The following is a 72,089-nucleotide window of genomic DNA, read 5'->3' on the forward strand; positions in this document are numbered from 1 at the left end:
GTGTCAGGCAGGATGCAGACAAAGGAGGGCCGCGGGCCACAAGTTCGAGACGCCTAAACAAAACCATTAGTTGCTGGATCTTTCGCAGGAGCTTTCGCCATTTCATGTGAAAAGAAAATGTACAGGAAAAAGTACAACAGTGCGACTGAGTCATTGATTAGTTTACTTTAGAGAAACTCGATTACTTTCCTTTCCCTCTGATGTGTGGAAATGTTTTGATGACGCCAGGAAGAGTTACTTTCATTTAAGGTAGGGGTGCTACTAATCACACTGGTGACCCGTGTGACAAACTGACCTCATTTTTACAATAATAGTTATATATATGTATTCCTAAATAGAAATGCATGCCTGCTGTTTGATTGTGTTTTGCCGGTAGCCGAGTGGTTAACGGTCACTTTAACAGTAACCTCTGATGTCTACACCCCCCACGGGTGAAGTAGTGGTACAGTCCGCTGAGAGGCTCATGTAGTTTTCGCTCCTTTCTGGATTTTACCGTGACGTGCAGCGCGGTGTAATGTTTGTGTGCCCACCGAGGCGAAGCAGACGCGAGGAGCTGTTCACACAAAAGCAGTAGCTGCCCGGGAACAAAGGTGAGTTAGAACAGAACAAGTTACCTCGTATTTATCACGTCATCTTTATTTTGTGAAACAACTCGCTGTTGAACTACGTCAAATAACGGTCACGATTCAGCCGGAGGTGGATGATGCCTGTGTGTGCGGTTAGCTTAACTTCTTGTTAGCAGGTATTTGTTGAAAGGAATACCACGCAGTTTATATATACATATGTATTTGCCTGCAGTAAGTATACCGTTTTTTAGAATAACTATTTCGTATAGCTTACAGTCGCAGTAGCATTTAACAGGCCCGAATGCATTTTAATTGCGGACAATGAGAAATAATACGCAGTGGCGAAGGTTCAGTACATGTGAAACCAAACACAGGAGAAGTTAAGACGGATCTCGAGTCATCAGTCGAGCCCGTTATTACTATTATTAGCTGCTCTATCGACCCACTGTTGACACCGAACACTGTGGTATAGTGTTATAACTCTGTCTAACATTGAATGTTATAGAGAGATAAGTAATGTTCTATGTAAAACACCTGTATGTTAGGTTCAACGTGCTGTAGTGAGGCATTAAAAGCAGAGCAAGTAATCAATATAAAGTGGAAAAGTAGAGTCAAGAGCACAAATATGAACGAAAGAAAGCCAAAACAAACAAAAACAATCTGAAAATAAGTAACAAATAATAAGAAAATATAAAAAAATAGTTCAAATAATTATGTACGAGGTAAGAGCACGTGAACAAAGAGACTGTGTAACCCATTTAAGTGTCGTCATATGTTATTGTTTATGTCTGACTTAAATGCCTCAATGTTGTCATAAACAACAACCAGTGAAAGGCTTTTGTTACCGTGGTGCCATGTCTCAAGAGTGTGTCACATAGTTTTGTCTTTACAACCTCGTTGCTCTTAATTACTTTACATCCTCTGCATCTGATATATGGTTTTCTGAGCAGTTGTTTTCTATAAAGTTGTCACATTCAAAGGATGCTCACATTGTTTTTAACAAGGAGCATTTCTAAAAAGAGATATTGGGCTATAGAATCAGTAGTTGTTCAAATACACCAACAATCATTGCAGATGCAGTGGACTTTGCTGTGTTTTAAAGAATGACGATTTTATATCATGAGAGAAACATGAGTCTAAGTTCTGCTTTTTGCCAGTTACAGATGCTATTAGGAAATTTGCATCCCAGATCGAAATATTTAATTTCTGTCAACACTAGAGTTTGACACAAGCTGCTTCCATGCATGCACCGAGCCATATGTGTGAACACAAACGTCTGCAGAAGTCACTCCAGACATGGAGATTCTTCTGCCAGCTCACTCGTCTAATCTCTGAATAAAGTCCAGAAGAGTACTACAGAGACATCTGTAGAAGTTATAGTGGATAATCCACTGAGTAAATGGGCAACTATCCCGTATCTTAGCTGTACTTATTCATCTGCTGATTCCGCAATGTACCAATAACATCATTGACTGAAAATACAAGGATTTCGTGACTGAATGGTTACAGTGCGTGCCATAAGACTGAAATGTCCACATCACAATTCCAGCAAAAGACCTGGGTGCCATGTCTTGCCTCCTCCTCCATCTTGTTACCAGTCTACCTCTTTCGTACTGTATGCCCTTTCCAAGCAAATGTTTTACAGAAAGGGACATTGACTTGTGTCTTTTACTGTACCAAAAATATCATGAGCCACAGGTTTCCCCTCACCTTACTCATGCCACCAAAAAGTGCATTTTTTAATAAGTTTAGTCCAAAGTGTGACCTAATTAGATAAATTGATCTTTGTGATATTTAGACATGTACTCTCTTTCTCTAATTGTTTCTTCCAAAGACAAACGATGGATGAAGAGGAGCAGTTTGTGAGCATTGATCTGAACGATGACAATATCTGCAGTGTCTGCAAACTGGAGACAGAAACAGGGACCTTATCTTTCTGTCACGTCTGCTTTGAACTCAGCATTGAAGGTAAGAAACAGTCAAATTTTGCCTATTTGCTCACCAATGATTCATTGCAAAGATAATACTGGTTTGCTAGCAAACCCTGTCTATACACACAGCCATATTCCTTATACTCACTCAGGATCAGGCACTGTTACATCGTGTTCTGGTCGTAGCTTATTAGAAGAATAAGATAACATTTACTGTCTTGAATTTTGCCATGTTTTTGACACTGTTGTCATATTCCTGTATCGGCTTCTTCTATTATTTCTTGGATTAAGCCGGGGTCGTGCACTGTGGCATATGTGCAGAGCACCTAGGCCAGCTTGAGTCTCACTGTAGTTCTAGTTTGTTATTCTGACTTAGTCAGTTACACAATAATAATGATTTTTTATGATATCATGTAAACGTATGGACTGTTGTCTGTCTGTCTGGGGTTCAGAGATAAAATCCATCTTTACCTCTCGCTGTTTTGTAGGCTACCTTCACAGAGAAACAGTCTGGTGTGCATAGATCGATCTTTTTGATCGTAATTTCCCATCTTGGCAAATATTTTTTTTTTACCAGGAGCTGTATTACAGCCCGATAGCCTTTTGCACAGTTAGGATGTGCCAGTCAACTGCTGCCCACAAGCACTTACTTTATCCTTTCTGTAAAAGATACATGTGCACGGTAATGGGCATGCAGGACCAAAGAGGGCTGTTGTGATTCAACCGTCTGATGTTCCACTCCAACTCAAGAGCTTGTGTTTGAAGCTTTTTCATCTCTCAAGTAATGGGTGGCCAATTTGAAGAAGAATGGGAAATCACAAGGGCTTAGATAAGCCTCTTTTTTGACACTTGATACACATAGGATTATTTTTCTGCATTGTGTGTGTATAAAACAGTGTCATATAAGCTGATTAGGAGCTCCCAGAGGAGTGTATCATTCTGTTGAAAACAGGGAAAATGCATAAGCATCAAACATTTATACTGTACATCTTAATATGTTAGAAGGGTGTAGACTGGGTTTCATCTGGCTTATAAACATACTGTACATTATGAAAACAAACAGCCTCAGAAAAGCATTGGTCTGGAAGTTACATGCAATAACGTACTATAATTTTGTTAGATCAATCTGTTTACACACTGCTACATTTTCCCCGTCCTATTCAGAATGTAAGGGTCTCTATCTCTTAAAAGAAGTTATACAACATGTCAGCCTTCCATAAAGGCAGGAGTTAAATCAAATTATGCTTGATGTAGTTAATGTTTCAGCCAGAATGCTATGTGAATGTAAGGCACAGTCAGTCAGTAGTTGCTTGATGTTACGTGGTGTCACCAATTTGGAGATATAAGGTTGTATGCTTCTTATGGTACAGGTTTTGATGGTGTGGTAGTTATATAACAGTTGGGTCTGGGGAAGGAGAGGTTGGGTTGGTGGTGTTTGAGACGTGTTTGTCTAATCTAATGCATCGGAGTGTTTTGTCGGTGGGAGGGGGGGGGCTTACTAAGCTGCATGTCGCTGCTTCAGGCATGATGAAACTAAAGGCTGAGCCTCCATGTGCCGGCTGACTGCTCATGCAGGCTTAATAGCTGCAGTACTCATTCATCATATACTATCGTCCATTAAAGGAGAAGAGAGAACAAGTCTAAGCACCACACATGCAGAGTAGAGGAAATGTCGAGCAGAAAGAACGGTCTCAATCAATAACACAACCTCTGTGTTTTTCCTCGTCTCATCCACATCATGCCATCTCAAGGGTGAACTGCTGCTGCTGAATATTCAACTCTTTCTCGCTCTGTGCTGGATTTGAATATTTATTAGAAACAGTTGAAGCAGATTTTTAAGATGACATATATTGCATTGCAAGTGTTGTAAGTGTTCAGTAAAATGTCATCAGCCCCAAATCTTATCTGCTTTTCCCTATTTCTTGATTGACTGGACATCAAACGGCTGTGCCCTGTGCCAATAAGAGTTATATACTGCTGAGAGTAATAAATAAATTATTGCTTTCGTGTAATAGATGAGAAATCTCCCCATGCTACATAGAGTACAAGTGAAGCAGGATTACACATGCTGTGTTTCCATCATGGTGCGGTTCAGTTTGGCACAGTACTGTACAGCATTCTTTAGAATGGTGCCTAAAGGGAAGGGTGCCAAATAGCATACCTCCAATATCATATTCCTAGTCTATATGTTTACTGGGATCACAATTTTTATGACTCAGACTAGTATTAACAGGAACAGCAGCAGTAGTGGTGAAAGCTTTCTGTGGCAACAGTTTTGAATACAGTATGGGGCCAGGATGAATGTTCAGGAAGTGCACCCTTTGTTGTTACTCCAAGTGGTTGTTTCCTGAGGAAACTGCTTTGGTCTGCATGCACTTGTTCCATCAGAAAGCACAAGATAGAAATTTGAGGCTTTTTACTTGTAAATGCTCAACATCTACCAAACAGGGGATTTGTTACATTCAGACCTTTCTTTCCTGTTTCTGTTTTTCAATTTTTTTAACCACTCCATCTGAGCTGTGCACCACTTGTGGTTACACAGCCCTGAGCATCAACACTGTGCAGCAGACAACAAGGGGGCTGCTGCAGTCTCATACCAAAATACCAAGAGAGGGTTTTTTTTCTGAGAAGTAATACTTTTATTAAACTATAGGAATCAATGTATTGCAGAGGAACAGGGGGGATTTGATGTGGCGAGTTTTGCTGTGTAAACACCTGAGAGAAATGAAACTAGTGATTAAGTATTGTTACTTCCTCACCCGGGTTTTCCTTTTTATAGGTCTGTTGGTCATCTCCGGCTCCTTGCCAGACAATGTGTGTGCTGAGCACCACGGTTCAGCAAACTCGCTTTGCTATTCTTTAATCTGCTTATGTAATGCAGACAGAATTTTTGCTGAGGGCTTGATAATATTACCAGCTGTGTTCGAGGTGGAAAAAACAAACAAACAAACAGGAAACCACTTTAACAAGAGGCCGGAATGATTCAGTTCATGCTGATTCAGTTTTTTTGCTCGACAGGGCCTATTGAAGCCTTATCGTATAAACAACTTATTCATGGGGCGGTGAACTCTTCACTCAGGGGTATATCGAGAGGCCCAATTATGGCGCTGCCTGTGGCAGTAGTGTGATTGAACACAGTTCAGCTCCAGATATTTTCTGAACTGTCTCCACCTTGCTAAGCCCCTTTTTTCTCAGCCTCTTAAAGCCCAGTGAATATCAATATTTTTTAGTTTTATTGTGGTAGCCTTGCAATCTGTTTTTATTTAACCATAGGTCTGTCAAGATCTAAACTAACTTCACTACATAGTTGAAACCAGTGCATTTTCGCAAGCTTTTTATATGGGACCAACTTTTTAAAGATAATAATGTGATCCAATAATAAGATTGTTAAATGAACACGGCTAAAAGACATAGTCATTCTCTGGGAATGACGAGGTCCAAACCGCTGACTGTGATATCTGGCTAATGTCAGCAAATACACATTCTGGATTGTAATGCAAGACTGTTTTAAGTATCAATTTACCATACCATACATACCTGCCCTGCAGGAAGCACTGGGGAGCAAAATTATGACTTGCATAAATGTTCGCTTATGATAATGTTAAAAGACATACTTTTGGAAAATACTGACAGTTATTGACTGTATTTAATCACCTTTGAAAATCCTTTGAAAATCACCAGCTTTCAACAATCATCTATACTGTACAACCATAACAGAGACATACGTGAGCTATATTTGGATTTATGACATTTATTCAAAGTTAATAGCACAAACTGTAATTTATATTTACTTGGACTGTCACAGTTTCTTACTTTTGCAATCTGTCTACTTCCGTACATGACTGATCAAGGAAAGTCATTGATTGAAGATATATTCCAGACTGAAGCAAATACCTATTTTTGAGTTGCATTTTCAGGTGTGTTCAGCTTTTGCTGCTCTGTACTGACAGTTGGTCCAGACTTGGTGCATGTGCAGTGCACAACAGCTGTGTTGCGTAGAGTATCTGCTGTATCTTGAGCAGCTGTGTTGTTCACACAGAGAGGGAGTGTGTCTGCTGTGGAGCTGCTGCACAGCTTCTGCCATGTTTTGCTTAGGGTTTGGCTTTAAAAATATACTTTGAAATACTCTAAATGCTGCTGTACTCGATTAAATGCCAGGACTCTTCAGTAAGAAGCCACTTAACCGTCAATCCTGCAAATACTTCACAATAAAGCCTTGTTGAAAAAAAATGTTTTGATTGCTTTTCAAACTGTGAAACAGGTTTGACCTATCTAACAGATATAGACCTACTTGAAACTGTGGTGAATGGTCTTCTTCACTGTCTATTTTCATGTAGCTCTGTGGGACACCTTACTGCTGCTGACCTCTGTCCCACTTGACCATCTCCCAACTGTCGGCTCATATATGTTCGTGTGTATGTGGGTGTGTCTGTACTTGTATTTGTTGACTCTTCCGGGCCCTTTCTAGCATAAACACATACCTTGTCAGGATCACTCGTCCTTGTGGAGATCGAAACCTGGTCCGAATGAGGCAGAACCTCATTTCTGAGGAACAGGTTAAATTTAGGGCTAAGATGTGAATTGTGGTTAGGTTTAGGATTTGGGTTAGACATGAATTGACCATGGTTAAAATTAGGGCAATGTATTGTTTAGGCTGTCCAAATAAACGGAAGTCATTGTCCTAAAAAGAAAAGCTGTGCAAACATGTGTGTGAGAATCAACTCCTTCATCAACACACTTTTATTATTTATTTATTAAATTAATTGTGTAAATGGCAACATCATTATTTCAAGGTACTTTACATAGTAAGCCTGAGTACTTATCACAGAGAAACACAGCAGTTCACACTTGACACACAGTCAGCATGTGCACCCATCTGCCTTGACCACTTGGGGTGAGAGGAGGAAATATAGGTTGTGGAAACATGAATAAAGATCAAGAACACAGTATGAAACTTAGGACAGAGTTGTTTTCATGATGTACCACAATGTCAAGTCTGCAGAGAGAAAGAATGAGTTAAAGTAGGACAAAACTGTGACCACTAAATACAGAGTAGAAGGAGATGTAACATAGACCTATGTCTTGTCCGGACAGCCTGAGGATTTCTATAGCCTCAAGTTCCCTGGATTACTTCACTATTGATAATGATCCAAGCCAAAAGTCATCACTCAAGTTTGTCTTTAGTTTTGTTTGTTTTCCTTAGTTCCCTTGTGACTAAACCTTGTGACATTGTTGAGTCTTGCACTTGTGAAGATTTCAGTTAACCTCAAACAAAAGATGCAGAAGCCCTTTCTCACGTTTTAGCAAGTAGAATTTTCACATGACTTTCCTCTCACGTCATTATTTCTTGTTACAAGTAGTCTGGTTTGTTTGATGTCTGTATAACTCTCCTGACTACTGGTGTACAATTATTTGTATTTTCTCCAAGGAGTTAGCGTTAAACAGCTGAAAACCATGGCACCAAGTGTTCATATTTACATTTAATCTGATGTACCAAAGCTTGACTCTGAAGTGTGTTCATTGTTTCACTTAATGACCTCCAACCTGACTGCTTCCTCACAAAGGAGCAGGAAAAAACAAGATCTACTGCTCGTCAGTGTTGTTTTGTCTACTGTCTCTAACCAACTGCTGTGGATTCAACATGGGAATAGTGTGTGTGCCTGCTCTTATGTATGTGTGTGCAGCCATGAAAGGCAATAGAGCTAAGCTGCTTAGCTGGAGTGAGGTCTTTGGCTGGTGGTGGCCTGCCCTGGTTGTGGGCCAATGATTTCCATGCTCGATCGGTGGTAGCCAGTATGTTTTTGTTAGTCTAAAGACTGAGACTGATAAGATTATAGCATGACTGACCGACAGCTCCTGCAGCTATTATTAAAATATTTAATTTGCCACTCATTAGTGACTATGCACACACAGACTTTTACAAACCGTCTCACAGCATGTGTGATAAAACTAATTTTATTCCTCATTCTTTTCCATGTTATCTCAACCCAAGGCAGTTTTATTTATAGAGCCTAAAATAACACATTTCTCTAAAAACCCCATTAGATGAAGAAAACAATTCTCCAACTCATCCTTGATTGTTATAGTGTTGCTTGGGGGAAGTACTGTTTGTACAGCTGCTACTCTGTACTAATAAAAGTGATTACAGAGCTGTGTTTACTTTATTATAAGTAAATAAATAAACTTGACTTTCTCATTTTCACCCAATTGCCACTTCAGACATCTCCATGTGAGGTTGTATTTACATTGAACTAAACTAAAGCTATATGAGTGTTTGCTGTATTACCTGTCAGGCACAGTTTGTCAGTTACTGCCTCTACCGCAGTCAACGGTTACAACCCTCTGTTAAAGGAAACCTCGAAACCCTAGCTCTTTGTGTGTGTGTGTGTGTGTGTGTGTGTGTATGCAACACTAATTATGAGGCTTTATGTGTGTGTGTGTGTATAGTTGCTGTGCTCATGGGGTGTTGGGGATGATATGTTGACCAGACTTTGTTGTCTGCTGGTAAAGAGCTCTGTAAAAGGCATGTGTGGTAAACCTACTTAGTGATCTTTGACATCTACACAGGCGACAGTAACACTCCTCCTCACCTCCGATTCCAACGCACACACGTCTCTCTTCTGAGAAATGTGTAAACGCCCATGCTGCAGGCTCTCACTTTAGCCTCCTTCACCTCAGCCAGCTTTTGTTTATTAATCTCCGGCCCATTTTTCTCCGAGGCTCTTTTAATTTTGGTCCACTTGCTCTGTGTTAATTCCTTGTGTGCAATCTAAATTGGTTACGATGTGATCCGTTTTGTCTGGATCCAGGGAGTATTTCCTCTCTCCTTTAGAACAGCACTTCCAAGGAATGTTGTCATAAGATACTTTTTCCTCAGTATCAATAAAATAAAGGTTCATTATATAGAAACATGTTGTTTAGCAGAAGCTAAAACAATCATAAATCTTGTTTTAATAATATAAAAAAGCTTAAAATTAATTGATTATCATAATTGTTGATGATTAATTTAGTAATCGAGTAATTGTTTCAGCTCTACTTCATATGTTTACATTAAGACCATGTTAATCTAATATCCCTCCTATCTCAACACTACTGGCTAATTCACTGTACACTAAGCAGCTTTCACAGAGCCAGTCTGGCAGTTTTCACCAGCTAGTTAACATTGATTTGCTTTAGTGAGTTCTCTTGGTCAGCTATTGAGTCCACTGTATGTTTGCCCCCATCGACTTTGACCTACTCATTGCTTTTCCTCTGTGTAATTGCAGGCGTCTCCTCTGTGACCTTGTTGCATTCAAAGTCCCTGCGTGGCCACAGAGACTGCTTTGAGAAATGTCATCTCATTGCCAACCAGAAGCTGTCACGTTCCAAGGTCTCCCGAAGTGCCTACGAGGGCATGAAGCTGGCCCTCAGCCAGAAACTGAACCGCATCATCCAGTATGCCCAGAACAAAGACTCTGTCTCCTCCAACTGCATCAACAGACGGGGGACCAAGCTTCTTTGTTACAGCCAGCAGGGTGACCGTAAGCTGCTGCCCCAGTCAGATGCCCAGGTGCCCCGGTACACGCCCCGCTGGGACACAGGCAACGCTACTGGGCTGCCTGATTACGCCATAGGGATGTTGGAGTGCCACACAGCAGAGGAGCTCGGGCTGCTGCAGGAGTCACAGTCTGGTCTTTGGTCCAGTGATGGCAGAAGAGGCCTTCTTGGGCGGAACCAGACTTCAGAAGGAGGACAAACGCAACACACACACCAGGGTCACAGCAGAGACGAATGTGAGCACATTTAAGATTTGATATCTTTATTTTCTTAGTTGGATTGAAGGATAAAACAATGGCTGATATCCAGAGATTTCACTTTTTCACTAATAGGCAGCAGTCAGAATGGTAACACACAACCAGAAGATACACTACATGTTGCTCAGTATGTCCTTCATCGTGATATCTCCAGACAAAAGTATATTTATATATAAACTCTTGATATGTCCTTAGTGCCCTCATATCTTGTCCTTGCTAAAGCTGCTCATGACTACAGAGCACAGACCTTGGAGGAATGTGAGAGCCTTCTAAACTGCCCTAATTTGAATTCTCTGCTGAAAGATAGCAGACGTGCCACAGGTCTGCTATTTGCATCTGTTTGTGTGTTTATCTCTACTTTAGCTCATCATCAATCTCCAGCATTCTGCATTGAATATACTCAAGCTGCAATAGAAACTTGCTGCCCTAATATAAAAAAAAAAAAAAAAATACCTGTTAGCTTTCAGCGAGATAACATACTGTCAATATCTGCCATACTAATCAAAACACTTTTTTTATTACAGTAACTAAAATGAGTGTCGATGACCTCCATCAGCTGAATGCCCAACTTCTGATGCAGATTCAGAGTAAGTGACGTTTGCCATGTTGTGTTCAGCTCTGTAATTCTCTCTAGTCACATGAAATTGTCAGCATCCACAAGAAAGGAGGAGGTTTATTTATCTGCAGTTTTTTACCTCGTCTTGAGTGTGAGCTCATGGATTCAGAACAGGAGACTCAGTGAAGCAGGGGATGAAACACTGGAAGGCCTCTCTCGTCAATTCGTCATTGTCTTCCATGTGATCGGCTGTTGTGAATTGCACACTGTGTAGTACTCACTCATACACACCCTGCCCATCTGCTGACTCCCATCATTCAACAGCCAGGCTCCTCTTATCAGACGAGCATGGATGAACGCACTTGTTTTATACACAATAGATGACCCAAGGCAATCCTTCCATCGACTAACTCTCTGCCAATATTAACACTTGTTTTATTGTATTTTATTTTTATATTGTATGACAGACTCTTGTTTTATTAGGTTTTTTATGTTGGTACTGAAGCACTGTTTTTGAATGTTGTTATGTTCTACTACTTGATCTTATTCAGCCTTCAGGAGATGTCACATGTTTTTAAGACTTAACTCGGATGGGGAGGTTGTTTTTTTATCCTTAATAATTTACAGACCACACAAGCCCAAACATGAATGTTTCTCCATTTTCCTTGACAGTTTAAGACACCGTTCACTTTCTATCATGTTGTCTTTGCCCTCTGCTCTTTCGCTAATCACTGAGATTGATTTTCTTTGTCTTGTTGTTTGCCTCTGCGTTTGATTTGTTTAGCTGTTTATGATTTGTCTTTGTGTGTGTGTGAAATAAAATGCTCAGTTCTGTTTTCTGACTCTTTCTCTCCCTCCACAGAGGTCTTTGAGGAGTTGACTGTGGCTGTGCAGGAGAAAGACTCATTGGCATCAGAGCTGCATGTGCGTCACATTGCCATTGAGCAGCTCTTTAAGAACTGCACCAAGTTACCCTGGCTGCAAATTAGCAGGGCAGGGGTCAAGGCCAGCAATAGCAGCAGCAGTAGCAGCAGCGGCAGCAGCAACAACAACAACAGTGGCCACCTGGAGTGACGTGTGGGGCTCCTGCCTCTGCAGCTGGGGCGACGTTGACAAACACTCAAACATGCTGACTGGCTGAAAATGCCTTAAAAGTATTCAGAGTGACTGCTATGACACTATGTTGACACTGAGCTATCAGCTCTGCATTAGGGACTGGATTGACATGGCATCTTGTTGTGGCTGGTGTGCTGTTTTAGAAAAAGTTGCTGGTCTAACCTGGGATGCATGTCGACAGCAGAAGGGGCTGAGAAACGTCCTGGCTCCAGCACAAGATACGGACATGTTTTGACATAGTCCTTAAATAATGACTTTAATGTATACAGACAAAAAATGTTTGTCTAATTCATTTTTACACTGACTGGGTTTTATTCTCTTTTGTCATCTATTTCAACTTTTGCTTTATTTTTTCGTAGATACATTTTTAATATTTTCCATCTGATTATGTCAACCATGCATATTCAAATATGGGTTTTAGCTCTGCGTCAAACTCCTCAAAATGCTATCGTATGGTTTGCTGTAGAAGGCTGGAAGAGTTACAATATTCTTTAAATAATAATAAGGCAATGACAAATCCTTGATGCTCATTAGATTTCCTCTCACTGCCAAAGGTTTTGAAAGGCAGTCCTCTGAAATTCAGGCCATTCAGGTAGATTCAAGAAATAGTGGACCATAGAAGATGCATGTAGTTATATATTAAGAGAGATATGCGTTTCCTTTTGATAATAAGAATATTTAAGACAGCTTTGAAAGACTGTGTCATAAAATCAGTCTGTTACAGCCAAAGCAGAACGTGGAAAATCAAATGCTATATCTTCTGCACAGCTTAGCAATAGGAGGTATTGTGTTTTGAATTTTTGGGTGTGTAATAACTATTATTGCTGGTGAGATTAAGCGATATTAGCACAGAACAGCTTTTCGTCTGTCCTAAAATATGTGAAGCACAAGTTTGCTTTGGAGGGAGAAACGCAGCTGCCAAACCAAAGTCTGTATTGTTTCACGTGTAACGTCCAGGTTTTTGACTTGGACGATGTTACTGGAGGAAGATACATTACCAAACAAACCAAACGTAATAACTTTACTCCTCTGTTTGGTTCAGTGTGTGCACCACCGATCTTTATTCCAAAGGCGTTGATGTGGAAATAGTTTGTTCTCATGCACACGTGTGCGTTTTTACAATTTAATTTATTGATTCTTTCAGTACGTTTGTGTTCAGTGTTAACTTGTGTTGCCCTCTCCACTCTATACGAGTGTCTAAAGTGATACCACAGCAATACAAACAGCACAGTTTGGTCCACTGTGTCACTGTAAGTCCCTGGTTATTGAACAGAGGGAGACAAAGAAGAATGTGGGGGTGGTTTTAACAGTTTGTAGTCGTGGTTACTCTATACTGTAATTCAGGAATCCTATGCAAGAAAGAGACAAATCAGAAGCCTTATTAAGTAGAATACATGTAGAAAGAGTATTGGGTACATGAGTTTTCCTCAGTGGAGGTCAGAACTATGTGCATATAAGCTGTGGAAAGACGTGGCGATAATCAGCTTGATATTTAGAAACACCCAGCATGGTCGGGTGTATCTCTTTTCTTTCTCTTTGTAAGAGATTAAATGTATTTGACCCATTTGGGGTTTGAAAGTTAAAAGATTTTTGCTCCATTTTCCAACTTTTGTCTTGGTTTTTATTTAGAAAATGGTTATTTGGTGTGTTTGGTTTTTGAGAGTTATCAGAATAGTGGTCCTCGATGCGGATTTCTAGTAATTCAGTCTTCAGTTGTTTTTCCTAGTCGTGCTTCAAATATGAATGCTGTGTGATTGTACTGTGGAAACAAGCCTGGACCTGTGATTCTACTCAGGCTGTCTGTTTTTGGTTGTCTATTTTCCTCTCATTATGTTTTACTGGAAATGTCAACAAACCTGTTACACTTCCACATTACATCATTTTGGACTCACTTGACTTTTTGTTTGTCTGACGTTGACCATCAAGTATGCTTTTGCGTTGTGTGATGTTTTATATTCTATTTATTGTGTTTGTCCGTGGACATTACACAGCCTATGTGGTTTGTGCTTCAGCCACTTTGTATTTCTTTTGTAAAATATAATAAAATGAAATTATTTTTACCACATTCTCTAATGTGTTTTTTTTTTCAGTGCATGGAAAATAAGAGAGCTGGGTCTATATCCACATGTGTACTTGTGTATTACTGTAAATATTGTGTTGGTTGCACTGACTTCAAGATAGAGGTTGGATGCCCCCTTGTGGTCAAAACGTGTTTTGATTTGTTGATCTTTGATTTCTAATCTAATCTATTTCTGGGGGATTTGAGGGAAAATAACCTAATTAATGAAGAGCTCTAAGAAAAGCTTGAATTCTACTCAGGTAAGACAAAATCAGCACTTTGCAATTCATGTACATGTTATTCTTACTCTTTAGTAAACTCCTTAGTTATTATCTGAAGGGGACTTATTAGTTTTTCCTCATAATATTTCAGATCCTCAGCATCTACAAATACTGTGGAGAGACTCAACACGTTCCCCTCCCACATCCACATACATTACAATGGTAGGCTTAATGTTGTCCAATTGAATTGTTGGAAATAACTGATGCACACACGTTACATAGCTTCTCTGGTTTTTTTTACAGGTCGCTGCGTTCGGTGGATGCCAAGCCTAGCCTGAACAAGATGATGCTGAATATGCTGGAGAGAAGATGCCAGGGAGACCAGACTAAATAAATATGGATGTCTTTCACTCGTGTCCATGAGAAAACATTTGCAATACAATCCACATACCAAGTCAATATCTGGTTTTGTAGACATGGGTGATGGAAACGGTGAGACTGATGATGTGTCTGTGTGAAGAAACATTTGGACACATCTTGTGTGTGATTGATTGTGTCTGTGTTTCACAAGATAAGGCTGCACCACATTGTCAAACAGTCTTCATTCAGTGGTTTTAGCTCTAACTTTCATGTGTTTGTATTAGGGGTGTGTAATATACGTATCATTTCCCCATGTCCATCCTTTGTTTATTTATACTGTATATATCAAATCCATTCTGTGTACATATACATTCTATTTTAACTAATTTTTACAGGTTGGTATTCACTGAGGTCTAAGTAATTAAATAAGATTACAGTTCATTGCACCTGCCAAACCGATTACACTGAGTGGAGGGGTCGACCGGTCCAAGATGGCGGCCACACGGCTCGTCAGCGCCAGTAGTCAGTAGCGGTTGATGCGGTATTTACCGTCTGCCTTGGAGACAAGTTTGTCATGGTGGCCACTTTGGGCACTGCAACAAAAAATACTCATAGGGCCCAAAAGGCAATTTTTACCATTGACCACAATAGTAAAAGAGACGCCTGTAGAAGTGTCCACAGGACACCTCGAGACATGGACACATGCTTTTTTTTAGATCCTCGTATTCTGTATATTTAATTTGTGGAGTTTCATATTTGTAAAATCTTCCTAAAGGCCATAAAAAGACCAGAAAAATGATTTCCCACAATGACGTCACAGCTGTGTACGAGCACAGCAAAGCGCGGTCATGTGGCGTCTCAGGAACGGCGCTACTGTGATGATATTAAAACTACTATACAACTATAAAACTACCTTTAGCACGTTGTTTTTGTTCCAAGTAATATGACCATGAGTCTGCAGGTTTTCTGGCCTGGCTTTATTTTAATATTGTATGATTATTATATTAACCATAATAGTATAATAACGATAAGTTAGCTTTATTTGTAAACCACCTCTACAAAAACACTTTCAAATTTGAACTTTGTAATTTAAACCAACATACATAGTATAGCAATGAGACCAAAAAAACATATTCATGGTTAATATTCAATGGATAATAATAATAATTGAATCTTCATAAAAGTACAGTGTCATTATTTACTTGGACAATAATATATAAATCCCTGAGTTCTGTGACAGCAACATTTTGTATTGTACAATATTTTTGATTATTAGCACACAGTATATCGGTGAATGGAAAATCAAGCAGTTAAAGAAAACAACATGATTCCTGTAACAACACATATAAACTAATAGCCACGGTCAGTTAAATAAACAAATAAATTGATAATTTTAACCTTTAATTACGTCATTATTCTTTCAGCTTACTGTGTTCACTATCGTTGGTTTTGCCATTTATTTACAAATCCATGGCAGCCCAGAGCTAACGTGCCATCGGTATTCATGAAATCCGCGAGCGCACGTCAGTAGCGTACTCCCATCATTCATGCCCTTCGCTATTCATGGAACGCGGGCATGGATGTATTATCCATGAACGCGGGCGGCGCGTTCACATAGCCGAGAGGCATTATGGGAGTATCACTACCACGCATGCTCTAGGGTGCCCACAACCCGGAAATAAACCAGGAATTCACAAACTTTTTTTTAGCATATGCGCTCACTTCATTCTGTGGACACACGTTGGAGCTGAACACACAGAAAGGTAAGTGGGGACTTCAAGGTTTCGCGTTTGTATATTATTGTGGTTATTTCAGGATATCACAACAGTAATCAACGGTGAAGCGGCCATGTTATTTTACAGTTAGCAGTTAGCAACACGAGGCTGTAAAAGTGTCAATGTCGTTAGCTAAGAAGCTAATACTAACGCCCTTCTGTTTCCCTCACGTACTTCATGAAATGGGTGGGCTATTAAGTGTCAAACTGTAATGATGATAATGAAAAAAATAATCAAATTTGCTGTGAGGCACCATTTTATTCAACATCATGTCTGGTTACCTGGTTTTGGCTAGCTTGAAGCTGAAGTGGTGCGTCGCAGCCCGCCTTTCTGAAACGTGTACCGTTAAGTGAATAGAATACGCTAAATCAAACAGATCTGTCCGAAAGGTAACAACCTTTCTCATCCAGCATTTTAATAAGCGGGTTTATGTCGTCTATACATTTAGGACGTGGGACTTAAAGTGCGGGACCATCTCAACAAAAGAGCATTGGTGTTTTTTTTGGCACCATCTCAAACACAGGATGAGCTGGAGATGCTGTGATTTTCGTCGGGAGTGACCAGGATGTACAGGATTCAAAATTAGTTTGCTCAAGGGACAGCTCAAGTTGAACGGTTTGAGAAGCAAAGTTGAGACGGTTCGATCGCGTGCAGAGGGAGGGATAGTGTAGTGATCATATTGGACAAAGGATGTTGAAAAGAAGTTCATGGATGTTGTGAAGGAGGACATGCAGACAGTTGGTGTTACAGAAGAGGATACAATGGATATATAAAAATATGTAGGCATAATATATGGCGACCCCTAAAGGGAAACGATGTAAGAAGATGAAGACGAATAAATAAATAAAATAGTCCTAGGTCCCTGATTACCTAGATTAAAAACACTGCCGATTTAAAAATGATATATTGAATAACCCATACAGGAAAACATTACTATACAGAAAAGATCAACTATATTATTAAATAACAGTAAATAGCTGTGAAGTTGTTGTTGGTGATGTTAGCATCCACCCTGCTGGACCTTTTAAGTACAGTGTAATATTACTGTACATTGCTCTGATGTCATGTTCATGATGCACTTTTCTTAACTGATGTTAAGAAGTGCATTTTGAACAGTGCCTAATGAAGCAGAATGTGCTGCTGTTTACACTGTGGCTAAGATTCAATTATTATAATTTTTTTAACAGGAGCTGCTCAAACGTAATGAAACATATTGGGAGACATGAGGCGAGAAATTGCAGCTGTGGTGTTCTACGTGAAGAGCCTTGTGAAAAAGGCAGAGAAGCTCGATTCGCACAAGGTTGAGCTGTTTGTGGAGAGGCTGGCTGCTGCACTGCAAGAGAAGTTCAAAGGACACTGGTATCCGGAAAACCCGAGCAAAGGACAGGGATACAGGTCAGTGTAACATGTTGGACTATTTGTGCCAGTATGATTCTAATAGACATGTTTCATTTTTGTGCCTGAAATTGGACCTGCACACCCAGATAATGTGGTGGGGAGTCAAATTACTACTACATGTATACTAGAGCTGCAACAAACGATTATTTTACGATTAATCTATTGATTATTTTCTCGATTGATCGATGAATCATTCGGTCCATAAAATCTCAGGAAATGTTAAAAAGCGTTGATCAGTGTTTGTCAAAGCTGGAAATTGTGACGTTCTCGAACGTCTTGTTTTGTTCACAAACCAAAACGATTCAGTTTTACTGATTTCTTTATGTGGAGCATAGAAACCAAGAAAATATTCACATTTAAGAAGGTAAAACCAGAAATCTTGTTTTAATAATGAAAAAAGCTTCAAACCGATCATCGATTATCAAAATAGTTGGCACTTAATTTAGTAATCGATTAATAATCGATGAATCGTTTCAGCTCTAATGTATACATTCAATTGGACTAATAGGGCTTTTCACTTATACTGTTCCAGCACTACTTGGCTCTACTCGCTTTCGTATCAGGTATTTTCCATGACCTCGTATTACGACACCAACTGCACGGAACTGCTGTGTCGGTGCTTTATTCGCAGCACAAACTAGTGACAAGCAGTCACTTATAGTGGTCGCTCAACTCGCTTGGAACCTTGCCAGGGCACCAGGTCGTATCCCTAATGAAAAAGCATAAAATTTAGTCAAGCCGAGTAGTATAATGGAACAGCTTCATTGTGTTCCACAGTTTCCACCCCTGGGATCTGTTGAAGCCAGTACACAGAAGAAGCCAACATGGCAAAACTCAGTCCAGTGCATTTTTGAACTGACAACAAGGGAATTTATGCTTTGCAGTTTAAAGAATTAAAATATTTTGTGGTTAATGGATGGTAGAAAGACACGGAACGGCACTCAACATGGTAAGTTGTTGCCATGGAGTCGGAAACACTTTATTCAAACAAAAGTCAGTCGCGTGTCCAAGTGAAAACCAAATGAAAAAGTTAGCAAAGCCGTCATCCTTCAATATACAACTTTTCTTGGTCTAGAGAAGTTTACGTGTTAGTTAACGGACACACTAGAGCTTACGTTTTATATTGTCATAGACATTACTAGATTTTGTTTTGTATGCTTTGCACAGGTGCATACGAGTGAACATGTTTGACAGGGAAGATCCAGTCCTCCTCCGGGCCTGTCAGGAGAGTGGAATCCTCTACAGTGACCTGGGACTGCCCCATGAACTCACGCTGTGGGTGGATCCTGGGGAGGTCTGTTGCAGGTGAGACGGTGAATTAGCTCGTGTGTATAAAACTGAGTTTGGTTTGGCCGAAGAAATGCTGTCGTTCACCACTGTGAGCTTCTTAAGAAACTGATTTTCAACAAAAATAAATTCTGTACAATTAATTCCAATTAGTCAATTAAATTGTTTAATCACACAGCATATCTTAGCACTTAGATTTAACGGCTATCTTGTTTTACACTCATTAGATGTGTAGGTATCTTTAAAAATGTACCACACACTATGTTAACTGTCACTGAGCATCATTTAAATCTCTGATCTACTGATAAAATAGATTTCTTACTAGTTCTGTATATTTCTATGATTTCTGTTGTCTTTCTATTTTAGGTATGGAGAGGGAAGTATGATCTTTTCTGTGGCCACGTTCTCCAGCGACGAGGAGCAGGACAAATATGTGGCAAAGAAGGTGATCAGTGCTTTGACGCGGGTGACATCAGACTACCACTCTGATTCTTCCTCCGACGAAGACAGAGCTCGCACTCCCCCTTTTACCATCGACACCAGCCACTGTTACCAGGTATTGCTTATGATTTAATAATTCCTATGATGCAGTAATATTCAGATTTTTTTTGTAATCTTTTCAGTGTGACATCCACTTGCTGACACATAAAATGTATTGATCTATCTGGTCTGATGTGTCGTCTCTTTCAAGGCATTAAACCCAGACGCTCCCATGTGGCATCCAACTAAAATAGTTCCTGTGAGAAGTCCAGTCCTCATGTCCTCAGTCCCTCATGGCTTCAGGCCTCGCAGCAGAGCCCCCCAACCTCTGAGACGTAAACTGTGGGTCCCTCATGACAACGGAGCAGGACACGGATACTGACTGAAGGTTGCAGTTGGGAATCTCCCTACATGCATTGTTCACACTGGACATAAACGCTAAAAGACAACATCGACTGACCAAGGTTTTTTTAAAACATGGAATTTTTTTATCGATTGAATATTGATTGACCCCTTTTGCACTTTAGATTGTCTGTTATAGTTCAAATAAATTTCTTGTATTAAATTGGATATTGACATTGGAATACTACACTTGATGTTTTGAAGTACTGTATTTTTACAATAGGAGCTGTAATGTATGCCACCTACTGTGGAACTTTGTACCGTTTTATTTATTCATGGTGTAGGATTCGCAGATGTATAGGCTTAAAATTATGAATTTTTATTAAACAAATTTTTTCCAAGTATAAAGATTACATCTTTGTTGTGTTTGTGTGTGTGTGTGCGTGTCTTTTCTTAAGCGAGGAATTCACATGTGTTGTGTGTCAAGGAGCAGTTTCAGACCAATCTGGATCTGATGAAGTGCCTAAAACTTTTGGCAGTTGTAACTTAATATATGCAGATTATGACGGCATTAAACCAGCTGTTCAAGTGTGCGTGTACAATTCAGTTTACACTGTCACATGCTGCATAACATTCAGTATAATTCATAGACATGGTCTACACCTAATGCAGAAATATGCAGGCTATTAATGCAAAATATAAAATTATTTAAATATTCTATGGAACATTACATTGTATAAGGGTATAAAAACTGCATCAAATGAAGAAACTACAGTCAAATTTTTGCATAGGTGAAAATAATTTGGAATTTGAAACATTAAATTCATCATATTGTCTTAATACATTTTTTGAGGAGACCTGCACTCAATTAAACCTTTCACAAATACAAAACGAGATACGCAGAATAAGAGCAAAAGTTCACAAAATGAATTTATAAAATTAAAAGGAAAAAGTACTAAAATATTGTACTCAAGTAAAAGTACCAATACTTTGATTAAATATTACTCAAGTAGAAGTTAAAGTAGTCCTCTGAAAATGTACTCAAATAGAAGTAAAAAGTAGTTTATTTGAAATGTACTTTAACTAAAAGTTACTTAGTTAGAGGGTAGTAGAAATATGACAAGGGGTCAGAAATCCAAAATGTATTTATATATTTTGGAGCTCACGCGCCAGACGCGACACAGGATATTACGCCCTTTATGTTCACGTACCAGTGCTGGTGCTAATCACATCATCATTCGTCTGGTTCCGGTGTATATTTCCCCCCTGTAGGTCTTTATTGTGCTGAGTTTTTATTTTTACTCAGCACAAGTAACTAAGAACAATACTTGAGTCAAAACGTACTCAAGTATAAGTAAAAAAAAGTATTCAATACAGTAACTTGAGTAAATGTATTTCGTTACCTTCCACCTCTGTTTAAAAACTGTCACAGCTGTACAGTGTCAAAATGACCGTTCATAAACCATGGTACAGTTCGGTGTTCCTGCCGGCAGGGGGCGCCGTGAGCTACAATTTGAGCAAAAGGGGTTGTCACGTGACAGCCTGGGGCGCGCTCTGCTGTGCACCTGCAGAGAGGAGGAGGAGGAGGAGCAGGAGTTTGGATACCTCCTCTGTCTAGCTGAGCTGCTGCTGCTTTTCTCTCGCTTCTCCCACAAGTTGTCGGACCAAGTTTGAGACGGGAAGTGTTGGAATATCTGAAGCGGTGATGGAGCTGTCGTTTGTCCGGTTCTGCTGCGTCCTGTTGACTTTTCTCGCAGGTAAGTTTCCTCACAGTCAGCGGCGATTTTCACTGTGAATGTGTGTTTTTGTGCGTGTGTGTGACCAGCACCAAGTGGTCAGGCGTGAGCACCGGCGAAACTTAGCCTTTTCTTCAAGTAAAAAAAACACAAATAACTTAAATGTTCACGTAAATTACGAAAATGTGGTAATATTAAAACAAAACAGCGGTATAAAAAAACGACGTGCGTTCAGTTTGACGAAATTAGCCAACACGGTGAAACTGACCCAAGGTCAGTTTATGGAGCTAGCACACCAGAACTAACGAAAGGCAACACCGAGTACGAATTTACACGCTTTAAAAGCGACTTATGTGTCAAATATATGTATTTTTTAAACATTATAGAACTATATGTTGTCTAGTATCAGAGGGTTAATCACAGTTTACTAAACGTATCTCCTGTGGTTTCACACAGTTACAGGCTATATAAAGGCAGTGGTTTGGTTAGCATATATACAACATATCACGTATTATACTTGGTGCTCTCTTTAATTTCAATTAAAAATGTGCCATTTTAGGAAAACACAGGGAGATAGAGATGATTTCCCAGTATTTATTGGGGTGTTTCAGTGTAATGTGACTTAATTATGTATGGGACGGTATGTACACTGTGTTGTAACACATGTTGCTAACAATTATATATTATTAATTATATAGAATTATGCTCCATTTCTTTTGTGAACAATTTAAAGTCCACATTACACAGAATCATTAATGAGATTATTATAAAGTCCTGGTAAGACTGGAAAGTTGCACACGCCCCCTTGTGGCACTGAAAACAAAATAAATCTCTAGGACTGTATGCTGGCAAGTAAAGCCTGACCCACACTAGAGGATAATTGGCCACATTTCAGTCTCGATCTATCCCTTCTGACAACCGTGGGTGTCTTCTGGATGCATTCCAGATTTGAATTTGGATTTGAAAGACTGAACAGTGATTGGGGCGTGAGCAGAACCTCGCAATAACCAATGAGAGAGCGAGTTGATCGGGGAAACGGATGCTGCATACTTTTGATTTGAAAAAACAAAACAAAAACATGACACACACAACAGCTATTAACTGTCGATACTGATACTGACAGTCCGCCTCCATGTCTGTTTATATTCTGAAGTCACGTTAAATTGTGCAAGTTTCTGTGAGATCCCAGATCCCAGGAATCTCCTCCATGGAACCACTTGATTAAAAGCCAAGTGTGTTTTGACTGGATCGTCTTTCTCTGGATGAATTGTGGGTACGTTTTATTCATGAGACCTATTATATATGGTCTCATCTTCACTGGTGACCACCCGAATTGCTTGATAGTGTTGACAGGACTTCAAAGGACAAGGCTTTTTGTGTGCCATCTGCTGACCTATGCCCTGCTCCCCCATCCTTAAACCCCAGCCTCACATTCAAATTAAACACACCTGTATACGCTAATCTCTCTACGTTGGTGTCATTTTCTTATTCTCATGTTTCAACGTGAAACATATGATTCAAATTCAAATCGGATCCATGCAGTGTGACCCATCGTGCTGTTTTTTCTTTGTAAGCCAGTATTGGTGCAAGTTTCAGTCGGTCTGTCAACTGTTCTCCTAATGCACACAGAGCAACCTAATCTCTTCCACTCATCAGCCACAACAACAAAAGCAGCAACTGGTATAAATGCTGTAGCAAAGCAAGTGATTGTCTGTTCCTTGTTTTTAAAAGAAATTAATTTTAGCCTCTGTTGTGTCTCTGAAAACGTAATCGTTTAAGTAAGTAATGTCCACAGCTTCATGGCTTGACCAAGTATGACTAAAATGCCCTGAATTGCTTTAGAATTAAAACCAATTTCCTGTTATAATGAAGTCTGCTGAACAGTGTATTTTGGGGCAATTTGTAGTAAAAATAATAGGCCAGGTTAAAAATCTAAGTTATCATTTTTAAACAATTCTACTGTGCTTTGTTTTGATGTTGCAAAATACAAGCAGCAGCATTGTCTATAAAATAAACTGTAATATTGTAGTGATCCTAATCACAAGTTAGTTTTAGCTCCGTCACTTTAATTGTAGCAAGTGTATAATTATAATTGAATATGGGTGTGGCTGTTCCTTTCCTTGGAATTTCGACTGAAACTAACAGCTCACTCCTCCCACTGTGAACAATGGTGTGTGAAACTTTTGCTGGAGGATTGTCTCAGTGGCTTCACTCGGTGACATTCTTTTGTTGTTATTATTAAAATGTTTTCTGAGATTTTCATGGGAAGCCACACAAGCCCAAGTCAGGCCAATAAGATTCCAGTCTGTTGATTTTTCCAGAAACCGCGTGTCATGAAGAAATGCTTTGTTCAGGGTCTTCCTCTTTCAGTGTAAAGGCTGGGACACAGTGTAATATTGGGTTTAAATCGTGAGTTGTTGGCCCTCTTTTGTCTCATGAGTCACATTGTTGTGTACACTAGTTTGGGCTCATTACCATCCTAATGGCATCGCAGCCTCGTCATTTGGACGCTGTTCCACTTCAGCGGACAAGAACAGTATCTGCCAGACTTGAAGCATTCTTTTAACCTGGCTTTGCACTGTGATATGCTAACCCCTTTTAAATGGAAAGTAGTGCCTCTACGCTTCCTTCTTTTTGCTCTATTTTTGTCCCCAAGGCACTGCATTAAATGTAAAATATTGACAAATGAAATAAGAATTGTATGTGGGGGATGTGAAATCCTTGAAATTACAACCAACCATGTAGAAACATGCGGATAATCAATTTTAGCCTTTAGCCGGAATTAAATGTGGTCATTAATGTTTTTGTATTAAGCACTCATCGATCGGTATTGTTTTTCATGTCATTGTGAAATCACTCCTGAATGAACTCAGTATCGTATCCGTCTGTTACAAGCCAAAATCACAGGAAAATCCAGTGCGAGCTGTTTGATGCATGTTCTTCCCTAAAGGCAGGCGACATGTAAAGAGAGATGGCCCTTATCACCATCATGTGACAAGGACATGAGTACAGAATTGTTCTGGAAATGGCTGGTTATAGCAAGATTGTGAATGCATCAACATATCTTGTATATTGGTAGATACAAAGTAGTCGCAAAGTCGAGCCATTCCTGGAAAACACCTATTTTAAGATATATTCGATATTAGTTATTAAAGCGACACAGTGGATTTCAACATTCAAACCAGTTGACGTCAACTTATAACAGGGTGAATGGCACCTCTGTCAAAGCCTGAGCAGGTCTGCATAGCCTGAATTAGCACGAGGTGACTTCTGATTTCGGATCAATGCCACAAAGAGAACATAAACAGGGTTTAGTTTTTTCGCTCCATCTAGTGCGTTTGAGTTTGCTGTGTGTCAGATTGTGTTATTGAGTCATCTCGTTCAAAAATCGAGTGATTCTAACGATGTGCTTGAATTGTATAAAATGCTATAATATAGGCTTCCGAGAGGAACCTGTGAGCAAATCCTACTTGGTGTTATCTTAACAGTAGATAATCAAATATTTAGTTTGTGGCATTGTTCCTAAAGTCTAAATATTTACCGCTAGTAGGAATATCATTACACAGTGTAGTCGTCTTATCTGTCATCATTATTTTTACATCATAAAATATCTCTTCATATCTCGTCATGTTTTCCCTTTTTATTCAGCTGCCGGTTTCCATTCAGCGGTCTAGGCTTTAAGCACATTGTTGTCCTTGTGTGGGACCGTGAGTGTCTGCTCCAGTACTGGGGGACCTGTCCGGCCTGGTGCTCTGTCCAACTCGTTGACCTCTGGCTGGTCTGGGTCAAGAGGGGAAGCCACTAACCTAAAATAAACAGAAACCTGATGAACGTTGTGAGCAGGCGCAGTACGCAGTCACCTGATAAGCCTACAGCCAAAGGTCCTGGCTAGGAACTGGTTGCTTGGTTACCTTTTGAAAACAGACACGTACATCCAGGGAGTGTACTCTGTGTGTGTGTGTGTGTGTGTGTGTTTGTGTGTATCTGTCTGTGTTGCCCCTCCCCCTGCTTTCATGTCTGTATTGGGTGGTGTATTACTGCACAGTAGCTGTTCATAGATTGAATAGATTGAGTAGTATTGAATATCTTGAACAGAGGTTTTACGAGTAAATGTTACACCGGGAGCAACTATTACTTACTTTTACAGCCGTGTGTCTGTTGTAAAGTCATTGATACCATGGAGAAACGACTATGAACCACATATAGGTTGTTGGTGTGATGAACAGAAGAACCTGAGTCTTTGTCATTGGTCCCACAGAGACGGTAATGAATGGACTCACAATCGGGATAAAAAAGATTTTGAGCTTGTAAAATGGAGTCCACAAATAATTCATATATCTTTGCCGTTGTCAGTTAACCATTGTAAAATGTGTAGTCAAGTTTGTGTAAAGATTTGTATTTTTAAAAACAATGTTGACAGGTTTTCAATGTAGTGAATCCTCGGACCCACATGTGGTGATTTTTAAGGATCCTGAAAACTTTTGGCCATAAAAGTCCAGATTTGATGACATCTGGTACATTTTAATGACAACAAACGGTCATTTATGCTCATCTTAAACATCTCGGTTAGAATATAGCGAAATTTTAAAGCTGACTCTGGAATTAGGAAATGAAGAATGAACATTTGTTTGGTTTCTAAAAAAAGATAAAGTGTGCAGATTGTCAGCAGTGTAGGCTGCAGACGAGAAACTGTTCAGACTGCAGATGCCGTACGTCAATGTGTCACTTCATAAATGCAGGAAGAAGTAGTTGCTTACAGTAGAAGTTGTGGTGAAGTGAGTATACTCAGTGTGTCCTTTAGATTTTAATGTGTCAGGGACTCATCCCTATATGATGTGAGAAGACAGATTTTGGTATTTTTCAGTATTTCTGATGTTTAGTAACCAGCTGCTCTCTGCTGGCATCCTGTGTGTCGAAGTTCTACCTATCTGTCTTGATAAAATGCATTTCTTGCATATGGCGCCTTAAATTTGAGCCCATAGTGAATACTTGGATCATAATTACGTGTCATGATGACCCAGCAGCCCAAAGTCACTCCTCCCCTCCTGTTGGCTGCAACATGTTGCAGCTGCAGCTTCACCTTTAACCAAGCAGACACGCACTCTGCCTGAAGCCCTTTGTCCTTGGCTTGGGAATGAAGGAGGAACATGTAGAATCAGACTATGTTCTATGGTCACTGCTTTGACCTCTACAGACTTATGATGGGGACAGCTGTGTATGAATATTAACCTTTTTAACACCTTTTTTGTAGGAATTTTAAGCGTAGATCCTGCCTTTACCTGGCTACTTTACCATAGCTGACCCTCTCTGCCTTGTCCATTTCACGTCTGTGTTATTGAATGAACAAACGCTGCCCGCTAAAGAATCTGTGGAGATGATTAATTGTGGTGCTTGTTTCTGAAGTGCTTGTAATGGCTGCTCAGCCTCTCTGTATTCAGAGCTCGTTTCACAGGTAGAGAGTAAAACTGCCTCCTGGTCCGTTGCCAGGTATTCTTGTAAGAAGAACTGCCTGAAACCCTTTTGTCATCAAGTCAATATTATATTGATAGATATCTGAACTTTGCATGGCTTCTAACTTATTTAATACACAAGCACCACAGTGTTGACATATACTCACACAGCACCAGGATATCAAGAAGCATGCTAATCTTTTGCTACATAGCCCAGCATGCTATGTTTTATTGCATATGCATTGCATTTGACTCAGGTTGTCATAAAGTATTAGTCAGTTTGTGTTTTGGATGGTTGGTCCGACAAAATAAGTAAATATGCATTTGTCCTAATTTGGACCTTTCAGATTAACAGGAGGATTCATGTTTAAAAACAATGAAGTCGGATGTTTCTGTCTTTCTGAAAGTGGTTGCAATATGCACCTCAGACACGGACCATCTGGATGGTAGCCTGCAGTGTGCCAGACTGATTGTAGCTTCTTACAACACACAATTAATGTCAGCCTATAATTTTATTCCTGCCTTATAGACATGTGCCAATATGTGTGCTTTCAACATCTGTATTGTAATCCACGCTGTACTTCAGAGGCTATAGACACACTTAAGGATGTAAAGAAACAAAATGTACATGTCCTTTGGAAACACAAATTACACAATAGACCTCTTGACTGCTGAAATGCTGTTAATAAGAGTTGATCTGTGAAAGTACTGAAGGAGAGATGGTCCCTCTGTCATCTTTGTAACCTGTCATTTGAAACAAGGTCACTGCTGTACTGATTTTCCCCACTCTCTTGAGTCCAATCGGTCATCATCATCGTGTCACACTGGTCGGGCGATAAACACCCCCAAAGCACATTTATCATTTAGCTGTTTGACGCCCAGCTCTGCAGGGTTCTCACCACGCTCTGCTCCTTATGAGGAATAATCTCTTCATTGTGATGATGATGATGATAAGGTTTTTTTTCACATATCTTAAAATGAGCATAACCACTGTTCCATTTTTTCAGTAGAAAAAGAAGATGCAGCACACCGGATGGTTAAGGAAATTCGAAGCATAGCATGAATATTTTTGGTGAAATGCTGCTGCAAATCATGAAATATTCAAAAAAGAAGGCGATGCAGTTGTGAAGTCACAGCTTTTGAAAACAGGGCTTTAATGAGGACTGAAAACAGTGATAAAAGATGGACATACGATTCTAATTCTTACATATTATACTATAAACTTACCACTGAACGGGGATATTGCAGAATAAACCAGGTGTTTTAATGGAAGAATTCCAAAGACATCATGCAGCAATCATCTACTTCTGGTTCTTTCACTTGTTTGAACTATTCTGGTTATTTTTGCATAATATTATCACAGCATCAGAGCTAGCCCTGTCACTGTGATGATACACATTGTGGCAGGCAGGTCTTCAGGGGGCTGCACCTGCATGTGCTTGTTTGCGGTCTGTTGCTGCTTACCTGCTAGCTAGGTGTCAGCTCAGCTTAAACACACGCTCCAACTGCTGTCAGATTACCCATTGTGCAGTGTCGCAGAGTAACAATGGGGCTGTATGTGAAGAAAAATAATCACGGTATCATGTAAAACAGACCTGTTGGTTAATTCTGACTAGAAATCTTTAGATGCCAGTTCTCGCTTCCAGCGGGAGCATCATTTTGGTGATAACCACTGTATATTGTGTTGTGAATGCCATGTTTTTATCAGCTTATGTCCAGGCTATTGTCTTACACACAGCCGAGTTGTGGAAAGATGATTATATTTTGTCCTCTAGCAGTAAGCCAGCCCCCCCCCCCCCACTCGCTCCACTGAGAACGTTAGAGTTAATTGTGTGTCTAATCTTGAAAAATATTATGGCTGGGAAAATGAGCGACATATGCGGAAGGTGTGTGTGTGGTGGTGGTAAAGCAGCTGTTTAATGTGCCATTTTTAGCAGCTCACCTCATTGAAAACCATCACACATTTGCATCTGTGTATTTGGCAGGAAAGGCAAATAAGCGTTGTCTGCTGAAATCGCTTCTCTTGATTCAGTCCTGCTCAATTTCACTACCTGTGGTACTCATATTTAATTAGGTCTCTGTCTGTCTCTTAACTGTTTATTATATCAGACTACTTAATTATGCTAATAACTCCTGTCCATAGAAGAAAGGAGATTTGCCATGAAAATACCCTCTGCCCTGCTCAAGTTGAACAGTTGTATTATAGAATTAAGAATTATATTAAAGCGGTTGGGTGTGAAAATCATGTCTGGCTGAATCTTGTTAAGAGTGTTAAGAACACTGACACAGATTTAGACCCAGAAAATCTAATTTCTTAAAACATTTGTTGCTCCATAATGAAGCTGAAGATAAACGGAAGCCGAAGCCTCCTTGCAGTTTTCATTCTGTAAACAGATCAAGAAATATAACGTGTAGATTCTAACACTGTTGTCAGCCCTTGCAAATCTACTGTATATCTGTAATGTCTCTGCATTATTGATGCACCAGTAAGTGCATAACCTCAGACTTTGTCTGATGTAGATACATGACACGGTGTTTGATTTGTATACAGTAAGATGTGTGTGGGCAGATGTGATGTACTGCACATGCAGACACTTGGTAAACACTTGGTTTCATGAAAAAGGCTCTACACATGAGATTAGATGAAACTCATCCCTGCGGCGGAATCGAGTATTTGCAGTCAGAGTTTTGCTGGCTTTTCAGAAGGCTTATGTGTTGTCTGGGTTCTGGGGGGTTGTTTTTGTTTTTCAAGGGTGTTTTGATTTAAAATCAGAGGGTCATAGACTATAATTGAACAATTATTTATATATCTTGATGCCTAACGTGACAAACCCAGTTTGCCTTGAAGGATTTTAGTCTGTACAACAACTGAACTTTAGAAAGAATGAGGAACACGAGGAACACATGAGTATCGGTTGTCTCTCTTCTGCTGCTGTGGGAGAGATGGCAGCTGGTTTGTCTCAACGAGGATATGTTTCCCTAATTTTAAGATTCATGGATTCAAATTGATAACATAGGCTATATAAAGACAGCTTTTTAAGCATTTTTACTTGTGTAAACAATTTGCTCGTAGCTGAACAAGCACAATTTGGGTAAAACAAATAGTGATGCAGAAGTAATTCTTCTCTTTCTTTACACTGAATTGAGACGTTACCTTAACTTGACCTGGCCTTTCTATCCTCCGTGTGTTGCATCCAGTCACACCCTCGGCCAAACAGGTTGCACTGACTACAGACGAGCTAACACACCCATAAAATGACTGCAAAACATGTTTGAGAAGTCAGCGTAAGTTTTCCCTCCATTTTAGTTTGCCTAAGACACCAAAACCACAACTTCCTAAACAGAGAATGTTAAACTTTACAGTAGCATTCTTGCTATCTTAAATATCTTGAACAAAAGGATGAGAATATTTATCTGAATAGTCTCCTTTTCGAGCAAAATAAAGAACTTAGAGAGTGAACTTGCTAATGCCACTCAGTTTCCCATACGTTTACCAATTATTTTACTTGTATGTTAAGTCAAGGTGGGAGAAGTTTAAGAGTGGAGTGCAAATGAATGACAACAATTAAGGAGGGACACACTGCATTGGCCAAAAACATTTAAATTAGGAGAACTAGGGCAATTTGAAAACACAAATGTCAATAAAAACAAACAGTAGTGATGTTTTGGAAACAAGAACGCCGCTCTGTAAGAAGCCAAAACAAATGGAACAACAGCAGACACTCTATAGCACGTGTCAAACTCAAGGCCCGGGGGCCAGATGTGGTCCGCCACATCATTTTATGTGGCCCGCGAGGTCTATGCTGCTTTAAGTGTTTTGACCATAAACTACATTTCCCATAATGCAAGGCAATTGTGTTAACTGTGAAGCATCCCACCACTAGTTTGCAGTGTATCATTGTATATGCATCAGGCAACGAATGAAATTGAGATTGAAATGTCCACAAAATATCCCAAAATATCCAGGAAGAGAAAGATTGATGCAGATGAAAGGCAGTTTCAATAAAGATGGGAAGGCGAATAGGTGTTTGTGCTTTAAGGAGAAAAACCGTTATGTCTTTTGTGTTATGAGGCGGTGTCGGTCGTCAAAGAGTACAATCTACGTCGGACACCAAACCAGGAGCCAAGTATGCCAAAGTTAGCCTTCAAGAAAAACAACAAATTGTGATCACAGCAGAATGTGTTCACAAAAGCCACAACCAAAAATGGTGCGGCTGTGAAAGCTAGCTTTATTGTGGCTGAAGAAATCACCCGTGCTTCAAAGTCTTTTTCTGAGGGTGCGTTTACATTTAGTTACATTTATTCCGTCTTACAGTTACGTCTGGCCCTCTGAGGGCAACCATTATGCTGATGTGGCCCTCAGTGAAAATCAGTTTGACACCCCTGCTCTACAGACGAAGACAAAATGTATAGACAAAAATTATAACAAAACACACACGTGCAACAGCAGAAACAATGCGTGTCTGCCGCTGCATCTCTTGGTATGATGACCACCATCCGCAACAGCTGGGCATAGAAAAGGCTCATCGCCTGAATCGCGGCAAGGTCAGCAGCAAGCCACAACACACATTTAATTACTGTAGTGCATCTCGCCACCATGTGAGGAAATCAGCAGTTGGCCCAGTCGCCCTCCAGAGAGATGAGATTGAACTGAAAATAGCTCTGTGACGGGCTGGTTTATGATGGTCAGAGCGCACATTATTGCACATCCTTAATCACTAGTGCTGCTGTTTTAATAAGCAGCACACTGGGGCCACCAAGCTGCAGTTGATGCTCGTAGGTTCCGAAAGAACCAGCTGTTAAGTGTCTTAATGCAGCGCATGTAAAATTCATGGGCGCGCACACACACACAGCTGCGTGGCTGGCTGGCTCGCTTCTTCTCCGAGTGGCTGATAATTGAAAGGAGAGTGAACCCCCACCCCATCTCAGTCATACCAGCACTCACAACACCCAACAGCACTCATGAGGAGAAGGAACATCAGCTCCACATTTAATCCCCTTGGGACAGGATATGTATCTAATGTGCGTAAGGACATGATTTATCAGCGACAGTTAGTGCTGTAACACAACTCAGGAGCTTGAGTTGTAGATTAATGACCCGTGGACACATAAAAAGAGGCTAAGGCTGCTTGCAATGTCACCTGGCATTTTATCAACTAAAATGTATTTTACCTCCAACTCGTATTAATTGGCCATAAACATTTCCTGGGTAGCAGTCTAACATCCTGAGGGCTTTAAAGTGTAAGTGAAGAGATGTAGACATCAGTGATTATCTTTTGCTGTGTGCGGAGTATTTACTGGATAACCTCCACCTGCTCCTAATTCCCTTTCTTAATGGTCAAAAAACCCAGTTTTGAACAGGTTCTGACCAGTGGAAACTCTGGTCTCACTCCCAACTCGAATTACTTTGCACTGCATGCATGTTTATATCAGCTTTGGCTCCAATTGGTATTGGTGAAAAAACAAGACCCAGGTGACCATTCTTTTTAAGAATGTCTTTGTATGTAAATAGCCATGAATGCTTGTCAAGTAGTTGTTTACAACTCGGGACAATAGTTTATACTTTGTCATAAACTAAAGAGAAGATAAAAATAGAAGTGTTTTGTTTCTGGCGGGATGTCACAGTTGACGCATGGGTGAAAAACACCACAAGGCTGGGATCAACAATCCTATGCATACCTGCTTTAGTTTGAAAAATGCTGCAGGGAAGTAATTTAGACATACCGTAAACACAATCACAGCACACTTACTCTAAGGCGATCTTATCACCACATACAGTGAATAGTCATCAGCATGTGGTGCCCCAGTCACTTTCACTAAGATTATGCATCGTCAGCCTGATCCAGGATGACCTATAAGCAGTTTTTGGCTGCCTGTCTAGACGACTTAGGGGTCAGACCTTTTTAGATGTCATTAGAATCATCAGGGAGTTGGCTTGGCTTGGCCTGTATGGCAGGTTTTCCTACAAAAGCACTTCGCTACATCCACTCACTCAACAACCAGGTGACTTTGTAGAATCTTCTTCCTGTATCAGGTTGTTCGTTAGTAATTGTTTTGTTTTTTTTGTATACTTTTTTGCCATATACTATGTATTAAACATGATATTTGTAACATTCATTTATACTATTTATAGGGTTTTATGTAAATTTGCCATTCAGTGAATTTGCATCTAGGATTATAGTTTTATTTGGTAATGGCTGAGTAGTATTCAGATTAAGGATGAGGGATTCACAAATAAATTATGCAGCATATAATCCACTGCAGTTCTCTCGTTGATACTAGCCATTTTTGTTCACTGGAGATTCTTGTCCAGAAATTCAGAGCTGTACTCAATTATTGGCAGTACAATCGGAGCATTCTTCACATTAAAGGTGTGGTATTGGTAAGAAATTGTGGGTATTTAAAAGTATGTTTCTTTCTCTCTGGCCTAAAATAAATCTGTGGCAGTTTCCAACTACAACGGAGCCAGTGGTGTTCAAATCAATCATAGTAGATTTGAAATGTAAATGTAGCAAGTATAATGGATTTTTAAAAGAAAAACCATTAGTGTGAATGATTTATGTTGAAACCACATGTAACCTCATGTATCACCAAGTCAAGCTTTACAACTTTAACTATATAAACAGTTGCATCATCAGTGCGTCTCCCCTCACCGCTACTCATTGGGATTCCAGTTTAACCTCTGAAATGAGGCTTGTGTATTTGTTTAGTGAAGCTGACATCATTAGAAACCTAAATGCAAGGTGAAATTAAATGAAAGTGTAACTGGAGTCGTCTGAGTTCATCCCTAGTAACGGCTTTAGTCTGTGTTACAAAGAAGTACAGCTGCTGCTATTTGGTTCCGAAGCAATTTCACGCTTTGGAGTCCAATTTAATGTGGGGATAACATATACTGTATATGTCAATGGGCACTGTGTTAACCGTTTTAAGGAATTTGGAATTAGCAGTAATCAGGTCTGGAACACTCTTCGTATTTGGGTGTTGGGGTTGGATCTAATTATGATGGCACAAATCTGAGTGAGAGCGTCGCCTCTTTATTGGTGCATTTCTCTCAACTTGGAGGGAAAAACACCACCACCAGCGCCACCATACAGTGTCATGACCAAACCAGTGCAGTGCAGTTATTTTTAACAGCATGTCCTGTCTGTTAAGAGTCCATGTAGACAAGAGTGGTTGTTTTGAGCTCTCTCCTCATGGTGAGGCTGTGAATGTGAGCCAGAGGCATGAATAAACCTAGCGGTCTCAGTTAAGCGATAACAACAACTGACAGTCTCCTCGCCTGCAGCGTCCTACAGGGCTCAGCACTCAGGTGCTCTTACTACACCTGTCTCCTTGAACATCTCAGTGAAGAAGAAACTCCAGCCTTGCAACATCAGACTTGTTTCACTGCCTGCACGGAGAAGAAAGTGAGGACAGGCAAAGGATTATCCATCTTGTTATCTTTCAACGGCAGCCTTATCTTGATGTCCTGTTGTATTGACTCCCCCCCACACAGAGGACAGGAAGGGACTGTCTGGGTTGTTACACTTTCACAAAGACTGTATTCTGGCTGGTCCTTTGACTGGATGAGAGCGGTTTTCAGTGAGGGCATGTCATAAATGCATTTGAAAAGGAATTGACATATTAGTAGTTACTCCAAAGTACTTTGTCAGTACACTGTTTCTGCCTCAGGCATCTGACAACTGCGGTGTTTTTGATGAAATGGACTGTGTTGGGTCTGCAGCATACATCATATACTGGACAGAAAAACACATACGAGTGTGTACCATCTAGAAATGTCCACAGGACCTCCATGATGCAATGTTTTTTAGACAGGGGAGCTAATTTTAGACTAGAATCTAGTGAAAACGGCACAAGCAGGGCAAACTAGTAGACCTCTTCACAGCCAGTCTCGCCAACAGCAATACAGGCCTCTGTACTACATGGGAAAGAGGCTACTGTGTAAATACAAGACAGGCAGAGGTAATGCCTTAATCTGCAGGAGCTAGCCCTCTGCAGCCTACAAACATGTAACCAGGGTAACTAAACCCCCCTTTTTTGGCACTTATGACATGAAAGCATGGACTGATTTAAGGGAAATACACTGTTAGTTGCAAACAAATTTCTCTGTTTCAAGTTCTTTGTCATTAAGTTATTTCCAATCGTAATCAGGCTTTTAGTTTGAAAATGCATTCTTTGGAAGACAAGAGGAGGAGGTCGGGAATTCATTGGGAGGCATCTGTGTTTGAATTCCTGATACTTTATACATGTCTGTGAAGTGTTTGCACTCTGGACTCACACCTCAATCCTTTTAGTGGTTTGGCCATGAGCCATATTATTCTTTACTCCTCCATTGGTGTTTACTTGATAAAGATTTTGTGGATATGTGATTGGATTTAACAACACTTTTTAAAAAAAGTTAAATATGAACAAATCCCCAGCTTACTGAGCACAGCAGGCTGGAGTTGTTAGTGTCGATGATTTGTTTCAGATGGTATGCAGAAGCAGTTTCTTCTTGCTGAGACGAGCAAATCTAACTAAACTCACTTCATGTATTCCTACACCCTGACTCATTTAAGTGAATGTCCTTAAACGTTGAGTGAAACCAAGTAGAAGGGATTTCTGAGCTTTGGAAAAGTTAGAAATGTGAAATGATGTCAGTCAAACTTTAAGGCTTGTTTGTAGCTTCAGAAAGGATTTCTAATCCCCGTTTCTTGTTGGTTTACCTCTTTCTGTAAGTGAGACGGTCTTTTTTGCCTCTGTATTTTCACACATGTGCATTGAAACCCCCAGTGAGAAGCAGTCTGTGAGAGTCCATCATCAGTCTGAATGAAGTAGCTGCACTTTTCCACACTTGTGTTTCTGTGTTTGATCAGTGATGCTTTCTCCTGATCAGAGTTGGCATTGTGCCCTGGGGCCCGGACAAAAGCTGGACTGGGGCGCCGGCAGGGGCCTGGTCTGTATCAGACACTTTATTTGTTTTGGGGGAGGGAGGGGGGGAGGATAGACTGCAGCATGGCTGTCTCCCCCTCTGTGTGTAAAAACCCCTGTGTCAGGACAGAGACGCCCAGTGAATACACCCCACTGAGACATCTGGCTTTAATTTGTGTGGTTCATAGTAACCTACTGGAGGCTTAAACACAAATACCTGCCTTTAATAAGTAGTACCATACCTAATTATCTTCCTAATGTGTTATGAACTCTGAAAAATATGTTTGCCAGTTGTTAACGTGGGTTATATTTGATGGATAAATGTGGAAAATGCCATATTACTAAGTATTGAGAATCGTTTTATGATTTAATGACGGCCAACGCGACGTTATGATGTGCACTGTTCAGTCAATGGTCTAAAATGGCTCAGTTGCTGCGGAGTTTGAGAAAGGGACAGAAGGGAAAGATGTACAAGCCACATTGGCAGTGGTCTCTGCAGTGCTTTCTTCTGTTGTGCGTTGGGCATGGTCGTTTACGGTGCATTTGTCAAACACAACTTTCTGGAGTTAAAAAAAAAACAAACAAAAAGAACAACTTCTTTCCTGGGAAAGGTGTCGGTCACCTCTTTTAGAAGAAACCTCCATATACCTGCTTACTGTTGTGTAAAAGAGGTATAATAGAAAGATGCTGTCCTACCATCTCCACCACTGTCTTGATCCTGTAAACGAGGATTATGTGACAACAAAAACACACTAAATACGTGTGTGTGTGTGTGTCGCAAAGCAAACTGCTTTCACGTGTTGGTGAATTTCTTGCAGGGATTACGGGAATTTTTGTTTTCCCTGCAAAGAGGACATGATTTTATAATTACTAGCATCTCTGAGTTAAGCAAACAACTCCAGCTGCTTTATGTGTCTGTGTCCTTCCTTTGTATCACCTACATCTACAGACAGCCAGTGAGCTTCTTGACATCAATTTCAGCACCTTACTGCTCCTTTACGGGGTTTCTGTTTTCATTTCCTCTCCACATGACTATTGGCACATGTGGAATTGTTTCCCATGAGGCTTTTTTTTTATCAGCTGCTTATCTGTTTGCCTTTCCGTGCGCTGGCATTCGGCCTATCAGCTTTATGGCACCACCAGTCTCCAGTCATATTGTTGTCCCTAAAGCTTCAACAAATCCTCAAGGACACCAGCCTTTTATATGGTGTGTGTGTGTGTGTGTGTGTGTGTCCCCACAGGTCACAAAGACACCAAACATTCTTATCTGACTCTTCATTGCAATGCTGTAGATAAATTTGCCTTCTCTCACAGGGACGGAGGGAGGAAGCGATGTAGTCGGGTCAGCCAGGAGTATTTTTAGCACTTTGTATCTGGCAATATGGTGGCACAGAGGTTAGACAGGCAGCTGGTTAAATCCACACTCGTGCCTTTTAGAATATTAATGTGTAATGCAAATAAGATGTACAAAATCCCAGGGCCGTGATTTGTGAGTCTTGTGATGAGGACTCAACCTTTTTGATTAACAGACCATCAAGGAACACTCCAGTGTGGATTTGTCCTTCCTGTATTCTTCTCTTCCGTCTGTCCTTCCAAATTTTCAGGGACATGATTTTTAACTACTTTATATTCCAATTTAAATTCAGTATAAAATATTATGGTGAAATTTGTGCTACAACAATTAAACCAATACATGCATTGCCATTTATTTCCATAATTGATGGATCTGTTTTATTAAATGGAATACTTTTGGGATTTGGGAAGCACTGGTTCACATTTTTCACAATTTTCTAATATTTATGGACCAAAATAACTGATCAATTGGGTAGATCTTTTTAAATAATAATTTCAGCACCTGTCCAAGCTTCCTGTTTGTTGATTTATTAAACAGTAACGCAGTAGTGGTGCAGTACTAATGTGTTTTTCTATAGAAAAAAAAGCTATCACTGGTAAGACCAGACTTCAATAATTGTGTAATTACATCCCAGTTATTGTCACTAACTGTTGATGTTCATGGATCCATGCAGCAAATTAGTTTCTGCAGACGTTCACAGCTCTGGCATTAACTACTTCGCCCCAGGCTCGTCTAAGCAGTCAAATGTTCAGGCAGCCGAGTAAAGTGCCCCGTCATTCGTCACCTCTCCATCATTTAATGTTCAATTATGTCAAAACAGCCTTTAGGTCATCCTCGCTGGGAATTGATGGCAGCTCTGTATGGCAAGTGGAGCTTTCAGGCTGTGTTACAGCATAATCCGTATAGTTCACCGGTCCTCAGCTTTCTCCCAACACTAAATAAACCAAGCCAGACTCACTCTCCGGGTGCCCACGTTGCTTCAAATTGAATAGTTTCAGCAGCAGGGGCAATGGGGCGAACATTCAGTCTCCCTTTTTTTTCGTAGCATCCAAGTTAAGACGTTATCCTCTGCTGTGCCTGAAATAATTGATGTTCTTCAGCATGGTCACAGGAGCTTTGCGTGCCTGTTTATGATGGGTAGAGCGCCTGTGCTTTTTCATTTGCTCGTTCCAAAACCCCCAGACTGCAGTTTTACTATAATGAATTGCTAATGTTCATCCCGCCATTGTCACCCATCCAGGATAATGTGCCACAGTCTTCAGAAGTGGAAGCTCATTTTTGTTTTTTTCTCTTTTTGAGTTGCTTGCTTTTGTTCTCATTGTGTATTTGTTTTTCAAGGAGCTCAAGCATTAAACCTGAAAAATATTTCCACTCGCAATTATGTTTATGACAATAAATCTTGATCCTAACTTGATCCCAAATTCTTACCAATTTTTTCGAAAATACACACAATGTTGTAACTAATAATTATTGGCTATTGAACTAAGATGAATCCCAGTGCAGCGTCTTCCACCGAGACAAGCTTTTTCTTGTCAATGTTTTTGCTTTGCGAGCCTGAAATAGCTACTGCATTATCTCCCCTGTGGTAAGACTTGGCTTTTCAGACTTTACTCCCAAGGATGCTCTTTAGGGTCAAAGAGTAGAGAAAGAAGCTTATCATCCACTATGACTACTGTCAGTGGTCTCAGGGTCTTTAGCCTGGTTAGTGCTTGTCAGCCTGTTTCCAGGTTTTAGGGTTTATTGTAGCCCTGCTGAGGCTACTTGTTATACCACAGCTTAAACATGTCAATCTCAAAGACCTGGGACGGATCACTTCTGTTAAAATCTATCCAGGCTCAGGAGTCTTACATTTTCCTGGCTACTGAGTCGTGTGACAGTGGATCAATTGATGCTTATTGCAGATATATAGGTATTACTGAACACGTTGGCTCATGGGTATCTCTTTATTTCAGCACAGAAATATGAAACTGGGTTTGTCATCATTACACTAACCAGAAAGAACTGACAGGTTGAACTTTAAGTCATTTTGTGTCAAAGCCCTTCAGTGCTCGGAAATCCATCCTAGAGGCAGACGGATTAACCGGTTGGGCAGATTAATTGTTTGCCGTTATTAAATACTCTACATTGCCCAATTATTTTTTTTAATTAGTAGGCTGTTATTATATATGTACATTTACACATTTTTGTTTGCAGAAACTCTACTTATGTTGCTAAGTTACTAAGCCTTTATTTTTAATTAATCTAAAAGGTTATTTGACAAACTTAACCTCTCATGTTTTTTCAGATGGAGGCTATAATTTGGAAGAAGAGGAGTAATAAGACTTTTTATATTTGCAACATATGTGAGAGTTTGCCATTTAAACTCTTTATTTTCAGTCTAACAGTATTGTTGATGACAGCAGGTGATATTAACTGAAGCATGACAGACTTAAACACTGTGATAAGTTCCACTATGTGGACACCAGCCTCAGATCACAGGACGGTTGTGACTCCAGGCTTTTCTGCCTGACACCAGATGGCTTGCTGGCTCTGGCTAACTCACAGTGTATTTAGTGGCTTCATCTGAGAGTAGAGTGGAAAACAACACTTGCACACTGAGCTGGTCTTTTGGTTTGTGCCAGGAGCATCACCTCTGGTTATGAGAGGTGAAGCAACAAGAGATGATTCAATGTATTGAATTGTCTGGTTGTGACAAACCATAGCTGTGTGAGACGACCTTTATTTTTAGGATATGAATAAGCCTCGCAGGTGGCTTCATGTTATAAATATTACACCGCCTTGCACATAATCTATATAGAAAAACATTTCAGATGTTTTTATTTTAATTGCAACCACATTGCGCCTGTGTCTACACTGAACATTTTAAAGAAAACCACATGGATCGTGACAAAGATGCCTCGCCACGACCGATTCAAGCTTGAGTTTGTTCACTTCCACAAACCTCTCCTTTCTCTCATGCCGTCTCTTAAGCACCACGGCAACCTCCGATGGGATTGGTTGCCAGGAGACAGGATTCGCTCCCCATTGTATGCCAACAAAGGTAGAGGGGATGGGTGCTGGGGTTACAATCAGCAGGGCTGAAGAGAATCGGAGGCCTGGGGGACTGGCACTCTACAATCATGGGTGTGTTAGAAAAGTGGAGGACAGGCGATGGGGGAGGCCTAGACGTAGGGGGATGAGTAAGTGAATGGCAGTGGGGGAATAGGGTGGAGCGCTGACACCCTAAATTCCTCTTGTTCATTCCCGGTCTCCCGGTAACTCGACTGGGATGTGCTGTGTCAGATGGTATAGAGAGAATAGGCTGTTATTATAAAGGAAGACTTTTTAATTATCTAGTGTACCTTCCCCCACACAGATGAACACATACATATACATTCTTCCCAACTAAATACACTGTTATTCTTGTTTACCAAAAGTCTATTTTTCATAGCTTTCTTGGGACTAATGATGTTCTCTCTGATCCCCCAATAAATTGCCTTTTGAGCGCTTGTTTGTAGTGCTCTCTGTGGTCGAGGAAACATCATTTCTGCTCAGTGTCACGTGCGCCATTGCTCATACACTTCGCAACCAGTATGATCTGATAATTACTGGTTAACTAGCAAGAGCTGGCTTTTTCAAACATGTAAACAGAGTGGTTTGTGTTGTTCCACTTTGAACGGCGAGTGGAAACGGGATGAGTTTTCCAGTTCCATTCTCCATCAATTATATAGTTTGCGCCGAGAAACATTTCCTATTTAGTCAGGAAGAGCTTTTGTTTTTTTATTCACGATCATTTGTGATCCTGGAAACATGCTTTCTATTTTTACATTTTTGACCTATGGCATCATTAGTTATTTTGTATGAGAGACTTCCTGTATTTTCTTTTTCCTCCTTGCCTAGCAGGGGATTAAACATTTTAAGACAAACATATTGTTTTTCTTATCATGAACTGTGGTGGATAAGCCTTAAAAAACAGCAACCAAATGAATTAACTGCAATATCCTAATGTACAGTACTTCTTTAGTACTTGTCTTTATTTCATTAGTACTTCTGTCTTTGTTGAATGACATTATCACCATCATTGAATAGGTTTACCAGGTGAAATACACTACGAGACCTTGATTCCCTTTTGCTGCACAGTTTACAGTTTTTTTTTTTATTAAAATGATTAAAGAGATTATTTTTATCTAATCTCCATCAAAGTGATTTGCATTTGACTAAAAGGATGGTCATCTGGGTGCCTGTACATGACGCATAAATATGACAGAATGCCTTTAGTGCTCAGGATGATGAGGGTCATGACATGTAATTTATTGATATTGGTGGAATGATCTGTTGTTAATTTGAACCCCCCCCGAGAATATTTATTTATACATGAGTACGAGCATACTGTATATGGGATGCATAGTTAATATTCCAACCATCCATCCATTTTCTACCCTTTAATCCTCCACATGACGGTTGAAGGGGCCGCTGGAGTCAATCCCAGCTCACATAAAGTGAAAGGAAGGGTACATCCTGGACAGGTCGCCAGTCCATCACAGGAGCAAGATACAGAGAGGAGCAACAATTCACTCAAACACCTACAGTCAGTTTAGAGTGTCCAATTAATCTAATGCCCAATTTTTTATGTTTTTGGACTGTGAAAGGAAATCTGAGCACTCGCACAGAACGTGTTCAACCCAGATCCAAACCCAGAGACCTTGTGGCCCTTAGTTAATGTTAACTATGCGTTGAATGGTTGAAAAACATTTATATTCAACTTCTGAAAGTGATTGCTGCTCAGAAATTATCCCAACTCTCGTTTAACCAGCGGGAAAAACATGCAAAAAAACAAAAACTTTTCAAACAAAAGCAGCAAATGTGTGCATTCCGCTCTCTACATACCAAGTTTTCATTTCCTGTATTACCATTCCTGAAAACAGTCCTTCTGTTAAAGATTTTCAGCTGAATACTTTTCACCCACAGTGCTATTTTCTCCTCTTTCTAAGCAACGGTGAAAATGACTCCAGCTTGAAGAATAGACACCGCTTTCCATCATACAATATGCCAAGCTGTGTATCCACTTTGACAGTGATCGACGCAAATCTCAGTTTTTTCCGATATTGCTTCCCATTCCTTTTGCTCCTGCTGAAGGCGATGGATCTGTCCCATCGAGGGCATCTGTCATAATCTGCGGGCCGAAACGATCAGCTGCAGCACCAGGGGGCCCAGGGAATAAAAACCATACTTTTGCTTTTGCAACCATAGCAAATGCGTACAGGCTCCGAGCTTTAACAGTAGTGGGTGTGACTGGGATTGTCACTCTCTGTGTGTAAGAACTTGAGCGGTGTATTTTCATTCAGTTGTCTGCCTGTGGTTTGAGGCTAAATCAGTGGTGACAGACATGAAATGAGACCGACACATCACTTGGTAGGTTCAAATCACCAGGGCTTTTTTATTTCCATAATTTAAGTTGATAACTGGGCCTTGGACTGAAGGCTGTAGGACGATTTGAATGAGAAGCAGTGCAACATAGTGAAGATAGTGAGATTAATTAAACAAAGGTGGTGGTCAGGTAGTTAACACCATGAGCTGCACGTTTCTGTTGTGCATACAGAGTGAAGAGATTGTGGCTCCTGTGCAAACACTCAACACAACACTTTGATAGATCTGTGTGCTTCAATTTGTTTGTCTTTTAAGTAAACCTTGTTGTTAAAAGACTTATTCTATAAGACGAGACTCATGTCTTTGTTGAAGTGTTCACAGATGCCAGGCTTTGATTTGTTTAACCAGTTATCTCTGCACATTAGAGGCAGCTCCACCTGTCAATGTAAAAGCAGCTCAATGACATCCAGATGTATAAAGGAAAACGCTACGGTGATTATGTTTTTTGAAGAAGTGAAAAATTCTCTTTTCATCAGTTACATGTGTTGGCTGTCATCTGCACGATGTGATAAATGCTCGCTACACATTTTCGTCGTCTTTTTAGCTGCAACATATTGTGATATTTTTTTTTCCTTTTTCTGTTAAAGCTGTTCCACCCCCTTCCCCCACTGAGTGGAAGGTGGCAGGCTGTCGAAAAGGGTTTTAATGTGTCAAGGCAGCATGTGACGACTCCATTCTCTACAGACTGTGTTCCTTGCCGCAGCTTAACTCTCTTATTGAATGGAGAATCTTAACCCAGTTAATGTCACCAGGAAATTATGTTTATTCGTTCTAAGAATAAATACTTAAGAGTCCGTTCCATTTCTGTGACAGGCAAGCGTGTCTCCTTACTAACATTAAGTTAAGTTATGCTACTCCGGTTCTTCCACTGTGTGAATTATACATTATGTATTTTTTAAGACATACTTCTCAGAAGAGATTCAGCCATGTTGACTTGAACATGGTCACATTCTCAAAGTAAAACACTGAACGGTAAAGGCTTCAATAAATTTATCCTCAGTTTGTGACATGTGATGTTTGTTACTCCGTTATGTTCACTTTTCTGTCTGTCAGATTTGTCTCAAACGGATTAAATAAAGGTGGGGTTATTCAGCCTTAATGAGTGATGCACTCAGCTCCGCCAAAAGCCTCTCGGTCAGCCTCTAGAGGAGTCGTTCCTTTGTGGAAACATACTTGAAAAACAGAGCTGACTGGTCGGTTGCACATTCTAAAAACTAGAAATGGGATTTTTTTTTATGGATATGGATTTAATAGATTCAAAATTTAGATTCCTGTGAAAAGGACTGTCATAGAATCTTGTCTTCTGATTCCACTTTCAGGTGACACCGCTATAGACCAGCTCATTTTGTATTTGTTATTGCTATTTTGCTTTTGTAAAGTTGTGAAGACACTGAGCACAAATAATTCCATTACTGGTAATAATCGTGCATTGTTATTTAGTACAAGATCATAAAACATCTTGAATCATGTGCAGGAGGGTGAGCAATGTCATCCGCAGCAGTTCCATTCTATAACAAACTACAGTCTCTAAGCAACTAAATGTTGAACCATGTTGAGACAGTTTCTTTATGTACACTATGTGACATTTCATCTTCATATACCAACAGTGTGCAGAGTAAATCCTCCTGCCCTTGTTTTTATTATCGACAGTATTTATAGTGCTAAGTTAAGTTGGCACCGGGACTAAAAGTGTCATTACTGGCAATTATGTCGCATTGTTATCAAGTGTATGATAATAAAATGTCTTGCATCTCGATCGTCACCTTCTCTCATTACAGTGTTCTGTGGAAATTCAGTCAGCTTCAACACAGTCACTTTGTTTTGACATTCATGCGGTTATTTTTCTGTATCACTTTGGATGAATAAAACTATTCTTATTCTTCTAATAAAAACATAGAAGAATGATATCTTAAGTGTTTAAATCACCCGTATCTTGGGCAAGGTTAAAAAATAAACGTGTGATGAAAATGTCAATACATTCCGGTATAAATAATCAGTTATAGTGGGTATAATTATTTCCATTCTTTGTGTCTCTGTCCAGGTTCGGTCACAGGTCTGGAGATAACGACCACAGGGTCCACACCAATAGAGAAGGCCAGTGGTGAGAGCGTGAAGCTGGAGTGTCAGTTTACTCTGGCCCCTCAAGACTCTGGACCGCTGGACATTGAATGGAGTTTGCTTTCTTCTGACAACCAGAACGAGGACAAAGTGGTAAGATATCCACAAACACCGATAAATACTGTTTTTCCACAAGAAGAAGAAGAAAAAAAAAAAAGAATAAAGCCATTAGCCGTATCTTTATTTGACTGCTTTTTATTTAACCAAGAACAGTTAAGCCAAGCTTTTTAATTTGTTCCTCCAACAGGATCTTCTGTATGTAGCTGTAGAATTGCTTTATTTTCCCTCTTAGTCTTTAATGAGCTTTTATTTTGTGGGGGTTGCATTAATCTGTTCCATTGTGGTAGTATATAATGACTAGTGTGTTGTTCAAGTCATGAAATATAATACATTCGGTGTGTATTTCCTCCGGGCGTTGCAATACACGTAAGAAGTATAGTGTAAGAAAGTGTGTAAGTGCAATTCGAGCCACATTTGCTCTCTGCAGTGTTCTCACAGGCACACAGCGAGAGCAATGGGAGCTCCCTTTATCCCTGCCAGTGTCTCGCCTTCCCAGCATGGCCCTCAGCCGTTAAAAGGAAGGACTGCACAAGTCGACGCTGACTCCTGCTCTTCCACAGGAAGGCGTGTGCACTCTGGTCACTGGTTGCTGCTTTCTCCACTGTCTGGAGTAACTCCATTAATGAGAAAATAATTATATCCATCTATTTGCTACACAGAAATCAGTTTGTGCTTTGAATTATTAACCGGTGTAGTAGAGAAAAGGGAGGTCCCGTCATTATGTGAATCAATATTGTTTGTTCTGAGCATATTCATATTTCATCATATGACAAACTAGCAATGTCAACACTCACTCACACAATTTGGTTTGGACAGTATCCTAATTTCTTTCCCCAAGGTATATGGTTGTGCCACGACTAATTAAAAAAACAGGTTATATGGCTCAGAGAGAGAGGGTGCCAAAATAAACCCATCAATACATAAAATTACCCTTTAGAATGTCCATTTTTTATATTGTTCTCTCTTTCTACTCCTGCTCACCCCTCAAGGTGCAAAACAGCACACGTTTTCATTGTAGGTTACTGCCATCATTATCGCATCAATTTGTGCACAGACTCCTTTTTATATTCTCCCTCCAGCTTGGCAAGAATTCTGTCTTTTATTGACTTTATTAACTGGATGTCCCCGTCGAACAAAGCAACACATCAGGTGTTGTGTTTTACTGTGGGACTGAGTCCTTTTGATTGGTATTTTTTTCTTTTGTCCCCTTCTGACAAGAACCACATTCAAACCTGAAAACTCACGCAGACAGACATATTTATGTATTTGACAAACTCTTTAGGGCTGTTATAGCAGTTATGTTCTCAGTAACATCTGCTTCCACTGTTTATTTCTATTATCATACGCAGTTTTGCTGAGCAACCATTAATGTTGCCAAATCCTAGTTTGAACTTAAATAGGCCAGACATCTCTCTGAACGTATTTGTTCTCCATGACTTACCTGATTTTGCTCGCTATATACACACACACTGTCATATAGCCTTTAACCAATATGAAGTCATGCACAGAGTAAATTCTTCATAATTAGCAGCATGTTAATTCCAAGGGGCTGCTTTAATATACGTGACAGTGTTCGATGGAATTAGGCTGATCTGCTTTCTCCAAAGTCACCAGGTCAGGCAAGGTCCTTTTGAACGAGGGTTAAGTCATATATCCAGAGGCCTTTGATCACATGGCCTCCCAAAATCCAGTGTGTTCGTAAATGAATAGTTACTCTAACCTGTTTTCCACGAGCCAAAAAAACCCACTAATCCACAATTATATCAGGCTTTTTTTCTGCAGTGGAAATGGATACTGCTGGCCTTTCACTCCTGGGGTCAGGTGACGCTCAAACGACACAGGTTTTTGTCAGCTCCTGCACACATTGACAATGATGGAAACGTGACACCTGGTGATCGTGATAATTTCTTTTTCTCGTGCTTTATTTTGTTAGTGTAGACACAGAGTACGCTCGTTTTACAACACAGGAGATGATCAAAGACGAACTGAACTGAAGGATCCTAATGCGTAACAATGTGGATGATGGACACGGTAGCTTACCTGCTAGATCTGGCACCCCTGAGGCTGCTCGCCTCTCCATTGGCTTGGGTTTGATTTTTTTTTACCCACCTTTCTGTCTTCCCCTCTGTCCTGTCAGTTAGAAGTGAAAATGCCCCCAAAATGAAAATAAATACTTAATGTGAAACCACCATAACATTGAAACTGGTTCACATCATGTTGATGATGCTGAACATGACTGTCAACACCATCAGTCCTTGTGCTTGGATCGCTGGGTTCTCAAAGCCCTTTTATCTGATGTATTTGACATGTGCAACTAATCCTTCATTTAATTGATATTAATGCATGTTATAAAGCCATGTATCATTTGCATTGATGCAATCAGGCGTGATGCCACAACATTATCTGTTCAGTCCTGTGTCTTGTGGGGAGCGACGCTTCCCTTCATCTGGAATACTCCCCCCCCCCCCCATGTCAACAGGGTCTTAATGTGTGTGGTGAAGCATTGCTAATGTGCGATGCTTTGGTGGGCTTGAATGAGAGATGCCAGGCATGCCTACAGTAACAGTCATTTGCATTTGTCTCTCACTCCCTGGCTGCAGATTAGCTGGTAGCAGGGTGTAGCCCAAGTCTTCACCACAACTGTGAGAACAATGTGGAAAACAATTATGAAAACCAATCTGAACTGTGGCTCAGAAAAATACATTACAAAGCCCATGTCATACATACCGCCTCTTTTGTCCTTGAGTTTAGCAGCAGAGCCTTCTGTTTATTCAAGTTATTGTAGCAGGAATTTGCGTGTTGAGGATTTGGATGTACACGGCAGTGGCACAGTGTTTTCATGACTTCACATGTTCCATGTTTGTTCTTCATTGAGTATCACGCCTGCTTCAGGCTGTGGTCTGTAGCCTGAAGGATGGAGGATGCTAGTTTCATTTGCAGGTAGCGACGCTGCTTTAACCTTGCATAAGAGCTTGGAGCAGAGCTGCTCCTGTAAAGCCGTGTGGCAGTGGTTGGAGTTAACTTACCATAAAGAAGGCTCTGCACCTTACAGTATGCAGATTGTTTGGTGTACACAGGTATCACAGTCCTCTGCTTTGCCTCTCAAATGATCTGCACCTCTTCCCTCCCTGAGCAACAGCATCACATGACAATGAGCTCATCTTTACATGTGTCTGCTGCTGAAACCGAGTCTGGCCAGTAGAGGTCTTTCAGCTCTGCAGCACGATCCATCCACTGAGAATGGCTCGAGCAGGTGGCGATTGTATCATTGAGTGACCTGATCTGTTATTAAGCACAGCACACAGACTGTGATGCTCCTCTGTCCTTTGGAGCACCTGCCAGCTCGTCTCGTCATTTGCCCTTTTCATTTTCATTCCCTGGGCTCTTAATAGGATTGTTTTTTTTTACAGTGGATCATGATTCTCAAGGTTATTGTGGAGATTATTATTATTTTTCGAGTAGTGGTCATATGTGTGACCAGGGATAGGAATGATTAAGATTTAATACCACTGCTGTTATCGATACTCCTTCGATCGATCCGGTACTTAGTTAATATTTGGAACATTTTGGAGTACTAAAACGGCACCATTTAAAAGCAGTTCATGCTATAATAAAATAAAAAAATCTGTCAAACCTCATTGGGTTGGAGAGGGTGATTCACAGTCAAAATTTGACCATATTGTTATACTTGAAGGATCTCTATGCTCAGATCCAGTCAATCATTTATTGACTGGAAATATTTTCTGAGTCACCGTTTTCATGATTCGACCATTTCATACAGAATTCATGAACAGATAGATACCTCATCCTTCAACTGACTCATGGTTACTGGTAACGCATTGACTCATCAGCATCTATTCCAGTGAATTATAATCAGACTATTGAACTTTCCCGACTATGACACCGTTGGAGCAGGTATGTGTCTCACACAGACCTCCCCCACGATTGGGAACAGTGAAAATCCATTGTAGACAGACTGATAAATGTGTCTAATACTGCGAGCAGCACTGTTAACGCTAGAGCTAAAACGATACAACAATATTTCAACATTTAGCCCCGGGGGAACCGTGTAATTCCCGGTGTTGGTACCCATCACTATGTGTGACCACATGTACAAGTGAGATTTTTTTGTCTGGTTTTGCTTGAGGCAATTTAATTTCCTCTACTCTGTTGTCTCATTTCACGTTGCACTGTTATTACTGCTGATGTTCTGATCCTCTGTGACCGTAGAGAGATAGGATTCCCTCTCAAGAGGAATTTTAACTCTGTGTTGCACTGTGTTCATCTTGAACATGCCTACCTGGCAGCTGCAGAAACCTGTTTTGAAATGTAGCACCAAGGCAAACTTGTGTGTAGACCCACTTGAACCTCAGTGAGTCCTTTGTTTCACTCCTCCTGCTTCCTCTGAGTGTGCTGCCTCCTCTGATGGATTCATTATCCTTTCTCTCCTGCCATGTTTTGTATTTCCTCTCTGCTCTTTACCCTGGGGCATTGCCTGGTGTCGATCGTTGGCTGTTGATGACTGTCTCTATAGAAATGTGGTAGGATACGCCGGTGTCTATAATGGAAGGATTTTTCTTTTCCCCACCTTGTTCTATTTTCTTTTCCTTCTTTTGTTTTTCCTCATCGCTATCACCCCTGCTACTTGCTATGAGATGTGTTGACTCCAATCTGGGTTTATCTCTCTGCATTTATGTAATGCTCTCTGATGTATGCGTGTGTGTGTGTTGGGGTCACTCAGACAGAACTTGGGGCTACTGCTCTTTGTTGACATATCAGGTGTTGATTTGGCTCCACAGTGGTGGCTTTATTTGTTCCACCTTCATTCTTCTTAAGTGTTGAAAGGGCATCGCAGCGCCGGCTGAAGGGCATCTCACAGATAAAAGAGTGGGTAATTTGTCCTCCGTATATTTTCAGTTGCTTCAGTGAGCAAGGCTTTAGCTGCCAAGAAAGCACACGGCAGTCATTTCAAGGCTTTTTCCTTTTTCTTGAAAGAACTTTTATTTCCAGAAACAAACAAGTCTGATTCATGACCTCATTCTAAGAAGACTTAAGTTCCTAATTGAAAAATCTTCTTCTTTCCTGCGCTTTCTCCCCACGACTAGGTGATCTTATACTCGGGTGACAGGGCGTATGAGAACTACTATGATCCAATGAAAGGCCGAGTCCACTTCAATGCAGCTGACCCAAAAAACGGCGACGCCTCCATCGTCCTGACGGGGCTGAGATCTGCAGACTCTGGTACCTACCAATGTAAGGTGAAGAAGGCTCCTGGTATCCGCAGCAGGAAGATGCTGCTCATCGTCATGGGTGAGTGGACTAGTCACTACAGCAGGACAAACAAACTGGTGTTAGACCAGCAGTCTTTTTTTTTTCTCTTCACAGTGGTAGTGCATCAGATCATGTACCCTTTGACCTGCTCGGCGGTTTTGATGTAATCCCTTCTAAAAATCAAGTGCATAACCTTCCCAGTGGCTGAAGCGCATTGCCCTCTTTGTGATTCAATGTTGTATTCACCCCAGTTACTCTTTGAGTGTGCATCATTTATAATCCACAGTTTTAAATGTTCATTCATCACAGGTTTTTACTCCTAAATGTCTGTTTTCAATTGTGTATTTTTAGATGGAATAAGTAATGTTTTATGATAGCATAATATCATGTTTTTTTTTAAATATATATATAATTTATTTTAGACTGTAATTATTGGAATATGACAAATCCCATTCAAAGCAAACCAATTTGTTTTACAACTGAAGACAAAGCTTATAAATAGACTATGCACTCATAAGTAAAATGGGTGACACATCAGTTGTACAAGTCAGATGATTCACTCCTTAGGCAAACATGCGCTCACACACTTCAGCCTTGGTGATTGGTCAACTCGAAAGGGAATTGCCTCCCGAAACCCGTCTGGTATTTGCATATGGGAAAAACAACCCACATGTACTGCACTTGTGTGTGTGTGTATGTGTGTGTTGTGGGAAAAGCCTTGTATTGTACTTCTATCAGAGCCCTGTTATCAGAATAGTTTCTCCTCTCTAAAGATAAGGCAGCACTCGGCAAATGGCTGCTGTGCTTGTTTACACGATATTATGTGTACAAAAGTAAATGCACTGCACCGACTAGCTCAACCAGAAATGCACAAGCCACTGAAAATGAGCAGGTGTTGTTACATTATCACTAAGCAGGAACTTAAAGTGGCGAATGTTCATATTAACCATTAACTGCAGCTACAGCTGAGGCTCTGTGAGACTATTTTACCTTTTTAAAAAAATTGATCCGACCAAAAGCAACATAGGAAAAAATGAAACTGCTAAAGGTTGCTGGTACTTTTGCTGTGACGGCTTCTCCTCTGAGCTTCAGTTTCACTGAGACCGTAGCAGATCTGCTGATGTTTCATGTCTATTGTTCAGATTTAGTCAATGCCATTGTTTAAGGCTCCTTTCATTAAAACTGCCAACTTAACCAATACTGTATACGGTGTTGAGTTATGATTGTGTGTGTGTTATCGCTGCTCACTAACATTGGTACATTCAAATATTAATTATATGTATTATAATTAGAGTCAGTGTGTCTACATGACGTATGCCTAGGTGCTCAGGTACCACACCCACTCCTCCACTACCCAGCTGCAATACCCATCCTAATAGCCAAATTAATTATCAGTTATTTTATGTAAATATTGAGATCAAGATTATTCATGAGGATATTCATTAATTATTATGACAAACAAGTACCAATTATTCACTGCTGCTCTCTCTTCCCCTCCTCACACACCCACACAGAGAGAGAGAGTACTTCCTGCAGCCTTTGCCTCCTGTTGTGCAAGACATTATATTAGGTCTGTTATGCGTTATAGTTGTCTTTTAACGTAATGTGACTTGTCTCGAGCTGGGTGGTGCAGGAAGAGCGGCTGTGATTGGCAGGCATGTAGTCATGCAGTTGTTAAGGGAGCGCTTGATTTGCTTTGTGTTATACTGGTGAGGCACACATTTTCAATATTGGACGATTAATTAATTTACATAAGACTGTGCAGCCCAACAGTTTACATTTAGCGGTAGCATTTTAGCACTTCAGAGCGTTTTCAGCTATAGCACAGCTGTCTGGAGCCGTCTTGCTGTTGTGCTTTCACCTTGCCTCCATCAGTTGTGACGTGCAATGCATCAACCCCTGTGTGCGGCATTGGAATGTCACCAGCAACACGAGAAACACAGAGAGAGTCCTGTGGAGCTGATGGACTTAGTCAGCAATGGTTTGAATGTCGCAAACGTGCTCATGTGCATGATGTCACTGCAGGTTTAAAGAATGTATTTTGTTTCACCTGCTAGGATGGTCGTCATCCAAACTCCTCTTGGTTTATTTTTTGATATATTTTAAATCATTTTAGACTGCATTATCTTGTAGATAAGAGTATCCACTCTCACTGAGTCTCTTAGAGTAGCAACGGAGGAAAAGCTCGAGGCTAGAGAAGCTGACAGGCTGCTAGCTATTGACCTCAGGGGTAATGCTGCTCTAAGCTAAGACACAGTGACAAGAAAGGGGTAAGGACATGTTGCCTGCTCTGCATTTTACCTTCACGTTGCACTTGTCACAAGGTGGATGGTCCTCAGAACAAGGGGAGACAGGTATATTTGTGTTTTGCACACGCACAAACATACAGACGTGTTATGGACTCCATATATAAACGCCATATGCAGGTATGCATGTGTATTCTCCTCTGTTTGCAGCCAGACACTCAAACTTAACAAAAAGAGAGTTACCACTTGCAGTAAAGTGCTTCAAGTGTCTGCCTGACGTCCAGATAGTCTTAATCATATTTAGGATCTGTCGTAAAACAGCTTTTTTCCTGTCATCAGTCTTGCTATAGTTACCTCTGCTCATTCATATTTCTGTTTGCCATTCAACAATCAGATAATCCCACAATCCAGCTTTCCTTTTCTGATTATCTTGTCCTCAAGATTGCCTTGTGCAACTATATATATATATATATATATATATATATATATATATATATATATATATATATATATATATATATATATATATACATATATACATATATATATATATCAGATGCAGGTTAGCTGCATCACTCTGCCCTTAATCAGTCTGCGCTCCTGCAGCTTCTGTCACCTTCTTCTTTTGACCTCATCTTTCAAGCAAATAAATCTTATTGTCTGACAGCCGTACTAATACGAGGCGCCGCGTGTTACGGCCCTCAGATATGTCGGAGTTGACTTTCACCTCTGAAAGATGCATTCAAAATGTCATAGCTTGCTGACATTTACTGTGTGGCGCGCAAACGTGTGTAGGTGTGACGCAACAGCGATGTAAGGGCAGACGAGTGAGCTAGCAGCTACACAGCCTTGGCCCCCGTCACACTCCCATATGTCCATCAGCACTTGCTTAATTTTTGCTCCCCAGCTCGCCGTTTCCACCTCCATTCTGATCCAGTGTGTGTGTTTTATTAGATTAGTAGGAGCACACAGCACTGTCTGTCTGTTGATAACCGTTACATTCATGGCTGCTAAGCTCCCCCCTCTTCCCTGACATCTGTAGAGCACCTCATTGTCATGTTTTTATAGAACACATCAACACATCATCACAGACCTGCTGCATTTTGGATTTGAAACCTCATCTCATCTGTTGTGACACTGAATGGCAGAGGGGTTTGCTCATGTGTTGCTTTAAGCCTCCATCCTTTACTCCTCGAGCATGTGTGTTTTTGTGTGAAATGGCACTTATCTCCCACCTTCCTTGTGACGATTGTGATTGGCAGCTCGTGTAATGACAACAGCTGTATCAATTACTCAGATTATTGCTCTCATTACGCCGATGACTGCTGCTCTGAGCAGAGGAGGAAGTAAACGCAGAATATGCAACATATACAGACACATAATATTCAAGATTGAAAAATAACAGGGTTGTTAACAGAAGGACCATGTTCTTCTGGGCTAATGTGACCACCTGCTCTTTTTCACCTCTACTTCACAGTGAAGCCAACCAAGCCCAGGTGCTACACAGAAGGCCTCCCACACGAAGGCAAGGACATTACACTAAAGTGCGTATCTAAGGAGGGCACCAACCCCCTACGGTACAACTGGGATAGGATCTCTGGCACCAATATCCTGCCTGCCTCCACTTTTGAAGGTAATGGACCACTTAACAACAGATTTTAAGTCCTGCACATGGGTCTGCCTATTGTTTAACACTCTCATCTCTTTTATGGTGTGTTTCCCCGTCGCTCCAGATCCTCTGTCGGGTGTCCTTACTGTGAAGAATGCATCTGCCAGCGCATCAGGCACCTACCGCTGCACTGCCCGCAATCGTGTTGGCACTGACGAATGTATCCTCCAGCTCAAAGTAGCACCTCGTGAGTACCCGGCTAGCGTCATGTTGATGGACCTGTATTCACCTTTTTCACATTTAGACTTGACAAGCTGGCTTATTCACTCAATCACAAATAACAATACTAGGAACAGGACTAATAAACCAGCAGCCATGCTAGCAGCACAAGCTAAATGCTGAAGATAATATGCTAACATGCATGTTTTTAGTGGAAATAATACTTACCTCATTTGAAATCTTTGTTAATAACTAATAATGTTATCTGACGTGTCCAAAGTCCAACATACTGCATTCACAAATCTAATTTCATAATGTTAGACATATCTCTGACATGTTTACTCGTTAGTATAAAAATATGTCTCGATGATTTAGGAAGCATGTCTACTTTTCTTGTTTTTTGGCAAGTAGAAGTTCTGGCAGCACACGCTGTAATAGTTCTGGCAGCTTTGTTGCGTTAGCATGGGGCAGCTGTAGCCGAGTGCTGGAACATGATGCTCTTGTCATACTGTCTTGGTTGTTTCAATAAATATTGTTGCACCATTTTTTTCACCTGGTATTGTTGAAAAAGTTGCACCACTCTTCTTGAAAAGATAATCCAGCGCTGTATTTCAAGTCTGTTACAGTCACATCTTTGCTACCTCCTTTTCCAGTTTTTCATACCTATTCCTTTTTGTGTTGTCCAGCTCCCAATACTCCAGGCATCATTGCAGGATCCATCATTGGTGTTCTCCTGTTCCTCCTCATTATTGCCATCATCCTCTTCTGCTGTTGCCGTGCTCGCAACAGGAAGAAGTATGAGAAGGAGATCTGCAACGAGATCAGGTACGCTCACTCAAACGTTAATGAGATTTGGCACACAGATTCCAAACCCTCAGTTTTGATGAGAATGTTTTGTAATACGGTGTTGATTCTGCCATAGAAGAATGTAATGATAAACATAAGCAGAAATAAATCTTGGGTTGCTGGTTTCTCCTGAGATGACTGTCAAGTTGCTACAACCTCTTTCTTAAAATAGTTCAATAGTTTCTCCCGGAAGATGAGAAGTTCAAAGGTCATCTCATAGTGGGCAAAGATCTTCTTTTTTGGCCTGAGTATTAAGATGCATCCACTGCATTTGATAAAGTTAAGATATTCTCACTGTTGCCCAGAAAAAGAGGTGTGTCCCAATGGGTGGACATCAGTCACACATTTTCAATTAAAATCATGAATTTATAAGGCAAAAAACACTGAAAATGAATTCATTTTCAGTGTTTTTTGCCTTATAAATTCATGATTACCTTTAATGTTTGATTAAAGGTAAAAGGCGTACATGTGATTAATAATCTGAGCTCCTCATCTGACACATAAACACATCTCTGACAACCATGAAAAGGGTTTTTCTCTATCAGCGGTTTCCTCTTTTTTTTAACCCCTCTTCAAATAAACAGCTGTGGTAATCAGTTTGAAAGCTTTGTTTGTTTTGATGTGTGCCGTTTGCTGCCCCCACCATCCATCCAACTCATCCAACTGCATCCGGCCCACAGGCTCTATGCAAGCCCTGGGTTTACTATCACTCTGCTGCTCGCTGAATCTGACGACTGTGCGAAACTGCTCGCGCTGTCAGACAAAGAGGATTAGACCACTGGTCCTGTCTCTTATACGCACACGTTGGCTGAAATGCCACAGTACAGCATGAAGCTGTGGTCTAAACAAGTCTCTGGCCCCTCAGGCTCAGTTTGATTGAGCATTTAACTGGATTATTTCTGCTTATTAGTTGTTAATATGGTGGCAGAGGGAGTAGAGGGCAAATCTGGTTGCTTAGCTCCATATCTAGAGGCTATAATAAAGTCAGAGTTGCTGAGCAGCACAGACAATGCTCCAACCAAGTCAAATCATGTCTCACCTTTAAAATGATTCATGCAAACTCCTTAAATATTCATTGTTTCCCTCACTGTGGGCAGCAAGTACCACAGATTCCTCACTTTTACACCTGCATGCCATCAAACTTCATTGTGGTTTATAGCACCTCAGAAAATCATTTTCCATATTCAATGCCTTTGACTTGACACTTGGGTAAGCTCATAAAAGTGAGTGCAGTCTAATTTTATTATCTAAATGCCCTCCTGTCTCTTGTTTCCTCTCAGAGAGGACGTGCCGCCTCCAAAGAGCCGCGTTTCGACAGCACGCAGCTTCACGGTGGGCAGCCAGCGCTCCTCCCTGGGCTCCATGTCGCCTTCTAACCTGCACGAGTATGCGCTGAAGCCCCAGTACGACAAGATTCCCTCATCGGAGGAGTTTGAGAGGCCACCTAGCCACGCCCCTCTGCCACCGCCCAATGGAGCCAGGATGGCCAACCTCAGTCGCATGGGAGCCATTCCCGTCATGCTCCCTGCTCAGAACAGGGACGGCTCAATCGTCTAGCGTGTCCTGTTTTTTGTTTTTTTTTGCAAAGGGCTCGTGTAACAAGGGGGAGGGAACAGAGGAAAGGAAAAAGGACACAAGCCACTGGAGATGACACAAAAGCTGGGATGGGCTGACTCACCTGACTTGTTGCTCTTATTTTTTTTACAAATGAAGACCGGGCTCTGCTGTGGTGCTGAGAAGAGAAATCACCACAGAGCGCGTTAACTTTTTATCCAACGTAAACACACACAAATTTACTTCCTGAACATTCTCACAGAAAAAAGAAAAAAATAATCAGTGTGGATATACAGCAGAATTGTCAATATACAAATTATATTGTACATAAGTGAATGCATGTCTTTTTTAATATAGATGTCCCTCGCTGTAGAAATAAGATCCAGGGCCCTAATTGGCCAACTGTACAGCCGTTTGCATGCATGTATGTATAAGATAGCCGGAGTGTGTGTGTGTGAGTATAGGTTAAAGTATGTGAATGGGAGTTGGGGAAATATATCGTTCATTTATTGTCTTTAAGTGCATAAATAACAGTATTGTCCAGTCCTTAATAGATTCTTACTCCACACATTTATTCTTGAATAGAATCGAGCTCATCTTCCTCAAAACAAAAACAATTACAAGAGCATTCACCCATGTGGATTATTCGTGCTATTTAGGTCAGACGTTTTCTGTGGAATGTGTGTTGCACCGTTTGAATTGTCCAGTCAGAGTTTAAGTGGAGGCTTACGCGGACTAGATTGGCTGGAGGGGAGGGGGGAGGTTCGTGCCACACACATTGTGATTGGGTGGATTATTGCTTCTTGACCAAGCTTAAAAAACAATAAAAGACCAGTGTCCACCCCCTCCCCAAATCCTTGAGATCTTGGAGAGGAGCTGGTGCTTATGAAAAGAACGGGGGGCAGCTGGACGACAAGGTTCACTGACCAATCAGGTTTGATTGTGTTTGAATGTCAACAGCCCCAAAACCCCAAACACTGGCATCTAAACCTCTCCAAAACACACGCACACACCAGGCCATAAGCACCAGATCTTAACTCCCCATGTGTTGGAGCAGTCACCCCGTCAGTGATGCTGCACGTGTAATAATCCTTTTTGTCTTGATTAACCCCCCCTCTCTCCCCCTGTGGTCAATATGACGCCTGTCATTTGCACATGTCGGGTTAATTAAGACGTTTTAACGAAGGATGCAACGAAGAAAATACCCACAGAGAGAAACTAATGTGATCAGCCTTCGAGCGAAATACTGTTCCTCTCTGTCACCACTGCACACTGCAGCCACTGTGGTCTGGACTGGATCATCTAAATGTTCATTCATGCGGCCCTGTTGTAAGACGCCACAGGCCAGTCCTTGCTGTTCGTGGGTGATTCTACTTCAATTGCTTGGAAAAAATGAACCAGAAGCTTCTCATCTTGTCTACTTCACACAAAAAAAGCACTATGAATACTTAGGTTTTTGCTCCGACGCCTTATTTGCTTCCCCGGGTTTCTCCGACTATCACCTCACCTCTGCACAGCCTCACCGCTGGGTAATGACTTCTATTGTGCCTTTATTGCCCCAGTTGAGTTTTGCCACGGCGCACCGGTGTGCTGTGTGCAGTAGCGTCATTTTAAACAGTCCAGTCAACAGTTGTCAGGCCTCCATCAGGTCAAATCAACCCACACCATGCAAATGTCACCCATAACGAAGTGTAGTGAAGCTTTTATTTTGTATTGCGAACATTTACAGCATCATTGTTTTTTAATTTAAAATTTGGTTATTGATATGACTTTTTTATTTTTTATTATTATTACAAATGGTTCTGGCTGTATAGATATGCTGTCAAAGTAACCCTATCTAATCACAACGGTGAACGATGTAAAGACGATGTTTGTGTGTATGTATATGTATCCAAAACTACGAGACCGGCTCGTCGGTACAATTTTAATGCTCCCTGGTGTGAATGATAAGTGTGTGAGAGAGACAGTGATGGGTTGATGTCAATTGTTGAAACCGAGAATTCAGATTTTTTGGAATTTGACGCTTCATTTTGGCTTAAACGAGTACTTTCAGTCAGAACATGAGTGTGTGCGAGTGAGAGAGAATTAGAGTATGGTACATAAAGGGAGTTTCCTGTCACAGTGGGCCCTTGTGGAGTTGTAGTTAGACTTTCACCTGCTTTGACAGGCTGTACAGAGCTCTGAGGGAGGTCAATCCTGTTACTCCATGTGCTCACGACATTAACAACAACAACTACTACTACTAACCATATTAACTGTAGCTTTTAAAATTTAAGTTTTGCGTACTAATATTGTATGAAGATCTCCGCTCTGGTTTTTGCGCGCTGTGTGAAAACCCATCTTTTCTTTCCGTGTGTATTTTTTGTGTTGTATTTTTGAATAATAAAAGTCCATGGAAAATAAGAAAACAGGTGGTTTGTTTGTTTACAGAAACAATATCCAGCGGCAGCTTGAGTAAAGCTTTAATGTCGCTCCCCCTGTGCTGGCGTGTGCTCCTCGGGGAGTTGACCCCTGCAGCTTTTTGACTGTGATTAATGTTAATCAGGCCGTGAATTCCACCTCTTACACCAGGTGAGGTGACTTTCTAAACACTTAATGACCACAATTAATCAATGACGCCGGCAGGCGCCATCACCTTCTGCCAACTTCAATACTCGACCGTTCAGCTCCAGCACAAACACACAGAGGTTGGTGACCTTGCCTGGTAAATCCATCCCCATCAGCCTGTTGTCCTGACTTATTTGTCACTATTTCCCCCACTCCCTGGCAACACTTCCACTTTTTCATTTGGATTACAACAATTTGCTTGATGTGGTGGGTAGCAACCTTAATTACAAACCAGTGCTAATCAAAAGTGTACAAAATTAGCTTTCTAATTAAGTATGCCGGGCGAGGAGAAGCGCCCAGTTGATGACTAAGGCGCTGTCATGTCTCTTTATTGTGACCGCCGTTGCTCCTCTCACACTCTTTATACACTTAACAACACGCTGGCAATCTTGACATATGAATAGATCAATAGCTGATTATCAGCCAATAGCTTCCCTGTGTGCAGGCTGCTGACAGATAGTCAATAAAAAGACTAAAGCACTTAGTAGCAGTGTTAAACGGATGACCATTGCTATAATTGGATGTCAGTAACAGATAGGTCCCTGGAGCATTGATCTGTGGGTAGTCGAAGTCACTCGTGGATAGTAATGGCTCCTCCACCCACCACGCAGCCGCTCTACCTCGGGGCTTCTCTGGGTTTGTTCAGCCGCACTGACACCGGTGCAGTCTCACACAGCCATGCCGCAAATAGATGTGGAGAGATGTAATGGCACTTTTATGGCCGTGCATTCAAAACATTCATTAAAAGGACATTAGTGATGTGTGTGCCGGCCAGGGCACGTGCGCAGATTAGATTTATGGACTAACCGATGTTCTCTCATTGATTTAATGTACAATAAGTCATGCATCATTTCTCAATGTCCTGCAGCTGAATATCCATTTGTAATACTTTTTTTTTGTTATACCTCGTGTCCTCATTCACATAGCTGAAGGCAGGAGTGGTGAGAGTGGTGTGCTAAGTACCTGGGGATTTGTGCCTTCCACCCTCCCTCCCTCCCTGTGTAAGGTACCAATTGTTTGCACAGATCAGAAAAATAAAAAAATAAATCATAGCCTCTCTTGGAGGGGTTTCCTTGGCAACCTTATCTGCTTGTACACAGTCTAAAGCTGCTCTGCTCGCAGGGTGATTTATCTTGTAAAGTGTGAATCGCTCCCTCCCGATAAAAGGAGGTCTCTAAAAAGCAACGGGTCTCATCAAAGTCGCTCTCCCGCAGTGTCACGTCTGCTGTCACACACACACACACACACACACACACATTAAGCTTTGACCGTTTTTTAGAAATCTGAGTCAGGGTTGTTAGAGAAGGCCGTAGACGGAATACTGGGGAGGACACAGAGAAGCTCCATTTGCATGTCAGTCTGAGTGCTCTCATGGACACAAAATGACGCAGGTTATGATGTGAATGTAAGCTTTGACGGCCACAAAGGTGAATGATTGAGGATACAGCTTATATTGAAGTGTACAATAAGGATTCTACCTATATATAGGACGTCTATAAAAAGAAAGCTGAAGTTCTTCATCTCAGTGTTACGTTCTCCTTGGAGCCATTTTTCTGTCAGCAGAGGTGTTATATTTTCCACCAGTTCCACGACTGTGAACACAAAATCTCAGAGAGCGTTTGTTGAAATTTGGTAAACAGGTTGACTTGGGAGTCTTGGGAGTCAGATTGTAGAAAGAAGAGAGAAACAAAATGTCTAACAGGATAAAATAAATAATAATAATGTAATGGTCTAGGGTCAATTCCACTGTGACATTGCTGAAGCATTTCTTGTTTCCATTCAACACGATAACTGAGGAACAGACGGATCGTATTTCCTGCAACTTCTCTTGCCCCGGAGGCAAACAACTGAGAGGCGGCGGTAAATCTCGCTGCTTTATGTTTTCATAACAATAATGATGGCGCCATTAAAGGGAGGGCATGCGATTGAAATTAAATTGAAAGCCGTCTCAAAATTCTCTTAACGTCCAGATAGCAATAAGTGAAATGAAAAGCTCTGTCAGTGGAAAGAAAGAAAGCAGTTGGGGCCATAAAAAGTTCATCTAATCATTTTATTCACCCTTTGTTCACGCATCACATGATGACAACAGTCTTCCATCATTAACACGAGACAGGAAGTTGATGTACTGTTAAAGGAGCCACGTCGTCCGGGTGTGTCATCATACTCATGACACATCATTTGTTGCCTTGAACGACCTGTGGATATTCTGTGGAGATTATCCCACTCTGTAGTCTCCTTCTACAGACAGCCCAGATTTCCTCATGAGGGTCTGCCCCAGCTGCTGTGCCTTCATTTGTCAGTCTTCCACATCTTCCAGTCTGTGTGGATGAGATCTCTGGTACACCATCTGACAAACCCACCCCCCACCTCACTCCTCATCCCCAACCTGTGCCTCTTTCATATTCAGTGGATACGGAGTCATCTGTTACGATCTGACCTCTCAGCCCGCATCATCTTAGGTCACATTTTCATGACTAACGTGACTTTTGATGAATGACCTTCTCCTCTGAGCTCTGGGGGGGACGCGGCAGGAGATGCATGCTGAGATGATGCTCGGTTCATCAACATTATGTTATTTCGAGAGAGAGAGAACCCCCCCCCACACCCCACCCACCCTCCTCTGGGGAGGACTTTGCATGGCGAGCTTCATGGATCAGTGAGGTGAAGCTCATCAGCAGACGTGACATTTCATACTCACTGGTGGGAGCATCTCGTGTGGCGCGAGCGAACGAAGAGAGCAGCACTTTGCTGCTCATCATGGGCTGGGGGAAGTGTTACTCATCAAGCTGCTTCCATATGGCACCAGCTGAGGAATGAAGGGGAAAAATATATATACGGAGGCTGCTCAGACAGAACCTCTGCTTTAATATACTTTCTTGTGTCTTTCTCTTGAGACTGGAAAGGTGAGCACAGTCGTGTACACCTCTCAACGTGCAGCTCGGCTCCGTCGTTCCGAATGTGATTTGTACTTTTAATCTGAACCTCAGCTGGACTCTATTACAGGTGATCAACCCCCCAATGCCATGTCATCACGAGGGCACAAAAGGAGGCCAGCGATAAAACATAACCTTGGCAAGGGAATCGGTCTCAGTTTCTCTTTTTCTCTGTCTGGTGATTGGGGTCATCTCTGTTATCGCCACAGCAATGTCAGAGATAGATCATGTGTGTGTGTGCATGTGTGTCTTCCCTTGTCTGTCTATGTGTATGCTCATACCTATTAGCGCTGGTTATGTGCATCCATGTGCAGTAGTATCAGTCAGAGAAGCCACCGCGGGGGGCAAAGGTCAGGGTGATGATTTAACAGGATGGGGCAATCCCCCCTTTTTCCTTTTTTGCACCAGTGATGCTAACCCTCCTCGCTGCAGGCTATTTCCAGCCAAGCAATTAGACAATGCCTTTTCTCCATGCTGGACACGTACTTCAGACCACCTTCATAGACTGAAACCTCCCCTCCATGCAGCACTCCAGCACAGGCACAGGTGCTAAATGAGACTGAGGCTGTGGAAAGGACTGGAGCACTGGAAACTGAGGGGAGCTAACATCTTACTGAAGAGAACATCACTGTTATAGTATAGTAATACAATACAGTTTAAGATGCATCTTTATATACCTTCTATACTGTGATGTGTAGATGGGGTTTACGTGGGTTAGAGATGGAGAGAAAGAGACAAAAGGACAGAACTATATTAACCCTTTAAGGTACTACTCAACCATTTGGTCGACCACACTTTAAGTCACTATATCTCATTGAAAAATGCATCAAGCTGAACTCACTAACACTTAATGTGACTTGTTCTGAATGTTGTACTTATTTTATTATGAACAAACATCTCAACCGTTTGGTAGAGGCCTGTATCTGAAATACTGTAGGGTCTAATTTAAATTAATATTGATTGCCGTTATTGTTATCATAATAAATAAAATAAAATAATAAAAAATGCAAGTAAATTATTTTTCCATTATTTTTCCCTTGCGTACCTTAAACGGTTAACCCCTGTAATAATTTTTCCTTTGTTTTTTTTTCTTGGTACGCACAACTTCTTTATTGCTTCTTTATTGTATTATATATATATATATATATATATATATATATATATACAATTTATTGGCAAAATATTTCATACATACGTATGTCAAATTTGGCAATAATAATAATAATGCATTATAGGGAAACCTATATTTTTTGTTTTTGTTAAAAGACATTGAACACTACTACACACAAACACAAACATAAAGGGTTTTAAAATGGTTCTCTGTGGAACACTCCAAAGGGGTTCTCCTATGAGGACAAGCTTAAGAAACTTATATGGTTCTACTTAGCACTTTTATTTCTTTATCTTCTCTTATTTTAATATTTTTAACATAAAAATGTGTTTTCCTTGTTGTTATACATGTATGTTTGTATACTCTACATGTTCTACGCTAACTGTGGTTTCTGTGTTGTACATGACTACTTTCTCCAATGATAACACACCCACGTCTTTTCTTCTTCTATGGTGTTTTTTTGGCATCTGTTATTGTTGAAATATCACATAATGAGTCTTTAAAAAAAAAAAAAAAAACATAAAAAGAGATAATAAATCAATAAACTATATGCGTGGGCAATGTTGAAAGAAAACAAATCAAGATATATAGAGAAAAAAACAACAGTATCATCAGCTTTTACAGGTGACACCCGGATCCTTGTCGCTGGGAAAACACGTCACGGAAGTTACTGCGTGGGTGTGTAACGGTCGTCGCTGTCCGGGTGTCACACAAGTAAACGGAACATTTTTACAATATTATAAACAAATTCGTGTACTGACAGCGTTATTTACATTAATGACGTTACATTTGCGCCGCGGCCTCCATTATTCCGCCAATATTGCGGCATTATTCAGGCAGCTGGAGGAGGAAAACACACACCTGTCACTGAGGAGGTGGACGCCGAGGACAACGTCGTCACACAGGTAAGACTGCTGCTGTTTATGTTCATATTAGTATGTGGAATTATGATATTGTGTTGCTGCTGTGTGGTTTTTTAAGAAAAATGTTCTTTCTGCTGTTGTTATGTGACGTTATGTGGCGAAATGGTGCCATTAAAACGAGCATGATACGTGATATACTGCATATGGACATAAGTATGGCCACACCTGTTAAGTATTGAATTCAGTTATGCTAATCAGACACGTTGGAAAATAGCCTCACAGCTATGTGACTTTGAGCAACTGTGTAATTATTATAGTCATCTGAAAGTTCTGAATAAGAATGACAAAGTTTTGTTCAGCACATTGTTATCTACTCGTGTACTGGAAATGAGACATTTGTACTATACCGTTTTAGAGACATTTCAAATTAAATGTCTCATATTTTGTTCCGAGAAATTATCAATTGATATAATAAAAAGTGCATTTTCCATCATTTCTGAACAACACTAGACTGTGTTCAGGACTTCTATGGCTACTAGCATACAGCAAATCAGACATTTTTACTGTAAAGTTTTAGAGAAAGTTTAAAAGTCCCAATGTCACACTTTATCAACTTGAAATGGAATAAAAACAAACATTTCCATCATCTCCGAACAAGTTCGACCAGGTTGTGTTCATGACATCTATGACTACTATTAAACTATAAACTGTTTTGGAGAAATTCAAAGTAAATTTAAAAGTTAATTTAAAAATAAAAAGACCAGGGTTGTCAAACTCATTTTCACAGAGGGCCACATCAGCATAATGGTTACCCTCAAAGGGCCAGATGTAACTGTCATACAGAATAAATGTAACTAAAGGTAACTACTCCGTAAAATATTGGTAAATAACTTCCTGTATTTATTACTTATTCAATTTCACTCGTCGCATGATGCATATTCAATGATACACTGCGATCCAGTGGCGGGCCGTCACTTTGCGTGTAACACAATTGCCATGCCTTGTGGGAAATGGAGTTTATGGTCAACGCACACCTTAAAGCAGTATAGACCTATTTTAACACAGATTTTTAAGACCAATTAATCACTCGTGGGCCACATCTGGCCCCCAGGCCTTTGCCACATGTGATATAGACAATTTCAAATTTCTGATAGATGTCGAGCATAATGTGAAGCTTGTACAAAAACATCACTGAAGCAAAACATATCCACCATCGTCATCTCACAAATATTTATTTATTTTATTTATTTATTTTATTAGATATGGGCCCAAAGATTGTAAGAGTGACTCAATCCCAAGGGCATTGAACTCCTTTGTTGATTTATCAGATGCTTGTCTCCTATACAGAAATGTAGGTCATTGACATCAAGTCTCTTCACCTTCCTGTTCAGGCATGGGAGCTGTATATTATATTCAAAAACTATTAAGTAAAAATGTCTGATTTGCTGTATGCTAGTAGTCATAGATGTCAGATGTTATGGAATTTTTTTTTTTTAATTGAAAAGTGTCAATATGGGACTTTTTTTAAATATAGAAACAGAGATACTGTGCTCTGTGTTTTATTTTGAAAAAGGTATATCAATCGTCCTTCCAAATTAGCCCGATGCATTGGATCACAGGTTTTTTGCCATAAAAGCATTTTTAAGGAAGGCGTTATAATTCCCTTCAGATAAGAGTACAACCAATAGGAAATAGATTACTTGTGGGGCGGAAATAAAAATCGATTGGTGCGTTATTTGTTACCTTAATATGTTGTCGTGCCCCTTGATGGATAACACATTTGAAAACCTCTGGTCTATCTGTATGGTGTATCTCGTTTGATTAGTTGTGTATATGACCTACAGTTATTGTAAAAGTTAAAGGTTGAGTTGAAAGATATGTTATTTGGGCTAAATCTGGTGTTGTTGTTTCTTTCCAAGTGATTACAAGAGGAGCTTGTTGACATTTTTACAATTGGAAAAGTACAGGTGTAATGTGTAATGGCTTCGTTCCATTTATTTGATCAAGCTGCTTTCTGGACTTCAGTATTGTGTAGTATTGTGTATGCCCCTCCTACCTGACCTCTGACCCAGATAAGCAATTGTAAATATATAGAAAACTTGAAATAGAAAACAATGGCAATAGACCATCCATGTCTACAGTCCACTGGTCCCATAAAGGTCTTGTTTTTAGTCTGTCTTTCTAAACAATGCTGACTGGACTTTGATCCTAACTTTTCAGTATTACACCTCTACAATGTAGTTATTCCTTGCTGCCTCTCCATAAAATTAATAACTTCCTTAGGAGATGCTGATGTGCTGTAGTTATCGTCCCCATGTGCGAAACACCCCCATCACTACAATATGCATTTGTGTTACCCATGTAACACTGGCTCTGAGGAAAAGTATCTGCATCTTTAGCATCTTTACAACTATTGTGTTAGTCCAATTAAAACCTGCTTTTTAAACTACATGTTAACATGTTGGTCTGTTGGTCAAATTTCTCAGAGTCTTACTAACACACCCAGATAATGTGAGTGGGAGTTGAGCTTCTACTTTGTCTAAATGCTCATTCAGACCAGAGTCACATTAAAGCTGACCTGATGTACCACAGTTACTACCACTGGCTTAAACCCAGAAAATATAGAATACGCCAGTAAAAAGAAGAATAAGGAGACAATATATTAAATGTAAGTAGTAAATTGTTGCTTGTGGGTTCTCATCGGTTTGAGCACATTTTACGGCAGTGATCCTCGCCTGCCACCATGTCATGAAATTAAAAGACAATGGGAACCTATTTGACCCAACTCTTACCCATCATCTGGAACCCTAACTTTAGACTGGAACCTTAACCTTATCCTGGAACCTTAACATTTTACCGTAACCTTAACAGTTAGCTTGGATCCTTAACCTTAACCGTAACCTTTAACCTCAAACATTAACCGTAGCCTGGAATCATAACATTTAACCTGTAACCTTAACATTTATCTTGGAACCTGAACTGTAACCGTTAGCCTGGAACCTTAACCTTAGCCTGGAACCTTAACATTTAAACTGTAACCTTAACATTTAGCTTGGAACCTTAACCGTAACCCTAAGCCTGGAACCTTAACCGTAACATTAAGCCTGGAACCTTAACCTTAGCCTTGGACCTTAACATTTAGCCTGAAACCTTAACCGTAACAAGGTACCCAACCACCATTGCTCCCCTAAATATCTAATTGTAACTCTAACTGTGAGTGCTCTTGGGGGCCCCCTGGTGGACCCTATGACAGATCTTGGTTTACTCATTGGCAGTTTTTTGGGGTGAACTCTGACCCCTCAGCGACTGTGGCAGTGGCTTGTCTTGGACACCTTTACCTGAGTCAGAGAGAGTACTAACTGAGTCTGTGTGGAACCTGATGCTTGTGATATCAGCTGACTTGTAGTTTGTGTTGCCATGGTGACGCCTGCATGTTTACCCCGATTACACGTGTGGCTCTTGTAAATTACAGTCAGAAGGCATATTAAGGTGCTTTCATACACGCTGTTGCTAAAAATAGTAACCTATGAATATTAACCACCTGAAATATCCATGTTTTGTGCTGTTGTAGATAAACAAACACCAATTTATTCAGAACTGAGCGTAGATTATTAAGGTGTTCTTTTTATTTTGCGGTGTGAAAATTGATTAGCCTCTCTCTGAATGTATGCTACAAGGCATTCATGTAGAATTGTGTTCAATTTGAGCTGGCTGACTGAAATGTTCTTGTGCAGGAAAATCAGCTCCTGGAGTAATTAAAGCACACGGGTCTGCCCTGGTGGAAGTAAACCTCACAGCTAATGAGGCCCTGCTGCATCAGGTGTATAAAGGTCGTTTGGAACCACTGTGGTGGAAATAAATGAAAAGACCTGTAGGATTAAGGAGGATTGTTTTCATGGTCACTTTATATCTGGGTCAACCTGACGAACCTGGAGGATGTTGTCGAGAAGGAAAGAGTAAAAACCAGATAAAGTAGTCAGAGAGTGCAGGCTGCCACCACACTCTCCTATCTCTCAAGGTTAACCGTTTTTTTTTGTACCTGTGTCTGTTCAACACCCAAAAAAGCAAATAATTTCCTTCTTGGGTTCCTTTATTTTTGAGTTATACTGCTCACAGACACAGAAAAACATAACCTCCTTGGTTAAGGTGACAATTAGGACCGGTAATGGTTGAAAGACTCCACTGGTGTGTATAGTATTATTGTCTTAGTTGTGATAAACTGCAGTTGTCTTCTGCTTTATTACATAGTACTACATGACTGAATGTTACTACGGTAATAGTGGCAGATGTTGTGATTGTGAAGCATGTGGAAATAAAATACATTCATATGCTTATTTTTATATATTTCTGGAATTGTGTGACATATTTTCCTCAGCTTCGGTGGGTTGGAGATTGCACTTGACCACATAGTGATGTTGATACTGCTTTGATAAAGTCGCTTCAGCTCTATTGTAGCTTGTGTTTGTCTTTGAAGGTCATGGCTGTGTGAGAACATTCCATCCTGTATCACTGCTGTTTCCAGAAATCCAGAGCGTTTACGGCTTGTTACGATAGCGAGTGTCTTTATAATCTTCAGATAGTCTATTGTTACATTATTGCAGCAAGTTAGCATTCACTGGCTCCAAGGCTTTACTCATCCTCTCCATTACCTCAAAGAAAGTAATGTATTACAGTATACAGTATTAACAATGGCGTGGGAAGATCAAAAGAATCTATGAAGTCAAGGACAACAATTTTCTTTTTTATTGTGGGCAAATAACAACAATGGGCTTATATTTAACTTGTGGTTCTGGTTCAAACCACAACGACAGAGCCGGCAGATCTCTGTGAAAAAGCATTATGTTCATTTTCACTGGGTTCACTCAAGATTTTTTTTTTTATATCTGAGGCTGTTTTTTTGCTCTTTTGATCTCACCCTTTTCAGAAATGTAAGGAATTTCAGCCTCCATCCGCCACTTGGACGTGTTCCCCTCCCCATAAACCGTTCATCTGATAATGAAGGAGTGAACTTTATTTAGCCTGAGCATGAGCTCAAAGCGCCACAGGGAGAGGCAGCAGTGGTAGACCTGTATTTACTGGCTTTTACGCAGAAGGATGGAAACACCTATTGAGAATGGGATGCATTCCAATTTATAAAGAGGAAAGTATTTTTAGGAGCTCCCAAGCTTGTTTGTTTGCTGGTAATTAAAACTGTTGTCAGCAGGGAGAAGACTATAAGCATTCCTGTGTAATAGCCTTTTTTTTCCAGTGGAAAAAGGTGTTGCATTAGCCAGAGACGGTGCCCTGTGCTACATAAGACGGTGGGAAACGTCCGGGAATGGATGGTTGATTCCTCTGCCAGCACTTGATCCTCTGTCTTCTGCAAAACACAGAGACAAGTCATTTCCCAGAGACAGGTTTTGTTTACAATAGCCCTGAGGCATCAGATGTTCTTGTTTGCTGATATCATGGGAGCTCGGAGGCACAGAGGTGTGCCACCGGTTATGAGAAGAAGACTCGGCTGTTTGGATGAATTCCTGACAGGTGTCAGCTGTCTGAGGACTGGTGCTTTATTTGCTTCTTAGCTCAGCTCAAACACACACACACATACACACGGCGAGGTTATAGAGTGTAATGTTGCTCTTCCAGTTTGACTCCCTGTGTGATGACGCTGTTCATTTCAGTCTGGGCAAATACCAAAGCACATGCTGCTGGTCAGAGGAAGTCAACCTGTCAGACTGGTTCCTGACGAGGTGACTGTACAACTTGCTGTACAAGCTCAGCATCCGGAACGCTGGAATGCTGGAGTGTACAATAATGCCACCATGTGTTCAAAAAGCCAAATTACGCGACGAGAGGGAAAGGTTTGCAGGTTGGCTGTTGGTTGATGTTTTACGTATTTGTAAAATAAGATTTGTGCGATTAAGGTGCATTGTTTTTGTAGTTGATGGACCTCGAGGATCTTGTTGAGAAGAAAGAAAACACTGATGTGACGTGTCTGCGGGACTGGCTTATTTCTCTGTGTTGCTGAATAATACTGAGATGATATGCAATAAATGTTACTTGAATATATGAAATAAATATACAAATATACTGCTTAACTAACACAATATTTTGGTTTACTTAGGATAACTGCTTGAAAAAGTACAGAACAGACGATAACAATTTTGACAACATTCAGTTGATTTACTTTCTTAAAATATAGTTTTCAGTTGCTGGATTTAGCCTTAAGTTGTAATAAAATAATAATAATTTCAGGTCATAATTTTTACCTCCATGTCCTCTGTGGCATTTTTTCTCTCCTCTGAAATATAAGACGAAACAATTAGTTGTTGACTTGTGCCTCGTAGCTCAAAGACTTTCTGTCTGAGTTGATTAATGTTAGTCAAATTTGGTGAGACTGAATCACAAATAATCAGGGTGTGGGCTGTCAGATGTCAGGTGATGTTTATTTGATGGAGAGGAGTCTGATAGGTAACAGTCCAGAAATGTGTGATGAAAGACTTTATTCATATGAAAACAAAGAAAAGTAAATAAATATATAAGACATACAGTCACTGCAGTGACCTGAATTCAAAGAGCCTAATTATTGTATTTTGTACTTTTACATTTAATTGTATTGGATATTTTAAGGAGGGTGTTATTGAACTGAGAGAGTAACTGTCAGGTCCAATCAATAATGATTAAATTAAGGCTAACAATCCCAGTGTTTTATTGGATCAGTAGGGCCCTATGATTTCCGTGTTAACGGAATCGCGGACGGAATCGCGGAATTGGTCAATAAAAACGGAATCTAATGTTAAACGCGGAATATCGCGGAAATTGACATAATGTGACTGAAATGCTTTCATCGTGAGGAGAAGGAACGTTTGTCTGGAGAAATGTTCCGGGGAACTCTCATTCGTGACACCACCCGTGCATCTCCTCACAAACACTCACCCGGTCAGGGTCTCCCCCAGTGCGTGTTGCTTGTTTATTTACTTTATATACACTTTTTTTTCTAAACCGCGGAACAAGTGCGCTGCGCCCGCATGTAACCGGCGAGCGTCCCCTTGTCCAGGTGCCGATTGAAACTCAAGTCACACCATCAAATACGCCATTATTACGGTTATATTGTTATTGTCAATAAAGATGTTTTATTAAGGAATGCACCGATAATTCGGCGGCCGAAACACGGCGAGTAAACTGTGGAACATCGTCTGTTAAATGCTGGAAAGTCTCTGCGCAAAAGTGAAACTTATGAACTCCCCGCGACTTTCACTTCACACCAGAGAACATTCTCTCTTTGAACAGTTAACTAAAGACATCAGCTCATCTGATGCATCTGTTATTCCCTTAATTGCAGAGTTGTAGGGGTAATAATGCGTGTAGAGAAACGATCCAGTCGGATACGGAGAAGCGCACGGCGCAGGAGAGGGAGAACAGTACAGCGCAGGGGCGGTGCGCAGAAATCCGTCTGCACCAGATGAGGGGGCACTACCACTTTTTTATTTATGTTAATTATTTTACTTTTAAATGTGACCAGCATTGCATGGCTTGTTTTAAGATTCACTGGCATTTACTTAATTAGGATTTAACTTAAGTGAAAACAATTGAACAATTGAGAAGTTGGTGGATTCAAGAAGAATTTCAGTGGACATTTTATTCACTGACACAAAAAGCACACATTCTATGGTGGTAAAGTAAGTATAAAAGGTAAAAAAATAGAATAAAAAAAATTTTAAACGGAAAAAATGGAATTCTAAAAAATTAAAACGGAAAAAACGGAATTTGGAAAAAAATAAAACGGAATTTGGAAAAAAATAAAACGGATTTCATAGGGCCCTAGATCAGGAAGATTTAACTGTGTGAAACATCTCAGTGACAGAGGCACTGATTTGTTCTGTTGTCTGTCTTTCATTCCTCTGCTGCTGCTGCTGCTGTTGTTGTTGTT

At 40.6% G+C, this 72,089-nt stretch overlaps 3 protein-coding genes across 3 annotated transcripts; all 3 read left to right on the plus strand.

The window, feature by feature from the left end:
- Positions 1 to 507: 507 nt before the first annotated feature.
- cUnh21orf91 (chromosome Un C21orf91 homolog) lies at positions 508 to 13,852 on the plus strand. The gene is made up of 5 exons (XM_083909945.1): positions 508 to 590; positions 2,401 to 2,534; positions 9,763 to 10,269; positions 10,815 to 10,877; positions 11,709 to 13,852. The coding sequence occupies exons 2-5, from the start codon at positions 2,408 to 2,410 to the stop codon at positions 11,918 to 11,920; spliced, it is 909 nt and encodes a 302-aa protein (XP_083766071.1). The 5' UTR covers positions 508 to 590; positions 2,401 to 2,407; the 3' UTR covers positions 11,921 to 13,852.
- Positions 13,853 to 17,599: 3,747 nt separating this feature from the next.
- On the plus strand, positions 17,600 to 20,201 carry btg3 (B-cell translocation gene 3; the record flags this gene model as incomplete). Its single annotated transcript, XM_083910145.1, has 4 exons — positions 17,600 to 17,772; positions 18,943 to 19,080; positions 19,429 to 19,618; positions 19,754 to 20,201. 4 exons carry the CDS (start codon positions 17,600 to 17,602, stop codon positions 19,922 to 19,924), a joined length of 672 nt encoding a protein of 223 aa, XP_083766271.1. The 3' UTR covers positions 19,925 to 20,201.
- A 1,360-nt stretch (positions 20,202 to 21,561) lies between these two features.
- On the plus strand, positions 21,562 to 56,666 carry cxadr (CXADR Ig-like cell adhesion molecule; the record flags this gene model as incomplete). Its single annotated transcript, XM_083910800.1, has 7 exons — positions 21,562 to 21,641; positions 44,782 to 44,951; positions 50,024 to 50,228; positions 53,913 to 54,068; positions 54,169 to 54,291; positions 54,950 to 55,088; positions 56,390 to 56,666. The coding sequence occupies exons 1-7, from the start codon at positions 21,590 to 21,592 to the stop codon at positions 56,664 to 56,666; spliced, it is 1,122 nt and encodes a 373-aa protein (XP_083766926.1). The 5' UTR covers positions 21,562 to 21,589.
- Positions 56,667 to 72,089: the final 15,423 nt, after the last annotated feature.

This window comes from Microchirus variegatus (genome assembly GCF_963457635.1).
Source record: "Microchirus variegatus genome assembly, chromosome: 2".
NCBI classification, from domain to species: Eukaryota; Metazoa; Chordata; class Actinopteri; order Pleuronectiformes; family Soleidae; genus Microchirus; species Microchirus variegatus.

What these genes read in the sequence shown, in the direction of transcription:
- cUnh21orf91 (XM_083909945.1), top strand. Translation starts at nt 2,408, where the DNA reads ATGGATGAAGAGGAGCAGTTTGTGAGCATTGATCTGAACGATGACAAT. An exon ending in CTTTGAACTCAGCATTGAAG is followed by an intron (nt 2,535 to 9,762) that starts GTAAGAAACAGT and finishes GTGTAATTGCAG; the next exon opens with GCGTCTCCTCTGTGACCTTG. An exon ending in GGGTCACAGCAGAGACGAAT is followed by an intron (nt 10,270 to 10,814) that starts GTGAGCACATTT and finishes TTTTTATTACAG; the next exon opens with TAACTAAAATGAGTGTCGAT.